The sequence below is a fragment of the Magnolia sinica genome, chromosome 6 (genome assembly GCF_029962835.1).
Source record: "Magnolia sinica isolate HGM2019 chromosome 6, MsV1, whole genome shotgun sequence".
NCBI classification, from domain to species: domain Eukaryota; kingdom Viridiplantae; phylum Streptophyta; class Magnoliopsida; order Magnoliales; family Magnoliaceae; genus Magnolia; species Magnolia sinica.
In genome coordinates, this window is record NC_080578.1 from 79,792,149 (window position 1) to 79,864,237 (window position 72,089).

The 72,089-nt window shown below is 38.1% G+C and overlaps 2 protein-coding genes across 2 annotated transcripts; one reads left to right on the plus strand and one right to left on the minus strand.

Moving 5' to 3' along the window:
• The first annotated feature begins 24,126 nt into the window (after window positions 1-24,126).
• LOC131248912 (uncharacterized) lies at window positions 24,127-29,366 on the plus strand. The gene is made up of 5 exons (XM_058249423.1): window positions 24,127-24,271; window positions 24,397-24,456; window positions 24,556-24,768; window positions 25,539-25,745; window positions 26,457-29,366. The coding sequence occupies exons 2-5, from the start codon at window positions 24,414-24,416 to the stop codon at window positions 29,078-29,080; spliced, it is 3,087 nt and encodes a 1,028-aa protein (XP_058105406.1). The 5' UTR covers window positions 24,127-24,271; window positions 24,397-24,413; the 3' UTR covers window positions 29,081-29,366.
• An 18,154-nt stretch (window positions 29,367-47,520) lies between these two features.
• LOC131248913 (calmodulin-1-like) lies at window positions 47,521-50,447 on the minus strand. The gene is made up of 4 exons (XM_058249424.1): window positions 50,079-50,447; window positions 48,973-49,130; window positions 48,526-48,606; window positions 47,521-48,219 (listed from the first exon to the last, which is right to left on the minus strand). The coding sequence occupies exons 1-4, from the start codon at window positions 50,152-50,154 to the stop codon at window positions 48,085-48,087; spliced, it is 450 nt and encodes a 149-aa protein (XP_058105407.1). The 5' UTR covers window positions 50,155-50,447; the 3' UTR covers window positions 47,521-48,084.
• Between the last annotated feature and the right edge of the window lie 21,642 nt (window positions 50,448-72,089).

The window sequence follows — 72,089 nt, forward strand, 5'->3', positions numbered from 1 at the left end:
CCCTTCCGCTGGTGCGCAGGCAGTGCCTGCTGCCTTCTGATAGCAGCAGCACAGCTGCTGCATCTCTTCTCTTTTTTTCTTTTTTTTTTATTTTTCATGGTATTTCACATGTGGGGCCCGCATTAGGTGAATCTACCCCGTCCAATGGCCTCCCATGGCTCAAGACAAGCAAAATAAGCCCAATATTAAGCATATTTCGGTGTATAGAAATATGGAGGGTGTTTCAACTATAAATACATTATTTACTATGCTATGGCCCACCTGAAAGTCAGATTGGTCCCATTTTTCGGCTCAACGCCTAAAACAATCTAAGGAATGGAATGGACGGCTTGGATGGGCTCAATGCATCAAGGTGGGGCCTGTATGGGCGGTCTACCTAAAAGCTTAAAAAAAATAAAGTACATGTATCTTTTTTTTATACACTCCACAAACCACGTCCAGCGTCTCTGGACGCTGGACGGTTGAATATCATACATTGTTTAAGGTGGGCCCCACCTACAGATGTGTTGCCTAGGTGGGCCACCACAAGGTTGGATAATGTGGATAAGACATACATCAATGTGGGGTCCATCCGAGTGGGCCACATGACCATAACATCACAAAGAAATAAGGAAAGAGAGAGTGGGAGAAAGAAGCACCCACCTTCAAAACTACTTCTCCTTCTTTCGCACTAGGGCAATCTAGCTCCAAGGAGGAAGAATCAATGGTTGAGATTGGATTTTAGAGGTTGGATGATGGGGTATGAAGCTTCATGGTGGGTGGAAAAATGGAGGAAAGCTTGGACGTGAGTTGCTCTCATGGAGCTTGGGAGAAATGAGAGAGAAATGAGGAAGAGAGAGAGAGGTGATAGGTGAGAGATGTGAGTGATGGATAGGTGTACTTGATGGGTGGAGAGAGAGTGTGTGTTGACTTTAGAGGTTGCTTGGGGATGGGTGTTTGTACTTGACATGATGGGATAGAGTACTTGACACTTGATGCGATTGATGGGACATTCTCTTGGGATTGCAACGCGCGGCGTTTCTCTCGAAATGAACACGGGCCCACATCTCCTGGCTCGGGTATCGTCTCGGCGCGTGAGATGCGGCATCGGAACCACGGCGACGGCGCGGTCGCAGGGGTACAAGTCTTGGGTCGAGTCGACTCAGGTTGACGGCAAGTGAATCAGGGTCACGCGCAAATACCGGTTGAGGGTCGAAGGTTGCCGGAATTTGACCGGGAAGGCTGGGGAAGTCTATGGAATGGTATGGTCCAGGATACGGGGCTTACAACGTATGTCTACAATCATTAATGTACTGTGACTTCTACGAATACTTGTGATTTTTTTATAATTAACCATGGTCATTTTGATCAAGAAATCATTTTATAAGATGTCATAAGATATAAATAATCTAATCATGCACTTAGATCAAGAAGACTATACTTGTGGGACCCACATCTCCCTGACACGTACACATATATTGTTTGCACCCTCATCCACCCTAAAATCTCTCACCCTTAAAATGAGAGTTACATGTACTTAACATGTGTTTATCATATGTTACATGTACATATGCATTTATGTAAGAGGGGTTTGGCTCCCCTATATAAGGCATGTCAAACCACTTGTAAGCACTCATGCTTTAAACAGAGAGAGTGGGACGTATGTAACCAGGTCACATAAGTTAAAGAATTATTTATCTCCATCGTACATTAAGTAACATATATATTTTATTTTTCAAGGCCCACGTGTTTTAATTTTTGAATTGGCTGTTTGGACATTCCAATTGGTCAAAATTTGGATCATTGATTTGAGGTCTAACCTATGCACATGTATACCAACATGGGGACTTTCAAATCTACCCATTTATTGGACATTCTATTAAGTCCAAATTCGATCAATTCTAAAACATGTAATGACCACCAAATCATATGGAATTAAAGACCTTAGATTGCCTTGGAACCTGACTAAACCTGAACCATTTGAATGAACTACAAAACTGACAAAATTGGGACCATTTGATACTCCAAAATCTGCCAGAATCTAGATCTAGATTGTTAAAATTAGGGGAAATATCATAATAATGATATGGACCGTTAAATCGACAATTGGGTCTAATCCAACCGTTGATTAAAGATTTAATAAACCAATCAAGAGATTAGATTTAAGAAAATTAAAAATCTAGTTGATCTAATGTTAGATTGGATCATCTGATCAAATATCAAATAAGATCATTAGACCAAAATTGTGAAAAATAAGAAAATAAATGTTTGGATTGGATATATCTAAAATATCCAATTGTCTTTAAGGTAGATCTTGATCCTAAGTCAAATTTAACAAAGATTAATACATTTGATATATGGTTAGAAACATGATAAATAGATTATCTACGACTCAGATCTGAGAAATTAGGGACTTGATTGACCGATTTAATGGACTAATATAACAATCTTAGGATCTTACTCATTTTTGTAAGTGCTTTAAGAAAATGGACACTAAGTAAGGAAGAAATTAACTTGATGCTTGTATTCTACCCATAACTTAAAAAATGGAACTTTCTATGGATCGTAGAAGCGAGTACAGTCATCAGATATATGAAGAAATGATCAAAAGGTTAAAATGGTGGAATAAGGAATGAACGTTATGGGTAAGTAGTCACTATAACAGATGAATTTTTCTGCATGCATTGCATAACATTACATGCTTACTTTGGCTTAACTTTTATAATTTATTAATATTTGTTTAAGTATGCAATTTCCTTAAATTTGATATGTCATTCTAAGAACACCAGATAACTTGGGGATCGAGTAATCCCTTAAATTCTCAGGCAAAGTTTCCGATGGAACCCGAGTTGGTACTAATAAGGCCTCCTCATTGGACTACAGTCAAGACTATGGAAGGAGTGTGGTCATATCTAGAGTGAGCCAATTACGCATGAGCCCTATATGACTTTAAGATTATCACCAATTATCAAAAATTATTGATGATTATCACCAATTATCAAATATTATTGCCGATTATAGTTAATTATCAAAGATTATTTCTAATTATCTTCAATTATCAAAGATTATCGCCGATTATCTTCAAATGTCAAAGATTATCATCAATCATGTTCAATTTTCAAAGATTATTGCTAATTATTGTTGAGTTTCAAATATTGCATATTTTTCCCTATTTATATCTTGATTTTATGAACATAATAAGGCTTAATGGTATATTTTATATATGTTTGTATTGCAAGGTGAATCTAAGAGCTTAGATTGAAAAGAATATTAAAAGCATGGATTTAATGCTCAAGAATACCATGGAAAGGAAAGGATCTTAGGAGACCAAGAATGAAGGATTACATGTCAAAGATCCAAGGAAATCAAGTATAAAGGATGAAGAAAGGACTTGAAAGAATGCACAATTCGTAGCAAAAAATAGGACATTTAGGTCCGACCTGTGCCAACTTTAGTTTGACCAAAATCGCAGAAAACTATCCAGTAAGAAATCAGGATTTTCAGGCTTAATTCAGTCCAACCTAAGCCAACTTCGGTCTGACCGAAGCTTCAGTTGGAGATTTCGGTTGGAGTCGGTCCAACCTAAATTTGACAAATTTTCTGCACAAGATTTTTCAGCATCAACTTCGAAATTGCGCAGAATTGTCTAGCGAGAAAGTGCAATTTTCAATTTTAATTCGATCCGACCGAACCCAACTTCGGTCCAACCGATGCGTAACGTCCGACTAAACCCAACTTCGGTCCAACTGATGCGTAACGCGGTTGCGTAAGTTTAGGCGGTTTTAAGCTCGGATTGCAGAAATTCCAATGAGTTGCATAAGATGGGGCTTCACAACTATAAATAAGTGTCCCTAGGACATTCCTTGGTATCTTCTAAGATTTAAGGAGTGGAGTCAAAGGGTGGAGACCCGCTGCCAAAAGTTTTTATTCTTCTTCCTTAGTTTGTTTTTATATTTTGTTTAAGAGTTCTTAGTTCAATTATGTTTATGGTTGGCTAAACCTCTTAGCTAGGGCTAAAAGGTGAAGCTTGTAGCATGTTTGGATGTTTATCTTGCTTTGATTTATGTCTATGTCGAACTTTATTCATTTCTAGTTTGATTTTAAGGAATATTTTCAGTTTCCTATAGTTTATTGCGACTCAATTTATAGTAGAGCTTGTGATAGCTTTGAATATCTTCTTTTTCTATTTGAGATTGTGGGATTGGTAAATCTTGTTGTTCACCATCGTCCCTTAGGCATGGTAGGGTGATGGAATCCCTTCCTCACAATTCTCCTCCACTGAGGACTGGTTCAATGAAAATTTAGAGATTTGATTATCTCTTCTCCCAACTAGATAAGATAGGACTCTGATTCCATTTATGCTTCTTGAATTAAGCAAGGTAGCATCTTAATAGCTACAAGTGGATCCTTGGCACCCTAGTTCCCACCTTTCAATTGATAGTTCAAACATTATTTAAAATGACTCTCTTTATTCTAGAATTCTATTTTAGAACTTCTTCTAGTTCTAGTTCTAGTTATTTTCAAAAACATACAAGATTAGTCCCTGTGGATTCGACCTCCATCTTACCAAGTTATTTCTACATCTTGACCCTACACTTAGGGTTGTGAACAATTATCTCCAATTGTCAAATATTATCACTGATTATCAATAATTGTCAAAGATTACGTCGATTATCTCTAATTATTAAAGATGGCTCCAATCAAGGCCGCAGTGTGTGTTGTTACCCAACCATGCATAAGACCTACATGACTACATGGGATGAGTGAAAGAAAATACTCCTTACAAATAATAAAATATATTGCTGATTTTTCAAATATTATAGGGCAGTGGTGAGAGCCAATGGCGTAAAACCCATGAAGGCCAACCACGCATAAGACCTATGATGTCCTTATCACTCTTGATAGTTTCATGGGGAATAGAGAAAGAAAATGTCCTATTATGAATGGACCTGGGTCATAGAGGCGAAGTTAAAAAGAGGGTTGCAGTGTGAGATATGTGGTTTCTCCATATATAGCCTATAAGTGCTAAAATGATTAAAGTACACTTTAGTTGTCAAATTCCGTATAGTCAAAATAACTTGACAAGAGATCTTCAAGACCGGGTACAAGATCAAGAAAAGATCAAGCTAAAGATTAAGAGAAGATCAAGCTCAAGTCTAGTACATTCTCAAGAGAAGATCAAGCTAATGATCAACTAATATTCAAGTGTAAAATCAAGCTCAAAAGTCAAGATGAAGTTAGTGATCAAGTTCAAGACAAATAAGTTCAGATATTTCACATATCTCAGGTAGTATAAAACCTTAGAAAGAACCTTAGGATTAGGTGCTTTCAAAAAATTATTTAAATTGGGTTTTTATATTTGTGTTTGCTTATAATTCAAGCGTCCGAAGGATTGGCTCGACTAATCTAAGTTTTCTCGACCAGTCCAAGTTCCAGTCACAGCAAAATTGAATTTTGGTTGCGGAAAAGACAAGCTTAAGAAGTCCTAGATGGGGGGTGAATAGGATTATGCCAAATAATCAAATAATGTGCTGAATAAATAAATAAATCAGAGATCTCAATCGCACTAATATTGAAATGTTGATTCAAACTGATTCATAGGACAACCTTCACCCAAACAAGTTATGCAAGACAACCTTATTTTACAAATATGATAAAAATCAAAATCTCAAACTGAGTAAGAGTAAATAAAACTATCTATTACAAACATTCACGACTTTTGCATAAAAGAAATTACAACCATTCACCATGAAAGTAATAAAAATATTTACCACAACACCAAGAATTATAGTGGTTTGATGTGTTAACAACTGTTCTCAAACAGCCACGCCTACTCCACTCTCAAGATTACTAACCACGTAATCTCGGCTTTTACTATGAATAAGATTTTCATAGGGTCACCTTAAAACCTGATACAGTTGTGATTTTAAAAGGCTATCACAAATAAAGAAACCCCTCATTGAGATTTTGTGGCTTATCTTAGAAAAACCACCTCTGAGATTTTTTGGCTATCTCAGAAAAACCAAATACAAAGTAAAAAAAGAATACTTATCTTCACCGTAAAAGAAGTTGTAGTCGTAAAACGCTTTTCTTGAATGACGAATGTTCAATGTTCAGTCCAATAGAAAAAGGTCCAGGATTCTATTTGATTTTAATTGAGTTCAAACCAAAGGCTACTTGCATTAATTCTCTTAAATCTCAATAAGAGTAAATACTCTTTTTAAAATCAGAATGATAGAGTTTTGAGATGAAGAAATTGATGAAAAACTAAAAAAAAAAATTATAAATACCGCTTAATAGCTTGACAATAAATGAGGCTTCTCTCTCTCTTTCTCTCTCTCTCTCTCTCTCTCTCTCTCTCTCTCTCTCTCTCTTGTATAAGGGCTTTGATATGCTTGAATTGTATTTTCATATTAAGAAAAAACCTCTATTTATAGGCAGAAAGTTTGTTCCTTCGATCGAAGACTGCCTAACCACAAGATTCAGTTCCAACAAATTTTTAATTTCGAGCGGGATAAGATCTAACAGATCGTTGACTAGTCGAAGGACCTATTCGACTGGTCGAAGGTGGTCTTCGACTGGCCGAACAAGCTCTTCGACTGGTCGAGCAAGCTAAATCCGAACTGATTTTAGTTCCTAGAGTTCGAGTCGAGGAACCTTCGACTGGTTGAAGAGACCACTCGATTGGTCGAAGATTCAACAGAAATTCTATTATACTTCGAATGTTGCTTAGACTAGTTGAGAAATTCTTAGACTGGTCTGAAAGTGCCCTGGTTTGTCAATTAGCGTGAGTGTTGAGTCAATGAGTCAAGCGAGCCCCATATGAAGATCGTTCAAGACATTGCCTCATCCAGATGTGTGTTCAGAGCTCATCACAGGAAAACTTAGCCTCACATCCCATGTCCCAAAACACCCAGGTATATAAATCCTTAAAAAGCTTAGAACAATATAAGAGTATAAGTATGAAAACTGGTTTTGCAAATAGGAAAATTTTCTAAGTTTTCAGCTTTCTTTGATGTATCGAGCTTACATCGATAATATCAAACAACTGTTTTCGATGACATCGATACATCCTTAATGACATTGAATTGAGGTCTTTTATGTCCAACAACTAACATGATATTTGGACAATATTCTCGATGAATCGACCGAGCTTCAATGACATCATAATTCAAATTCCGATGACATCAAGAATGGTTCGATGTCATCGAATATAGGCTAATCTGTGTCCAGCAAGCTTCAAAGGTAAATCGAGAATTTCGTCGATAACTCAAAACGAGCCTCAATGACATTAAAATTCAAATCCTGATGACATCGAGGGAGATTAGATGTCATCGAATTCGGACAAGTCATGACCAACAAGTTTGATAAGAAAATCATCTGAATATGATCGAAGAATCGAGCTGCCCTCGAAATTCAAATCTCAATCATATCGAAACTAGGTCGATGACATCGATTTCGGACAAAGGAATGTTCAGCAATCTCTCAAGAAAAATCTTCCGAAAAGATCGATATATTAAACTAGGGTTCGATATCATCGACATTCGAAATCCGATAACATCGAAGTAGGCTCGAGGACATCAAAGCTAGCCTGTTCATGTCCAGCAAGCTTTCTTAAAATATTTATTGAAAAGATTGATGTATCGAAACCATTGTCGATGATATCGAAATCCAAATTCGATAACATTGACGAATGTTCGATGACATCGATCTTTAGTAAAAAAAGGTCCAGGTATATTCTTCAGTTAAGTTCGTATCATCGAACCTAGTTTTGATGGAATCGAAAGTATATGTTCGATGACATTGAAGCAGATCCGATGATATCGAACTCAGTTAAAAACTGACATCTTTATTACCGTTAGATCTTTTTGCCTATATAAGGGGAGCTTGCCCTTGGTTGTTGGTGGAGAAAAAGGAGAGAGTGCTTTGAGAGTGTTATTGCTTATCATCTATCCTAAGCCCTTTTTCTCATAAGGAGTTCATCCTTCAATCTACCATCATCATTGATATTCAATAAAGTGGATTGGTGAATGAACTTCCTCACTCAAGGATCTTCTAGCTACAACCTTAATAGCAAATCATTGAGCTGGGATCCCTTGAATGCTTAACCACTTTGGAATCTCTCCATCACTTTAATAAGTAATATTTATTAGAGTAGATTTCAAGATAACCTTGACCCAACCCATCACCTTTATTGGAATATCATCAAGTGTTGCGGATCAAGGGAGCTAAAGAATCTTTATCATCAAGGAGGAGATCTTCATCAATGTGCTTAACGGGGCTCACCTACTTATCTCTAAGTTGTTAGAGTCTAGAGACCCTGTTGATCATTCCTTGTGTAGGTTTGGGTCATAGGTGCTTCTCACCCCTTTCAAGTCCTCTTAGGAGGCCACCGACGGGAGAGTACATGTGGGTGCTATGTGTTGACCATTGCTCTTGTGTAGAACATAAACTCTAGGTTCCTTGTGTGGATCCTTGGCCTGTGTGGCCTAAAACTTAGGTTCCTTGTGTAGATCATTGGCCTGTGTGGCCTAAAACTTAGGTTCCTTGTGTGGATACTTGGCCTATGTGGCCTAAAACCCTAGGTTCCTTATGTGGATCCTTTATTCTTTTGTAGGGCATAAAGTTTACCTTTGTGTAAGCATGTTTAGGTACCCTATATAGGTCCTAGAGTCAACCTTGTGTAGGTTGTAAAGGTTAGAGGTGAACCTAATTTAAAACCTCCATTAGTGAAATTCAGTACACTCAAGGGTTGAGTGCGTCCACTGGGAGTGGACTGGCCACATAGCCGAACCACTATAAATTACTATGTTTGGGATTGTTATTTACATATTACTCTATTGTGTTTACTTTGAATATTCTCATGAAGCATGTTAACATGATTATTTAGAAGTGATAAGAATCACATCCCACACCGAGTCACATTGTTCATCCATCAATGACTAAGTTTATATATATATATATATATATATATATATTGATTAAATATTGAATAGTCTTGTGATTGGATCCTCTATTTAGCTTGGAAGCCATTAGAGTTAAATTGAAGATATCTTGATAGTTTCATATTATATGAAGATTAGGTTAATGGGATTTTAAATTGTCATAAAATTTTATAAAGTCCTATTCACCCCCCTCTAAGACACTTTGACCTATTCCTACTTCTACTAGAGCAGTCATTAGCGTAATTTCAATTGGTATCAAAGCCAGTTCTCTCTTAAAGGCTTCACCGCCTAGAGAATGATCTTGACTGAAGTTGGAATAATGGTCAAAGGAGAGGGCTCATTTGTAACTAAACCTCCTATATTTGATGGTTCAAATTATGCTTATTGGAAGGCTAAGATGTACTACTTTCTGAGATCTTTGGATCATGATGTTTGGGACATCGTTGAAAATGGATATTTACCCCCAACCGATCAAGTGGTACTTGAAAATGGCATAACTATCTCCAAACCTAAATCCAAAGAGATGTGGACTACATATGACAAAGAGAAACAGACTACTGAAGCGAAAGCAATGAATGTCATTTATTATGCTATGTCCCAAGAAGTCTTTAATCAAATCAGCATGTGTGGTACTTTTAAAGAAGTATGGGATTTGTTAGAAACAACTTATGAGGGAACTAGCACAGTGAAAAGATCCAAGCTGCAACTCCTAACATCTCAGAATGGAGGAGCATGAGACCTTCATGGAAATCTTTATGAAGCTAAACATCATCTGTAATTCCATGGCTGGATTGGGAGAGAAAGTTCTGGTCCTAGAAATCTACAGGAAGATTCTAAGATCCCTACCAGAATGTTTCAACTCAAAAGTAACTACCATTGAAGAATGTAGGAACACAGACCAAATGAAAGTAGAAGAACTAGTAGGTTCCCTACAAACATTCAAATTTCACTTCAAGCTAACTCCTAAATCCAAAAGCAATGCCCTCAAAGCTGCAAAACACTCCATCACTAATAAGGAGGAGAGAGAGAGAGAGAAAATGAAGATGAGGAAGTGGCCCTCTTGGCTCAACGGTTCAAAAAGTTTTTCAACAAAAACCGTGACCAACCATACAAAGGTAAACATTTGGACAACAAACACAATATAGACACTTTTCCACTGAATGTCCCACCAAGAAGACTAAGGGAAAGGCCATGGCAACCACTTGGGATAACACTGAAGAATCAAACTCTGATTTCAGTTATTCAGATAGTGATGGAGACCAGAAATCCTTAAAAATACTCATGGCCTCCACACCCACAAACATTCCATTAATAACCGACGGAAGTGATGAACCACAAGTCGAAGGAACACTTCCATCAGATGAGGACAAAGAAGAAGAAGAGGAAGAAAAGGATAATTTACAAGATGCCTATAATCAACTCTACATACATACAATCAATGTCCTTAAAAGACTTGGGATAAATGAAAATAAAAATAAATTGTTGCAGATGGATCTAGATAAAACTTCAGAAATCAATACACATTTGATTAATGATCTTCAGCAATACCACTTAAAAAATGATAGGCTGAAAAGAATCAATTCGTATCTCAAATCTAAGTCTGAAAAATTAAACAAAAAAAAATGAACTATTGAAGGATGAAAACATGCATCTTAAGAATGAAAATCACACACATATCTTTAATGCAGAAAAATCTAAAAAGTCTATTGAACTTAGTTACAAATTCTCCCAAAGTAGTGAAAAATTAGAAAGACTTTTAGTGATGGGGAGACCACAAAAAGGCAAGAGAGGATTAAGCTATGAAATTTTCAAACCAAGTCCCACTGGTACAGTACTTAAGAAAATTGCTGCATCAGGAAGCAATATAAGGGGTACTCCTATTTGTCATTCATGTGAAGATGCAGGTCATTATAAATTTGAATGCCTCACTATTGGGAGAACTCAATCCAATTCCGGTTTGAACCTTACAAGAAAATACAAATTAACCGAAAAAATGATACAAACTATCAAGAGCTCACCAAAGTACATAGCAAGAGGTAAGACACTTCCGTCTCCACCTGAAATGACTAAGAATATGGAGGAGCTACTAAGTCAAGTAGCTCAATTGAATCAGAAAACAAATGAATTAATGAAACAAGGAAAAGTGATTCAACTACCCAACATACCTAAAAAAGTTCAAAGCAAAGTAAAAAAACAACACCTTCAGGTAAATCTGGCACAAAATGAGTAGTGAAAGAAAAGAAAAATTGCCTAGTAACTCACTCAAGTACAAAAATAGGCAATAATGCTAAGTGGTACTTGGATAGCGGGTGCTCAAGACATATCACAGGTGACAAAACTCTTCTCTCCAACTATTCAAATCTTAATGAATGGAAAGTCACCTTTGGTGATGGAAGCACCGCTAAGGTAGTAGGACATGGAACTATCGTTGGATTAGAGATGCTCAAAATGAGAAAGTTTTTTGTGTAGAAGGTCTGACACACAACCTTTTAAGCATTTCTCAAATATGTGACAACAGGCATGTGGTAACATTCTCCACACAAGAGTGCAAGATCTTAGACCTATCAGGAAAATTAATTATGAAAGGTCTTCACACGAATGATCAATGTTATGTCATTAGAGGCAATAGGAAGGATGATCCTTGTGCCTAATAGTATGGGAGCACAAATAATGAGTCCAAGCTACAACATCTAAGCCTTGGACATATGTGTGAAATGATGTATTTTTGTGATTATCATGATATATCTAAGGATAATATTCGTTAAAAATTCTTTTTGAATATAAACACTGAAAATGTTTATAATTTTAGAGATCACAACATTTTGTACAAATTTTGCTATGTATACAAGCTGATATGATCATATTTTATAATATGCATATATGATAGATTATCAAAGTACTCAGATCAATATCATATCTTTCACTTCGATAAGTCAGTCAATGAATCGAATGACTCATCGATGATATCGATAATATGTTGATATCATCGACGATCCTTCATAATTAAAAGCGTCGCGCATGAAGATCTATCATCAAACACCTCCTCGATGACATCATCAAAGGGCATTCAATATCATCAAATGCTAAATCGATGATATCAACAAATCCCGCCTGATAAAAGTCAAGTGAGTGGGAATTTTTGTTTTCACTTCTGTTTTTGGGGATTTCTTCTTCCCAAGGGCTCTCTACCGCCATTAACAAAGGAGTGGCTTTCATCCAAAATTCAGAGTCCCCTAGGCATTTTTCACCCTCTTCACTCAAGTTATTCATCCTTTGATTGAGGCTTTCTAAGGTTATTAATTTCAGTTTTTCCCTTTTTCTCATTCTGTATTACAGTTGGGCGTTTGGTATCTTCACCTTGTTTTTCATCACAAATTTGTTATTCCAATCCCAATCCATGTCTAAAGATAGGGGAAAAGTTCCAATCATTGGAGAACCCTCATGACCTACTCGGCAGAAGTCTCTGGCTCTGCGGGAAAGAGCCAGAGCTGCCGAGTCGCCAGCTCACCGCCGTGGAACCCCGGCTAGACAGTCGACCCATGGCGAGGCCACAGCTGCTGCACATGCTCCTCCTCCAACCACTAACATTCCTCCACCACACGCTAATATTTTGGAAAAATACTTGGGGAGGAGGCTTGTGCACGAACGTCGAGTAGACAGGGAATGTATTCGTTGTTTTGATCTGGAATCCCTCCTATTTACGGTTGATTAGTCACCCATTTTGGATTTCGGAGGACCATGTCATGATGAAAGGACCTATCGTTTCCTCGCTTATTGTCATTCCCATGTCCTTGAGCCTCCAACAATCACAGTCATGGTTGGGGAGATGAATGTTGAAATCACTACTGAGTCTGTCACGAAATTACTTAGTCTCACTATTTCTCGAATTGGTATGTCTGATCTTGATATGGAAGATCTTACTACGTGATCCAAAGTAACTAAATTTCTGTGCAATGGAAGAGATATTCCCTAGTATCAAGGAAATGCACTCAAAGCCAAATATATGGAACTGGAATATTGGGTTTTGCATGGGATCTTCTCAACAAACATGTATCCAAGGGGAACCAATCGAGCTGATCTTACTAGCTTCATGGTCCTTGTTGTGTATAGCATCGCTTCTAGTATCAAATTGTGCCTGCTTACCCTCATAGTACATTAGTTGGCCACTGTTATTCACACCTCTCGAGCAACTCACCTTCCATTCCCTCATATCATCCATATGATGAGCAATGAAATGGGACTTCCTGTGACGGACGATCCTGAGCGTCCACTACAACATTTCAACAAGGTCAACATCCGAAAGATGGACCTTAAGTTTCATCGGTTTATAGAAGGACAACCCGAGGAAGAGATACAAGGAGAAGAAGAAATGGGGGAAGGAGCAGCGCCGATTGAAGGAGAACCACGGGAGCCTCGACCTGTTCCGACTATGCCTGATTCTACGCAGACTCAGCGATACAAATTACATCAGGATCAGGTCGAGGCAACCTTGCGAGGAGTGGCATGGATTGAGGACAGGCTTGATAAACAAGATGAACGGCTCTCAAACTTGGAGAGGATGGTGGCTGGACTACAGCATACGGCACAGCAGATCGTCGATCTATTGAAGTGCCGTCGTGAGGACACTGCCCCATCCAGCTCGACGCCGTAGTTTTGCTGATTGCCCCATCACATACACATGTTCATCACTCGTGCTTAGGGCATGGATATCTTTTTTGTTGTCCTAAGCACTTATGAGTGTATGTGATGGTCCACTGACTTGCATAGTCTAACAGTTTGGTGTGTCCATCTAGTCCTTGGAAGGACCAAAGATGTTGAAAGTATTGGGATATTTCTTTTTGGGATTCGATACTGTCTGATATAGCCTATAACTGGGAAAATTGGTTGGATTTCTTTTGGGGGGAAATGTGCCCAAGAATGGGCTGGGTAATTTTGGTTGATATTATGTGTGCCCATGGATGGGCTGGATGATATATTTCTGGATGCTTAACCTCTGCCAAGCTTGGGCAGTTACTTTTGATTGCGCTTAATATATATTTCCATACATGATGATATTTCTAACTTTACATTTCTATGGGAATGCATACTGGTTATGGAATGATGATTACTACTTAAACTGTCCTTGAAAGGGTTTAATTATGCTATGAAAGAATGTTTTTAGTACTCTATATTCTCATGCATATCTGTTTATCAGCTATCATCTATGGAATATTACCTACTTTTTAAGGATATGTTTACGTGTTAGAAACTGCTAGTCATTTATTCTATGGACTGAGGTTTCTCTGTCATGAGTTGTTCCCCACATGGCTCTCCTATTGCCTTACTTCTCCTAATTTCTTTAATGTCAACTTTAGTCATTTGATCTGTTATTAGTATATACTAACCTTTATCAATGACTGACAAAAAGGGGGAGAACAAATCCCACCATGAGAACACCTTGGATATATGGTTTTAAGCATGGTGATGCAAGTGATAGGGGGAGCAACTATAAAAAGATAGGAGGAGCAGCTATTTGAATCAAGATTGTGTGTGAACTCCATTGTATCTTTGTAAAATTGTATAAAATTCATGTACACACAATTTAGGATGTTATTCTAGGTGTGTTTTAGGTGTTTTGTCAAGTAATTGACAAAGGGGGAGATTGAAAGTGCCTTGGTTTGTCAATTAGCATGAGTGTTGAATCGATGAGTCAAGCGGGCCCCATATGAAGATCGTTCAAGACATTGCCTCATCACAAGTAAACTTAGCCTCACATCCCACATCCCAAAACACCCAGGTATATAAATCCTTAAAAAGCTTAGAACAACATAGGAGTATAAGTATGAAAATTGGTTTTGCAAACCGGAAAATTCTCTAAGTTTTCAGCTTTCTTCAATGTATTAAGCTTACATCGATGATATCAAACAAATGTTTTCGATGACATCGATACATCCTCGATGACATCGAATTAAGGTCTTTTATGTCCAGCAACCAACATGATATTTAGACAATATTCTTGATGAATCGACCGAGCTTTAATGACATCGGAATTCAAATTCCGATGACATCGAGAACGGTTCGATGTCATCGAATATACGCTAGTCTGTGTCCAACAAGCTTTAAAGATAAATCGAGAATTTCGTCGATAACTCTAAATGAGCCTCAATGACATTGAAATTTAAATCTCGATAACATCAAGGGAGATTCGATGTCATTGATTTTGGACAAGTCATGACTAGCAAGTTTGCTAGGAAAATCATCTGAATATGATCGAAGAATCGAGCTACCCTCGATAACATCGAAATTCAAATCTCGATCATATCGAAACTAGGTCGATGACATCGATTTCAGACAAAGGAATGTCTAGCAATCTCTCAAGAAAAATCTTCTAAGAAGATCGATATATCGAACTAGGGTTCAATATCATCGACATTCGAAATCCGATAACATCGAAGTAGGTTCGAGGACATTAAAGTCAGCCTCTTCATGTCGAGCAAGCTTTCTTAAAATATTCATTGAAAAGATTGATGTATCGAAACCACTGTCAATGATATCAAAATTCAAATTCAATAACATCGACGAATGTTCGATGACATCGATCTTTAGTCAAAAAGGTCCAAGTATATTCTTCAGTTGAGTTCGTATCATCGAACCTAGTTTTAATGGAATCGAAAGTTCACGTTCGATGACATCGAACCAAATCCGATGATATCGAACTCAGTCAGAAACTGACATCTTTATTACCGTTGGATCTTTTTGCCTATATAAGGGGAGCTTGTCCTTGGTTGTTAATGAAGAAAAAGGAGAGAGTGCTTTGAGAGTGTTATTGCTTATCATCTATCCTAAGCCCTTTTTTCTCATAGGGAGTTCATCCTTCAATCTACCATCATCATTGATATTCAATAGAGTGGATTGATGAATGAACTTCCTTATTAAAGGATCTTCCAACTACAACCTTAATAGCAAATCATTGAGCTGGGATCCCTTGAATGCTTAACCACCTTGGAATCTCTCCATCACTTTAATAAGTAATATTTATTAGAGTAGATTTCAAGATAACCTTGACCCAACCAATCACCTTTATTGGAATATTATCAAGTGTTGCGGATCAAGGGAGCTAAAGAATCTTCATCATCAAGGAAGAGATCTTCATCAAAATGCTTAACGAGGCTCACCTACTTATCTGTAAGTCATTAGAGTCCAGAAACCATGTTGATCATTCCTTGTGTAGGTTTGGGTCACAGGTGCTTCTCACCCCTTTCAAGTCTTCATAGGAGGCCTTCGACAGGAGAGTACATGTGGGTGCTGTGTATTGACCTTTGCTCTTGTTTAGGGTATAAACTCTAGGTTCCTTGTGTGGATCTTTATCCTGTATGGCTTAAAACTTAGGTTCCTTATGTGGATCCTTGGCCTGTGTGGCTTAAGACCCTAGGTTCCTTGTGTGGATCCTTTGCTCTTGTGTAGGGTATAAAAGTGTGCCTTTGTGTAGGCACATTTAGATACCTTATGTAGGTCCTGGAGTCAACCTTGTGTAGGTTATAAAGGTTAAAGGTGAACCTAATTTAAAACCTCTGTTAGTGAAATTTGGTACACTCAAGGGTTGAGTGCGTCCGCCGGGAGTGGAGTAGACACGTATCCAAATCACTATAAATGACTGTGTTTGGGATTGTTATTTGCATATTACTCTATTGTATTTACTTTGAATATTCTCATGAAGCATGCTAATATGATTATTTAGAACTGATAAGAATCACATCCCACACACATTCACATTGTTCATCCATCATAGACTAAGTTTATATATATGTTGATTCAATATTGAATAGTCTTGTGATTAGATCCTCTATTTGGCTTGGAAGCCATTAAAGTTAAATTGAAGATATCTTGATAGTTCCATTTTATATCAAGATTAGGTTAATGAGATTTTAAATTGTCATAAAATTTTATAAAGTCCTATTCACCCCCCCTCTAGGACACTTTGACCTATTCATACTTCTGCTAGAGCGGTCATTACCGCAATTTCATAGTCGAGCCAAAACTTAGTCATTATAAATATAAAAACTCAATTTAAATATGTTTTGAAAGTCCCTAAACTTAAGGTCTTTCTAGGGTTTAAAATACCTATATGGACTGAACTTCATAGGATTAGAAACTTGAAGTTTTCAAAGGAGCTTGATTTTCTACTAGAATCTTTTAGTAGATTTAGCTTGGTCTTCAACTTAAGCTTGAGTTTAAACTTGACTTTGAACTCAAGCATGAACTTGGGCTTGAACTTTGGCTTGACGTCAACATGAGCTTGACTTGAATATCACTTAGCTAAGTTGTTTTGACAAGATGAAATTTGACAAACCAAGTGTAAAATGTGCTTTAAACATAATAGCACTTACAGTTGCAAATTTAACTAGTTAAATTTTTGGTTCGACTAGTCAAAGCTTGACTTTTGACGAGCCTGAGAAAATTCGGCTCCAAGTCTAGCAATTAAATCGTTTCAGATTTTGGGATCTTCAACCAGTCAAAGACCAAATTCGACTAGTCGAACTGGTCCTCGGGTCAGTCGAAGTTTGAATAGATCTTATTCCCCGCAATCCAAAATCCGTTGAACAGAATCTGGTATGCTCAGGCTAGTCGAAGACTGCCTCGAGCTATTCGAATATTCAACTTCTTTGCCTATAAATTGAGGTTCTCTCTCAATCCGAAATATTAATTATAATTATCAAAATTCTTCTGCAAGAGACAAAGAAGCTCCAGTTATTAGCAAGCTATTGAATGGTATTTATAAATTTTATTTTATAGCTTTTTTTTTTAATTCTCTTAATCTCATATTCTTTTATTTTGATTTTAAAGAAAGTAAATACTACTCTTCTTTTGAGATTTAAGGAAATTAACTCAAGTAACAATTGGTTTGAACTTAATTAAAATTAATAGAACCCTGGACCCTTTTCTATCTGATTGAACATTGAACAATCGACATTCAAGAAAACGGTTCTTCGACTATAACTTCTGATACATCTTCTACGATGAAGATAAGTATACCTTTAATTCTTTATTTAGTTTTTCCGAAATAGCCAAAAAATCTCAATGTAGATTTTGTCTAAGAGAGCGTGAAAATCTCAGTGAGGGGTTTGATTGTGAATGCCTAGTAAAATCACAATTGTATTAGGTTTTAAGATGACCCTGAGAAAACTTTTTTCATAGTGAAAGCTAAAATTACATGGAGAGTAATTTTGGGAGTGGAGTATGTGTGGCTGTTTTAAAACAGTTGTTGACACACCGAACCACTATAATTATGTGTTATGTGGTGAATGTTTTTATCTTTTGTGTGGTGAATAGTTGTATTTACATTTCAGTTCAAGTGGTGAATGATTGTAATATTTATTTTTATTTACTCTTGCAAAGTTTGGGATTTCAATTTTAAAGGAATTCGTGAAATAAGGTTGTCCTGCCTAAACTTTTAGGTGAAGGTTATCCTACGAATCATTTGGAATCAACACCACAATACTTAGGCAATTGAGATATCTGATTTATTTATTATTCAGCACTTTATTCGATTATTTGGCATAATCCTATTCAATCCCCCCCCTCTCTCTCTCTCTCTCTCTCTCTCTCTCTCTCTCTAGGATATCTTAAGCTCTCATTTTCATAGCTAATCATGCATAAGACCCCACAAGTTTTTGGTTTGTTTCCAATAGTAACTCATGGGGAAGGGTGATTTCTATAAGAGATCCCTCATTGATGGATTAGTGGCCCTAGACTTAATACCCCTACAAATAGTCTTGTGAGCCCCACAAACTCTAGAGAGTTATTGAGGCCAATCATGTGTATAAATTTTATCGAGTTCATCACCTAGGTAGTTTCAATGGGCCCCTCTAATAGGCCACAGTGAATGGACTCCCCATGCAGTGGTAGCTCCATCAACTCAAGAGAGTTACTGAGGCCAACTAGCATAAGACTTGCATACTCCAACTACTTATGAGCCTAAATTATGGTTGCTCCAACTACTTATGAGCCTAAAATATAGTCACCCCAACTACTTACGAGCCTAAACTATGGTTGCTCCAACTATTTACGAGCCTAAAATGTGGTTAGCGCCTTAGTCATATTAACAGAACTCTAGGGTAATTTCACCTATTAAAGAAGATATGGCATAAAGTATGCTGGTGAGCAAAATGCAAACTGATTAAATTGTCACCATACTATATACTTTTAGTTATAAAATAAGTGCATATGCAATCACGACATGATCCATAAAGTTAGGAATTATTCATAATCATGTGTTAGAAATGTAATATCAATTGAATGAAATTGTTTATCTCATTTAAGTGATGAAACTGTTTGAATCATATGATACAAAATTCTTACGCATGTCCTTGAATTGCAAATGAGTTAGATGTTTATAATTATTCTGCAGTGCCTAGAGCCAACATATATCTTTGCCGACCTTGAGTGAATTGAACTTTGAACTGCAGTAATGTTAAGTTTGGCTTTAATAATAATCATCTTGTTCAAAGTGCATGCAAGCTCATGCTCTAGAGAAACATCATCAATATTTTTCTTCGAAAGCTCATATTCCTCTGGCTCAATTATACTTATATTTTTATGAATGTCTACCTTGATTTTGCTCAGCTTGCCTTTGGGCTTCAAGACCAGCGATCTGCTTATTAATAAAAGTCAACGCTCGTTCAGAAGCTTTTGTTTGGTCTTCAAGAGAACCACATTCTCTCTTATAGTAAACAATAATGGTAGAACTCCTGAATATATTACCATTAAAAAGTGATAATTTTTTATGTCTGTGAAATATTTTCAGTGCGATATATATGTGTGTGTACATACATAGAGTCATGCTTACCTACACACTTATGCAAAAGAGAAATGCAAATCAAGGGAGCAAACTGTTTTCATTTTTCATGGCCCACTAAAGTTTTGCATCAAAGTAAAAATTGGGCCTGGGGGATTTCATGAGGTGTGGACCATCGGATTCTGGAGTCGCATGAGTTCTCAAAAAAGTTCGCGCCAATTCCGTGCGAACTGGTGGGTGGCTCAGCATTCGGCTATATATATATATATATATATATATATATATATATATATATATATATATATAGACACACACACACATGGTGAAGCAGCAGATGTACATGAATGTAGACCATTAGTCTCAATTTTATAAATGTCTAGTTCATTGGACATGTATGCCCCACTTGATCCATGGAAGGATTAGGAGCATTAACATGGGAAACGAGGATTCAATCAACCTTTTGGCTGGGCTGGACTGGGCCTGGCCCCAACCAAAGTTTGGGGTTCGGGCTTGGATGCTGGGCTCATGCCGGGCTCTGATTGTTTTGGTGTTGAGTTTATAGTTAGGTCCGGTCCAGGTCGAAGGTGGCCCGGACAATTGCCACCCCTAGTTGCATTTTCTGTGTGCATGTGTGTGGACGGTCAGATTCCGACAGACTACCATATTTGGTGACAGGCAACGTGGGATCATGGTCTAGTCATCCAGACCATTCATATGATATGAGCCATCACTATTGGTGGATGACCCAAAAATCTTCCAGACTGTAAGATCCTAAACCTTATTTCACCTTAAATGTGGACTGGTTTTTTTTTTTCTTTTAAGCTTGTTGGTACACCCCACTGTCAGATCACAGTTAGCCAACCCCACTAGAGAATCGATACCAAGACCTTGGAATTGAAACGAGGTATCCTTCACCCGGTCTACCACTTGAGCTATGGATCAGGGTGTCTTAATTGTGGACTGTTGATGTGTCCTTGACCATCTATTTGCAGGCCAATGATCAAAGGCCTATGAGCTCTCAATTTGGGAGAAGTTTAAAGCATACTCCACTGACTATGTAACCCATGAGATCGACGCTTTGGATCACTGATCAATGGACCCAGTTATACTCAAGTGGTAGACTGAGTAAAAGATACCTGGCTTCAACACCGAGGTCTTGACATCGATTCCCTAGTGGGGGTGGCTAGCAGGGATGTGTGATCTGACAGTGGGTGTACTAACAAGCTAACAGAACAAACATAATAAAAATAAAAATAAAAATAAATAAAAAAAGGACCCAGTTATACAGAATCACTGGTCCTCGGCTAACCGTACATTGCCTGATAAAGACCCAATAAGCTCTCAGCAATGCTTTTTCTAAGCAATCCAACCGTTCTCTCAGTCTTATCTGGGGATGAGCAACTGGCCTTTGAGAATTGAAAATATAAACCTCACTGAAAGAGTTGCAAAGTGATGGCATTATTGCAACGGCTTTTTTTTTTTTTTTTTTTTTTTTTAAAAAAAAAAAAAAAAAAAAAAAGGAACAGAAAAAGAAAAAAAGTGGGTTTGGTGGATAGTCACTTACTCTGCCTGTATGTAATGAAAGAAGCAAGTATTTGATGCGCAGGCAGAGTTCTGACCTTGTTTATGCATGCACATGGATATGGACGACATGGTAAGCATGTACAAGATCCAAACCGTCCAAATCGCGGGACCCATCATAGATGGGAAATATCGTAGAAATAGATATTTTGGACGATTGTAACAGTTTTGATCATTGACTACTTTTATCTTTTAACCATCCATTTTCTATCCCCAGTCAGAGAGTCATTTGACGAGATCTTTGGGTTTGAATTTTGTCCCATCGGCCGTTGATCACACTTATTGGACGCTTTGGATTGGATCAAAATTCTGCCATGTGTGCAGTAGTTGTGTGCCAGTGCATGGGTAGTAACACACTGCTGGAGTAAGAATTTTTTTCTCTAAAGGAAAAGAGAAAGCAAGGGACCTACTGTTCACTTTCAAGCATATAAGAATGTGCAATTCCATAGAAAAATCAGAGCCATGATGATTTTTAGCATGATCATGGCGCCTCCCAATGCACCTAAATATAGCTTTTACAGCAAGAAATCTTAAAGAAGAGACCACAGATTCACACTTCATCTGAAACCAATAAGAGAAAATCAAGCACTTTCTAATGGCTTGGTAAAAAAATTAGGAGCCTTAGAACTTGATACTCTGGTGGAGTTTGATAGATGATACACATACACTCAGAAATTGTTTACTTAGAATATGTGTTGATCAAGTAACACTACCGAATAGTAGGGTCCACTTCAGAGGGGTCACGATCCAATGCTTATACTTTGCTTGATTCGAAAAAACGAGCTTACAACCTCTTAAATACTAACATAAATCCTAGGAACAAGTTTCAGAATCATACTATAACTGAAACTCCTAGAAATTGTGATTTATTATAAATAGTAAACTTACCATTTATAGACGGTTCGTGAATTTGGCTAGACATCATGGTTTTCAGCCAAAAATAATAAGTGTCCTATTTGGCTTAACGATGCTATTCTCCTAATATTTCTAAGCACTTTTCATGTTAGACACAACTCCTAAAGTGTTGTCAGAATGGATGTCTCCAATTTGTTTTCGGGCTGCTCGACCGGTCGAGGGCATGGCTCGACCAGTCGAGGATCCACTCAGTTGAGGCCCGCTCAACTCAAAATCCAACGGCCATAGTTTTTATTATTCCACGCTGCTCGACCAGTTGAGGGACTGGCTCGACCAGTCGAGGGTCCCTTCAACCAGTCGAGGCCCTCCTTCAACTAGTCGAGGGTTATGCAGATTCTGCGCAGATTTTGCACGGACTGCGTAAATTTGAGGCGGTTTTGCAGAGGTGCAAAAGAGGAGTTTCCTAAACTATAAATAGGGGTCTCTAGGGCTATTTTAGGGCATTCTAAGGCTTTCAAAAAGTCTTCCAAGGGTTCCTAAAAGAGTTTTAGGGTTTCTAAAGGGTGTAGCAAGGGTGAGATTCGAGATTGTTCGAATCGGGTAAGTCCTCTCTCTTGTAATTTCTATTTTATAGTGAATTTCTGTCGCTTTGTGCCATGGCTTTTTCCCGAAAGGGTTTTCCACGTTAAATCTTTTTGTTCTCTTGTGTTTGCTTAGTGTCATTGGATTTCTATCCTAGATCTAGATCTGTGTAATTCCGCAGCACAAATCCCTAACATAAAGCCCAACCGATAAAGAGTTACAATCAAACTAAAATGGAAATTCGACCATCGATCTAATGGAATTTCCCAAATTCAATGTGGACAACCTAGTGTAGCGGGGTTGGGTGGCTAAAGTAGCTTCTCCTACCCCAAAATCATATATGGCACATGGATAACTCATTCCTATTTGTGAGATACGCCGGTTTTAAGGTTCTCACGGTCCGGATCACTTCCGCCTCCAATCCGGCCTTTTCTGTTCCATCTTGGCCATGAAATTGTACGCGACGCGCTCTACATCAGGGAGGCTAGGATAATTCAATCAATTCAACTTTGGCGTTTATGACCGTTGTACAGTGGGCTATCTGATTTGTAAGATTTAATTTGAGCTGCATCATGCAACATGTACAATTTCTGATGCATGCCTATGAACCATCACACTGCCAGAGTATCAAATAACTCCCAGAAATTATTTAAAAGAAAAAACACAGCGCAGCAAAACACACTCATAGCTACAGGTGATCTATGCTACCTGTGGTGCAATGCATAGCAGACGTCGATATTTTAATAATTTTTCATACAGACATCCACACATTTTCTTATGAGGAATTACAGATGCTGAGCCTTAACAAAACTCATAGCTTGCTGGCTTGCTAAGGCAAAGGATTCTTGAACATGTGGAGCCCATGACTTGGTGATCAAGACCATTGATCTTATGGGCCCCATCGTAGATGGGAACGCCCCGAAAATGCCTAGATTGGATTATCTTAACCCAACAATCAGTGGGCTAAAAGTACACAGTTACAAAAAAAAAAAAAATACAGCATGGTTCTACATTTGACAGAAGATAGCTATCTAAACTTGCAAGGTTAACTATCTACTGATCTGTTAGATTTCTGATCCAACCCAAGTTTGCAGTCAGGATCCCATATTCCTGTCTTTTAATTAGCTGACATGTTTTATTGCAAGTATTTGTATCTGTGGATCGATACAATGCGACCAGCCGTATGTGATGATTTCCACACCAACCTGTATCAAAGAACATGTATGATATATATCTGATAACATATGACATGTTTATGTAGACATTTCAATGCATTGTGGAAGTATATTATAAAGGTCCTTTCTGTTTTTACATTAATCAAATAGAAGAATTAGCTTATAATCTAATCACTGTCAGCTACTGTCTATGCCGACAAAAAAGGTAGTAAGCTACTACTATTGAAACTATCCTTTTCTCTCTTTTTTTTCATGATGACTCATTTGAGACTTGAAGCAACAGGCATCTGCTTTAATCGAGTGTAACACCCTGGCAATCTCACAGAATTCAGCTGTCTTCTCAGGCTCCTTGCCATCCAAAGGTGTAAAACGTCATCATGGTAAGGAATTTCAACCAACCCTTTTCTTGCCATTTTAAGACCCAGGCTGCAAAAAACTTCATTTGGGCTTAGTCCAAAATCGTTGAACTGATTGTGCTGCTGTTTCCGTATTGTTAAAATCACAGGATTTCAATAAACGGTAATGGGCAATGAGATGGGCAATCGAAATGTGTCTGGTCTGAAAGGTAGGTTATCAGTAGATTTTACAACAGTATAGTGTACATTCCGATTAATAGTTTAAAAAAATAAAAAACTTTGATTCATATGTTTCTTCTTTGATGCAGACTCAGAGGAAGAGAACACTGATCCTCAAGCTCCCAATGTTTCTTTGGAAGCTCCGGCACTGTCGAGTGATACAGATGGTTTACAAGACAAGAACATTCTGGTTTCCTCATTGGATGCTGAAGATTTTCATGGGAATCAAAAAAGATTGGATTCTGTAAAACTGTCGGAAACCAGCGATCATGCAAATTGGGATCAAACATCGGCGGAAAGAGGTTGGTGCCTATTTGGATGCATATCCAACTGAAATTGAAATTCTTAGTATGATGAGGTAGATCACCATTTCCTTCGAATTCATAGTGAGAATCTCATATCCAAATTGAGATCACATTGCTTTAGAAAAGAAAAATCTACAAATACTAGGAAACATCATTAATCTTTGTTATATTCATATTGTGAATCTCATATCCAAATTGAGATAACATTGCTTTAAAAATCTATAAATACTAGGAAACATCATTAGTCTTTGTTATTTCTCTTGATTAAACAGAATCCAATGCAATTGTGCATCCAAACCCGGCCTTTTTTAATCCAAATTCATCCTTATTGATCAATCAATCTACCTCTGCATAGAACTAACTAAAGCAAGATATATTTGTAATTACTTATATGGTCCATCATCCTATGACTGGGCTACTTCATATTCACCAAATTCTAAACATTCAACAAGATGACTATACAGCATATCATCCTTTCACTTCAAAAATTAGTTTTGTAACTAACACTAATACGAGTTGTAAACCATGTGTACGACTCCTTTAAATAGTATATAGGAAAGACTGTCTGATGTGGATTGTATGCGAGTAAATCTCTCCAAGGTTTTAGAAGTTTCATTTATATCCTTTTATACAAATCAGTGTATCCATCAATCTTTTGAATGTATCTGTTTTTTTGTGTATGTAATTAGTAGATATTTCACTATATATGATAACTCACCTACCAACTGAATTCATGCATTCTTTGTTTTTCTATTGTGCTGATTCAGAGCAAGATGACACTGCAGTTCAAACCCCTGACAAATCTTCAGAAGCTTTGATGCCTACTAGCAGTCCAGATGGTATAGGAGACGAGAACCCATCAATTTCTCCATTAGAATCTGAGGATTTACATGAGAAGCTAAAGAATCCAGATTCTGCAAACCCATCTGAACAAGGAAATCATCAGATTCAGAATGAAACATTGACTGGAAGAGGTCAGTAATTTGTTTGGGACTTTATCTGTGTGTGAGTGGCCATGTGTGTGCGTGTATGTATATATGTATACATATATATACATATATACATGTGTATGTGTTTATTTATTTATTTATGTATGTATATTTCAGATGCTTAGCATGTAGAAATCATGTTTTAATGCAGTAAATAAATATAAATTTTAGGTTCTTCGAAAATTCTTTATATTCTCAATGGATTTTCTGATGTCCACCACAATGGGTGAACAATGTTGATTTTCTCAACACTAAATTGTTTAATGTGATTGCCAATCTAGACCATCTAGTAGATGGGACACCTCTTCGATAGGCTATATCCCGAATATGTCACTAAGTGCCGGGTTCAAACTATCTAGACCCTCTATAAATTTGACGCTTAGGATCCTCATTACATTTATGTCATTTTAGGACATAGTCCACCAAGAGGTGGACAATGGTTGAATGGTGTGGATCGTGTTGCCTTACGCCTTTTATACAAATGAATTATCAGTCTCTCTCTCCCTCTATCGCAGAAGACAAGTGAGAGGACACACTTACAATGTTTTATATAAATGAACATATCGATCAATCTATGAAAATGAACGATCGGTACTCAGTTCTTTATATACAGAAAGAAATACATAGATAGATAGATAGATAGATATGCAATTGCATCTTGATACCTATGAATTTATTATGTAAAAATTGTGACAGAGGAAGAAGAGAAGGAGACTTCAATGGAATCCAATTACAAGAAGAGTGATGACCATGAATCCAACATTGATATTTGTTCTGAATCTTCCCTGAAAGACAGTAGCGCAGCGATGGGAAGTGATGGTGACATTATAAAGTCCATTGGATTATGTGATTCCAATGGGGAAGTTAAGTTTGGAGATTCTAGTGGGGAAAAACAGTTGGGCAGAACACCAACGTCCCAATTGAATGATGTTGAAAGTGTAGGAGATGAAGATAAAGGACCCACTGAATTGGATGCCTTTAGGATTGATACCACAGAATTATCTGATGAATCAGTTGAATCTTTCTATCTAGAAGCTATTGAATCTGAAATTAAAAGGGTATGTCTAGGAGATAATGCGGAAGTGATGAAGAACGGAGCTGAAATCGAATATAATGAATATGGTCAAAACCAGGTTTTGGTTTCTGAGGAAGATGGTGAGGTGTCAGCTACTGAATCAAAGACTGCCGAGAATGATACGTCCCAAACTGAGTTTTCAGTCATAGGCGCCTGTGAAGAGAATACGACCCATGGCAATGATGGATCAAATGACATCAGGATTGAAAAGGCTTTTCAAGTTGAAAAGGGAGAAGAGGCTGAAAATGAACAAGAAATTGGATTGCATAATAGCAGCTGCAGTCCAATTTTGGAGGAAGGTGTTAAAGACCTGAAGATTGAAAGAGATGACGCCATCAGCTCTTTGTCTTCATTGGGTTCAGCTGAGAAATGTTTTGGTGAAAAAATGATTGAAGAAACAGAAAATTCTAATTCAAAAGGGAAGAAATATGAAGAAGGAATTGAACAGGTGGATGGAGGATTCAACAATGTATTGAAATACCGAGAGTCTGATGCAACTTCGGTATTAGAAGAAAATGGTTGTATGAATGAAAGAGAAAGAAACCCAGTCTTACCTCAATCCGTTCCAATCGAACAGGATACAGAAAATAGCCTAGTACAGGAAGCTGAAATAGAACATGCTGGAATAGAAACCGAAACACCAGAAGAAAAAGAAACATCGGATCAAGAAAATTGCATGAATGGCAGTGCTACTGAAAGTTTTGGCATTGATTCAGGAAACCCAATTGCCGAAACATCGCTCCTGGTTCTTGAAACAGAGAAAGAGGAATCTGAGCTGGACCGAGCAATGCATCAGAAAGATACTCAAATTGATGAAGGCTCATCATATGGAGGCGATAAGATTTTTGCCGTCTCTATGGATCTGTCTCAGGAGAAAGAACCTGCATGCGGCTTAACAGAATTCTCGATTATTCATGAGCCAAAAACTGATTCCGAGATACCAGAAAGCAAGGAAAGATCACATACTGAATTGAATCAGGAAAACCTCTCTGCCCAGTTCGATACCACTGAAACGTTTGGTGTTGATTTTGAAAACCAATGGGCAGAATCTGCAGTTTCAGCACTTCAGAGACAAAAAGAAGACATTGAGCAATGCCCATCTCTGTATCAGACAGGAAGTACCGAACACAAAGCTCATGCGTCTGAAAGAGGTGAAACAGATCAAGAAAACATCAGCATCCATGTCCCAGAAAGCCCCACATTTGAAGTTCCAGCACTTCGAGCTCCTGAAAGATGTGAAACAGATCAAGGAAACATCAGCATCCATGTCCCGGAAAGCCCCACATTTGAAGTTTCAGCACTTCGAGCTCCTGAAAGATGTGAAACAGATCAAGGAAACATCGGCATCCATGTCCCGGAAAGCCCCACATTTGAAGTTTCAGCACTTAGAGCTCTTGAAAGATGTGAAACAGATCAAGGAAACATTGGCATCCATGTCCCGGAAAGCCCCACATTTGAAGTTTCAGCACTTCAAGCTCCTGCACCAGGAAGTGGCGAAACAGATGAAGAAAATCCCAACATCCAAATCCATGTCAGCGAATGCCCAGCATTTGATTTTGCACCCCTGGCTCGAAACACTGAAGTTTCAGCACTCGAAGCAAAGAATGAAGAAACCACCAAACATGAAGCTCCTGAATCTGAAAGAGCTGAACAAGATGAAGAAAACCTCAATATTCAAATCGATGTCCATGAAAGCTCCACATTTGAGTTTTCAACCCCAGTTTCAAACAACGAAGTTTCAGCACTTGAAAAGAAGACTGAAGAATGTGAGCAACACCCAGTGATGCATCAAGCAATTACTGCAAAAGGCGACGTTTCCCAAACACAAGAAAGCAGCGAAAGATCAATCGCTGCATCCTCTCAAGAAGACGCAGCCACAGCAGATTATGTTAGTGGACATTCCTGCTTTGATTTCAAGAACCCAAATGCTGAAACTGAATTTCCGTTACTCGAAGCAAATAAAGAAGATTCACTAGAGAAGAATTCGGTCCAAAAAGGCGTTCCAGCGCTGGAAAGAAGCAACTCGGAGAAGTTGAAGACTCCACTTCTGAGCTTAGTGAAGAAAGAAACATACGACATGGAGCCATTACAGAAGCAAGAAAGCATTCCTGTGAAGAAGAATGTGGATGAGGTTTGGAAGTCACCAAAGAAAGACATGGCTACTTCAGCCAAAGGAAGAGAGAAAACCAAGCAAAGATATTCTCTATTCAGCCACTGCATGTGTTGCACTACAGTAATCCAGTGAGGTATTTTTCCTAGTTTTCTCCTTTTTTTCATTTATTTATTTATTTATTTGCTTTGGGGAACTGTTTTTTGGGTGTTGCAACTTGATTTGGAGAGAGGATTGATGTGGGTATTATAGATTGAGAGATTTGGAGAGGATTGGAAGAGAGACTGTATTGAAGTATTTTTGGCTGTTCATGATTTGTAATTCTTTTCTTTCATTTACAATGTATGTACAAGGCCACATATGAGGTTGATCCTAAGCTTTGAGAAAATAAATAGCTTGATCTTTTGGTGTTCTTATATCATAGATAGATTGATTTGTAATTCTGTCAATGATTTATGATTCTTTTTTATTTACAGTATCTTGTTCAAGGCCAATATCAGGTTAATCACATGATTTATTTAAGCAATGAAAAATATAATTTGGACTTAGATACCAGAGAATACCCAAATATATAGTCTGTATATATGGGATTGTAACACACTCAGATACACTACCATGTATGTTTGGCACATTTGATAAATTCAGATCCTATCATGTTTTTATTTGAATATAACTCTACTTATTGAAGGCATTTTTTTCACAATTTCACAAGCCTCTCATTTTCAGTCATTGAGGAAAACAATATTGGTGTACATACGAAATTAGGTTCTAATTATCTCATCTTTTGGAATTTTTAAAATTATATTTTTATATTTTCTAGATTTCTGAATTAATACATAAAGAAGTTAAAAATAAAAAATAAAAAATCCCCATGAATGCATTGAAAAATGCTTCAAACATATCGTGTGGTATCTATAGGGGTGCAAATGGGTCAGGTCGAGGTGAGTCCTAGACCCGATCCATTTCATAATTGGGACTATTTGTTCACCCAAAACATAACCCATCAAAATATGACTTGAGTCCAAGTCAAAATAACAGAGCCAGGTGGGTTGGGTCTGGGTAGAGGAGGATCTAGACCTAACCCACAAGATTCAAGGGTCAGGTCTAGGTTAGGCCTGGCATTCCGAGGGTGATCCCTACATGATAGATGGCCCATATCTCATACTAGTTTGTATGGTGGCATGTGTGACATGAAGTCTTCAATCGACAACTAGACCTAGCAATGCCACTCCTTGTGTCTTCTTTCCCTTTTTCTTTATGTCCATTCCATAGATGAGAAAATTTCTCATATATTCATTTTATGTGAACTTTCACATCCGTTCCTTTCTAATACATGTATAGAACCGGTCCCTACCGGTGTTTAAGAAAACTCACCGGTTCTTGGACAATAAAGCCATCTATAAAAACAATATTATGATTTATAGCACTAGTGGTATGACATGCATATTACAATGCATGAAGATAGGTGTTAGGGGTGGCAATGGGTGAGATTCGGACCGGGCCAGGATAGGCCCAGGCCTGACACTTAAGACCGAAACACGGCATGGGCCTAGCCCAAGAGGTCAATGCCAAGCCCAAAAATTTATTTCCCATTTGAATTTTCCTAGTCTACCTATTGATCAAGTGGGCTATGCATGCACAAAGAAATAGACATTTAAGAATGAAACCGACGATATACATTCAAGATCCAGGGGTTACCCAACCATGGATTAGAATGGCATATTTGTAGAATATAGATAAATAAAGTCAAGTCAAGCTTAGCCAAGTCAGGCTAAAAATGATTTGAGTCCAAGCCCAACCAGAAATTGATCTGACCATGCATGTGAGGCTAAAGCGTGGCCCACGGAGTAAGCTAGTGGGTCCAAGGTTGGCCCAAGTCAAGTTTCACTTTTAGGTTGGACAGGCTACTGGCACATTGCCACACTTAGATATAGTGATTTGCAAGACATGGGAGAGTTTAAGGTAGGAAGTTATTTCATACTCTCATAGAGTTGAGGGTCACGACTAGCTCTTTGAATTATATATAGCAGATATATTAACGTGATCAAGCCGTTCAAGTTGTGGGAATTCATAATTTTATGTATATTTGTTGTTTATAATCTCAAATTAATATTAAAAAAAGTATTCGTGAAATTTGGATAATTGATTGTTTGTATTCCGTATCTCGTCATTCAATAAAGGACTGTTTGGATCTTAATGATACTATACCTCAAGTAACTTATTTTGGTTTTTACTTATTTAGTAGATAAGTATTTTTTATAAACAACATATTTATTGGCCAAAAAGTATAAAAGTATTATTGATTTCCAACATCAAATAAGTGCTTATCTTTCTAAGTTTTTTTTAGTCCACTCCAATATATATTGTCAATCATGTAGGGCCAACCTTTGATGTGGACTCATTCATTATGTTAAGCCCACCTTAGCTCTGTCTTCAATGTTAATCGTCCATCGCATGGGACCTACCTTCAATGTGGACCATCCTCCTTACAAGGCTCACCTTTGATGCGGACTATCCATCTTATTGGACATTGGATGTCGACGGTGAAATTGCAAATGGTGAGCCCATGGGCTATGCATGCGCAAGCTTGACAGAACTAAGGAATGAAAGTCATATCCTAAAGGGGGATGGGGGGATTAGGACCAATTAAAATTATACATTTCTAGACACAATTACTAACTTAAACTAATTACTTCGTTTAAGCTATTAGAATATTTACTTACATGGACTGCAAATGATATGCTAATGAAGCAACTAGTTTATAAATGATAGTGTACTTGTGTGTGGGGGATGTGTTACCTATCAACTCCTAGCATTCATCTAATAATGCATACAAATAATCAAATATTCATCATAAAAGTATAATAAAACAAGTGCTCAAAGGCAATCTTAAACACAAACATATATAGTGGTTCGGTTTTCTTACTTCACCCCCGGCGGACACACTCAACCTATGAATGTATTGGATTTTACTATTGGAGGTTTTAAATTAGGTTCCCTTCTAAGCTTTACATCCTTACACGAGGATCCTAGCGTACACTCTCACCAGAGGCTCCCGCAAGAGAGTTGAGTTGCTTTTTGAGTGTTAACTAACAACATTGGTCCTAATCTAAGAACCTACATTTACTCCCACCGAAAGCTCCCTTGGAGACAACACGTACACACCCGTATCTGGTAACCTACTCAAGGACTTTGATTTAAGTCCTACATAATACCCTAGTCAAGTTTGAAAATTCAAACTCTATAATCAATCCCACATAATGAATGATTGTACATGAAATCTTCCAAATGGCAACTTACTTATCGGATTTAGTCTCTTTTGTAGTATCTTCTCGGGTTGCTTAATCGATACTTTTTCGTATTTTAATCAGCTCTTATTTCTCCTCCGAACGTGATACCAATATATTCTCAGTGCTTCAACTCTAAAATTAACCACCTTGCATGCATTGTTCTTTTGAGGTGACAAAGGTTTAGTCTTTTATTTTTATTTGTTTTAAACTTTTTTTTCTAAATTACTGGATTAAAAATCAAGATAATCATTTGACTTAGATTAGTTCTAGACTGTTTCCCTAATCCCTGCGAATTCAACCTTAGTCTCATCGAGTTATTACTATATTATGGCTCGGCACTTAGGGTTGTGAACATTAAACATTCATCACATCAATATAATTAAACAAGTGCTCAAAGACAATCCCAAACATAAGTATGTATAGTGGTTCAGTTTCCCTACTCTACTCTCGGCTAACACACTCAACCCATGAGTGTACTGAATTTTACCATCAAAGATTTTAAATTAGGTTCACCTCTAACATTTACAATCATACACAAGGACCAACTCCCACAATAGACTCTACATGACTTTCTATAAACTCGCCATGAACTTCAATCCTACACAAGAACCTACATTAGTACATACCTGCCAAAGGCTCTTACAAGAGACTTGAGTTTATTTTCTATTGGCTAACCAACAACCTCAATCATAGTGAAAGGACCTACAATTACTCTTACCAGAGGCTCTCATGAAGATTAATACATACACACCATGGCCAGTGAATTCAACCCTACACAAGAGCCTAGGTCATACACAAGAACCTATCAAGTTTGTGTCACAAATTCTTACCCTCAATCATACACAAGGAAAGAGAGTATAGACTCACTCAATATCACTTATCAAATTGAGCTCATTTGATGTGTCGTCTTGAGTTGCTTAATTGATACTCGCTTGTGTTTCAATCAGCTCCCCTTTGCTCCCCCGATCATAATGCCAATGTGTTGTCAATGCCTTAGTTCCAAAATCACCCACCTTGCGAGTGATGCTCCTTTGAAGTGACCAACGTAGTGGGAAGTTAGATGAATCTCTTATAACTAATGGAATGTTGTAATTATATGAGATTCACCTATATGAGTTTTCTAGAAGATTTAGATAAATATTTGACTATAAGTTCAAGTCTAATCTCTAAAAAATTATGAAGTTGAAGCTCATCTTTAAGGTAAAGGTTGGAATCCTCATTAGAATGTTAATCTCAAGGAATATAACTTAGAACTCATTGGTTTTAGAAGCTTGGAAAGAGAGATATGATCATGGAATCACTTAAGCTTCTAATGCACCAAATGCCCAAGAACTTAATGCTCTATATATGAAGTTTGAATTCCAATGATATAAAAAAAAACAAGTAAATAATAGCTTTATCAATAGCATTGAGTGTGGCTTTAATGGCATTGAAAAAATTAGGTTTCCATTTGAATTGTTGTTGGATAGTTTACACACTGCTGCTACCTGATGTCATTGAGTAGTCTTTTTGATGTGATCAATTGAACCCTTCAATGTCATTGAAGGTTCCTTGATTCCATTAAGAAACTCAAATAATAAAAAAATTATATCTTGCTGGACAGATTTGAGTTACCTACTAAATTCCATTGAGTGGTATTCGATGTCATCAAAGACCCCTCAAGGACTACTCAATGAGATCGAGCACCACTCGATAGTCCCTTTTTTTTAATATAATTTCACAACAGTTTTATACATCTTATAACCTTATTTATCACATTCTAACTAGGCTTATAAGGTTAAGGGATTATCAATAAGGTTTACGTATAAAGTTATGGATCATCTACAAGTTCAAGGGATTATTTTGAGTCAAGGGTTAGGATCACTAAGGCACCTCATATACATGTTATTTTATCATTGATGCTCTAGTCCTCTTGTGTCTTCAGCCTTTAACTTTTAAGGGCTCAACTAACTACATAATTAAAAAAAATTTAAAAAAAAAAAAACACACATGATTAACAAACAAGATGCACAAATTAGTGCACTAACAATCTACTCCTTTATCAATTATGTAACAAAAACTTAACTTAGTCAATGTCATGGTCCATACCAAAACAACATAAAATATTACATGTAGAATATAAATGATTTACAATTCAATATACTCAGACATTTAACACTTGGAATGCTCTCCTATACTTGCTCTCCTTATCTTATCAATTCCTTCAACAACAAACCAATCATGCAAAACAGAATTAAACTTGCTTTGGTAGGATTTGATATTTTTTTCCCTTTTTGTCATTATTTGATAAGGAGTTAGTTCCAATTAATACACAAATAAAAATGTAGCATGGAACAACTCTATAAATCATAGATTTACCAATCACAAGACACATACTAACAGAGGATTAAATGGTTTATATAATCATTAAAAAGCATGAAGCCTGCTAATTATAATCAATCAAAAGATATACCAATTAAAATTGGAATGACCAATGATACTGAAATTCAAAAATTTTAAAGTTTAAACTATCAAGATAAATAAGGTTATAATTCTCACATCTACTAATTAAGCACAAGATGAGGCTAAATCCTCTGATGTTCCTATGGTGCTCACCATAGACCTTAAGGTGTAGTTCATATATTTGTAGGGAACATAACACTTCTACTTTCATCTTATTTATGTTTCTCCGCTCTTTTATCTACGTTATCTTAGAAGTAAACCTATCCAGTATGGATATAAGTATTTTCCTACATAAACGTACTTTCAGAATCCTCTCCTAAACTCCACGTAGAATTACAAATATTATTCAGTTTAGAGTAAAATTTCATGAAAATTTCAAACTTTTCAATTTTAATATTTTTAAAATGGGTCATTAAGAGCTAAAGCTTCAATATCCTTACTATGTTAGATCCCTCGTAGGAGACTTCTAATATGTCTCACACTTTCTTCTTAGTTTCACATATGCAAATACGTTTAAATTCATTGAGGGAAACCGCACATTAACTAGCATTGAGAGTTTTGACATCATAGGTATATCGTGCTCTCTCATTAACACTCCATTTGAATTTATCTTTGGGAGTACTAATGGATCTACTATTAACCATGATTTATTTTATGAGTATCATCCATCTTTATTCGACAATAACTGAAACTATAGGGTTAAGGGATCTTGGAGAGACCCTCATCCAAGCCTTCCAATAAGCATATTTAGACCGGTCAAAATATGGTGATCATACGACAGCACACCCCTCTTAGGTAGACATCATTTTAAGGCTCCTTAAATCAACTCAATGTGATTAAACCCTTCAAGAGTTACCGTGCTCTAATACCAATTGAAATTGTGCGTAACAGGCCTATGAGCTATGAGTGAAAGCTTGGTGGAACTAAAAAATGACAATTATGTCCTAAAGCGGGTAATTAAGACCAAATAAAATTTTATTCCTTTTAAACACAATTGCATACTTATACTAATATGCAATTTTAAAAAAGTATGGCAATTAACTTTAAGGCTTCCAAGTCAATAAGGGGTCCAATCACATAAACTATAAAAGATGTGACAATGAGCAACTAGTATATAAACATAATAGTATACATCTGTGCAGGATGTGCTACCTATCAACTCCTAGCATTTATCTAATCATGCATATATATAATTAAACACTCATCGCATAAACATAATTAAATAAGTACTCATAGTTGTCTTTTTTCATTCAAATGCTTTCTTTCTTTCTAAAGCCTCCTTTTCAGCTGTCGAACCTCTGTCGTGGCGAGAAAAAGAAGTGACTGGTTCTATGCACCATGCCTGCTCCCTGCTCTTGTCATGTAGGCTCCCCACGCTGAATAATATGGAGGTTGTTTACCTTTGGTAAAGATGAGGAACACCTGCTCATTGACCCCTCTCTTCCTATGGACAACCAAAAGCAGCGTTTTCCTTATTACTCACCTATAGGGAAGATTAAATTTGTGGCAATCGATGGTCTTTATAAGCAATCAAATTAGCGCCATCGTACCTATTCTAGTTCTGATAGGGCTCTTGTTCCATTTAAGTGGGAACAGGGTTCGATTGAAAGAAGGGCAACCATTAAGAAAGATAGTCTCAAATACGAGCATATATAGTGGTTCGGTTTCCCTACTCCACTCCCAGTGGATGCACTTAACTCATGAGCGTACTGAATTTTACTATCGGAGGTTTTAAATCAGGTTCACCTCTAACCTTTACAATCTTATACAAGGACCAGCTCCCGCAAGAGACTTTATGTGGTTTTTTATAGGCTCGCCATAAACCTCGGTCCTACACAAGAACCTATAGACATACACTACTGTTGGAGGCTCCCGCAAGAGACTTGAGTTAGTTTTCTATCGGCTAACCAACGACTACGGTCCTAGTCCAAGGACCTATGTTTACTCTCGCCAAAGGCTCCCATGGAAACTAACATATATACACCCGTGTTTGGAGAATTCAGCCCTACGTAGATCCTAGGTCCTATACAAGAAACTATCAATTTTAGGTTGCAAACTCTTATCATCATTCTTACACAATAAAAGAAAGTATGAACTCATTCATTGACACTTGTTGAATTAAATTATTTTAATGTGTTGTCTTATGTTGCTTGATTGATACTCTCCCTTGCTTCAATTAGCTCTCCTTTACTCTCCCGATCATGATGTTGATACATTACCGATGCTTCAACTCCAAGATCAACCACGTTGCAAGTGATGCTCATTTGATATGACCAAGGTGATGGGAGGTTGGGTGAATCTTCTACAACTAATGGAAATTGTACTCCTAGAGGATTAACCTAAATGGGTCTTTTTGAGAATTTAGATAAAGATTTGATTATAAGTTCAAGTCTAATCTCTAGAAAAAGGTGAAGTTCAAGCTCATCTTTAAGGTAGACGCTAGAATACTCATTAGTGTGTTGAAGGATGATTTAAAACTCATTGGTTTAAAGGCTTGGAATGAGAGATATGATTATGGAATCACTTAAGCTTATATTGCACCAAAAACCAATCCAAATGCCCAAATACCAAATGTCCCATATATGGAGTTCGAGCTCCAACGGTTTAAACAAGAGAGAGAGAGAGAGCAGATAACGACTCTGTCAATGGCATCAAGTATGGCTTCGATGGTATCGAGAAAATCAGGTTTTCAGCTAAATTATTGCTGGATAATTTACACACTGCTACTCGATGTCATTAAGTGGCTTTCGATATGATTGAGGGGACCCTTCGATGTCATCAAAGGTTCCTCGAGTCCATCGAAAACCTCAGATAAAAATAATCATATCTTGTTAGACAGATTTAAGTTACCTACTCAATTCCATCGAGTGGTCTTTAATTCCATTGAAGACCCCTCGAGAACTGCTCAATAAGATAGAGTATCACTTGAAAGTCTATTGTTTTGGGCATACAATTTCACAGCAGCTTTATACCTCTTATAGCCTTACTTATTATATTTCAATTAGCCTTTTAAGGCTAAGGGATGATCAACAAAGTTTACCTATAAGGTTAAGGATCATTTAGAGGTTCAATGGATTATTTTGGTGTAACGCCCTGAAAATTGGGAGTCGAGTAGAAGTCCAACTCCCGAGTTCTAACGCATCACTTATGCAACATATTTAATGATGATTACATGTTGTCTGTATTAGTGCAATATATAATTCAGGGACAGTTGTAATACGCAAGCGGAAGACTTACTCAAATATGTATAGTTTTATAACTCAGTATAGGTCCCCAAAGTATGTATGCATTGCCAGGTCAATAATTACATGTATTGATTCAAATTAAAAAATGTCAAAATATAATAGTCCACTATAAGTATAACCTTGAAGCCCCGCCGATCAGAACGGTTTAGGTAAACCCGCCAGAATACTACATATAGGAGAAGGCATCCTCATCGTTTACAAAATCTGCCTCCGCCTCATCAGTCGGGTTTCCATCTGCATCTAAGACAAAGTCTGGTTGGTGTGTACAACACTGTCCCCTAATGTGAGAGTGAGTGATTAATTCAGTGGAACAATAAAACAAAGGTTAACATGTTATCAATTCAGTCAAGCAGTAATGATAAGGCAATACAATCAAACATTCCTAAGTACTCTGGTTAATGCAAGAATGGTATGTATAAATGATGCATGCCCTCACCTGCACTCCCTTTGCGATCTTCATCTAACAGTCGCGTATGTCAGTCACTTCCTCAGTGCTCTGCGCAACGCCAAACGGCACATGCAGTGCGGTGCATGAATGTGATTACCAAGTTCTTATTAGTCCTTTTCATACAGCGGGATTGGGAAGCTAAGGTACCTCCCTTATATCAATTCTCAAACAATGATCCATTCTAAGGTCATCAATCCTAGTAAATCTCATACGATGTTACGGTTCTAGGTCGCTACAAAGGGCTCGTCACCTTATTAGTGCGGGCCTAGTGTACTCCTGTTGCTACATAAGGGCTCGTCGCCTCTATGCAGTCTTAGCGTACGCTCGAGGTCACTACAAAGGGCTCGTCACCTTATCAGTGTAGGCCGACAGCTTGAATACAGTGTCCTATACCACCGTATTCAGCTCACAAGTTTGGGTTGCTCACTGGTCACTACGGGGAGGCTCGTCACCCCAACGTAGGCCGACGGCTCGACCACGGTGTCTCATACCACCATGCCCGGCTCATGAGTCTTAGCGGATTGAGGTACCAAGGTTTAAAAGGGTTTTCACTGGTGAGTTTGGTATCTTAGATTCAAACAGTAGCGTCCATACATGGTGAACATACATCGGGTCAATCGAGTTACTTGACGAACTCGACTAGTACGAGCGCACGTTGAGTTGATCGACATGAAGTGCGTAAGAACTCCGTGTGGCCTAACCACTGCCGACATCCCAAGTACGGATCGGATTCATTGATCACGTCCTATGTGGCGAAATCAACCTCAGCCACCTATTCAATGTCCGTTACCGATTGCCTAGACTATTTCGTAGTCCCAAACATATTCAATTATAACAGATAATCATACAAGCTAATCAGAACAGTAATGGATCAACAATTCCAATCATACTAGCATATGAGCATTTGATGGATTTCAACTTAAACATGAATTCACACATATGTAGTCCCTAAGTAAAACAGACCAAGAATGTAAGTTACCTGGAGGAAATCATACACATCGTTAGGATAGTTGAAAATCTCTTCTCAACGCCCATATAATGTACAATTTATTACACACTTGTTCATTCAGACATTTCTACAAACACTTAGACTACATATTCCAACATACATGACGTATGTTGGTGATAGCACGTCTTAGGAAAAATCCTTTCGCCAAGGAGTTGTTAAACATACAACTAGCATAAACACACGACAATTAATCATGGCAAGCACACATTCAAATTCCATACGTATACAACCCGTTCTACAAATACCTGAAATTCACTAGACTCCATATGATTCATATATATCTAAAACGCGAAACAAACATCGCATTTGGCATGTGAAATAGCACCCACATCAGTAATAAACAATTAACCGACATTGAAAGCCTTGAAAACCATAACTTATACGTTTATAGTCCGCACCTTTCGCCGGTAGACTCGTAACGAACTTAGTCTTAAAGCTAAGTCTTGTCTACGGCACCACAATAACTTATAACAGGGAATAAGTTAGCTAATTCATCTAATATGCTAGTAAAAAATTCTAAGACAAGTTAGGGTTAGGTTTTCTTACCAAAGTACGGAGTCGGAATCACCTGTATAGCGATACAGAACCGGCGGTTGATTACGTGGAGTAGCGGGATTGAATCCCAGGAAGAATCTCCAACTCTCACTCTCACTTTCTTTCTTTTCCCTTCTCTTTTCTCTTCTCTCTCTCCTAGGGTTTCTCAATTTCGTATGAGGTGAGAGAGTGAGGGTTTAAGGTCCTTATATAGGCCCAGGTTTGATGGAAATGGCCTAAGGGCCAAGGTATACTTAAGTTATATCCAAATACGGACTGTTCCGGTCTAACGGAGCACTTCTGGTGGCCCATTTTCCACGTGCGGTCGGACTTAAGCTCCCTCACCATGGATCTAGGTCAGGCTGAGTTTTCGTTCCGATCGGGTTTACAGATCAGCTGTGGCGGACCAGTTTCAGTTTAACGGCAACCGGCACTCGATCAGGGCCACAAGTACACCGACATGTGTGGAACATTTCTCCTGATCCGAGGGTGTATTTGAGTCAAATTCTCACAGTCTGAATTCTTATATTTGGCCCGCAAGTGACACGACTTAAATTACTTAAATTCAGATTTTATTTCTAAATATTTGCATGTTTCTCACACACTTTGTTCCAGGCTCAAGTTGTGCATTTTTAGACACAGTTAAGACTTGATTTCCGAGAGGATTGTCAAGTCCAGTAATGCGGTCATAACTGTATAGTTTTGCGCTTATCGGACTTTCGACGTGCGATCCAAGTTCGATACGGAGTTTCGGTGTGCTCTTAAGAGCAACCGGGTTTAGGGATGGATTCTAGATTTCAGGGTAACGTAGCGTCAATGATACTGCACGGTTTAGGTCTTGCGGATCATATTTAAAGTGATTAGTGCTAATTTTATAAGCACTCTAGTTTAGCACTTGCTAATATTAACCTAATTTCTAAAGGTTTTGGTCCTGGGTGATTTCTGCCTGAGGTGGTACTCGGGTCCTTGTACGGATTTTTTCGAAACGTTACATTTAGATCAAGGGTCAAGGTCACTAAGGCACCTCATATATCTGTTTTTTATTCCTTCATGCTCCATGTTCTCTGTATCTTCAGTCTTCAGCTCCCAAGGGCTCAACTAACTAAATGACACACAAACTCATGTGATTGAGAAATAAGATGCACAAATTAGTGAAGTAACAAATAATTCGATAAATATTCAAATGGCTTTGAAATTATCTCTATTCGACCTACCAAAAGTAGGCTCAAAGTCCATATCGTGGTTGAGATAATATATTATGCGATCCCATAAAAAACGGTCATAAGTCTCTCGTTAAATGTTAGATCAGGGTGATCTTATACTCGTTAGAAAGATAATTCGATGAACTTTCAAATGACTTTAAAATTAATTTATTCAGAGACTGTTTAACCTTTTAAGAGTGAGCCCAAAGTTTATATTACGATTTGATTAAAATTCATACTATAATTGAGACAACATCATGTGGTTTAGCAAAAACAATTATAACTCCATTGTTACAGGTAGAATTGGGGTGATCTTATGCTCGTTGGAAAGATAATTCGACAAGCTTTCAAATGACTTTGGAATTATTTCATTTAAAGGCTATTTGAACTTTCAACAGTGGGCCCAAAGTTCATAACACAATTTAGGCAAAACGCAAATCGTGGTTAAAATAATGCATTATGTGGTTATATGAAAATGATCATAACTCCCTCGTTATAGGTCGGATTGGGATAATCTTATATTCATTGAAAATATAATTTGATGAACTTTCAAATCACTTTGAAATTATCTCATTTAGAGACCGTTTGACCTTTCAAAAGGGTAGCTCACAACAGCGATCACAATCTAAACAATGCCTTGATTGTGGTTTGGACAATTGATCACGCAATCCCACTAAAACGGTAATAACTTTATCATTACAAGTCTAATACAGACAATATTATGCTCATTACAAAGATAATTTAATAAGCTTTCAAATGTCTATTGAATCTCTCATTTGAAGACCAATTGGCCTTTTAAAAGTGGACCCAAACACCCACTCGAGTTCACTCTTATTCCAATATCGTTGATCTAAAAAAAAAGTGTAACTCTTTCATTAAAGGTCAGATCAGGGTGATCTTGGGCTTATTGAGAAGATAATTCAGCAAACTTTGAAATAACTTTTAAATCATCTCATTTAGATACTGTTTAACATTTTAAAAGTGAGACTAAAGTTCAAATCTTAGCAAAAGATCAATCTTAGCCTAATCTTTTGAAGAAATGAGAAGAACTCATCTTCTAAAGTTGAGTTTTTGATATGTCATATGGGCATAATCTTTGCAAAAAGAATAAAAACTTATCTTCTAAAGGTTAAGTTTTTGTATATATTTTTTTTCTTTCCTTTTATTTGTTTCTTAACAAAAAAAAAAAAAAAAAAAAAAAACTTATTTAAGCAAAAATAAAATAAAAAACACCTTCGGTCTACAAAAATAATAATTTGAAAACCGGTGCTATGCTCACACGAGTGTGCCTGGGGTGAAAGCCCTTTTTTTAAATGTTGGCGATTTGCATTTCAACTCGTTTGTATCAACATTACAAATCTGGACCGTCTGTTACTTCCAGTCCACTCTTTTTTAGCTCCAGTACAAATAATGAAATCAAAATCCATTGTTCGGAAACATCCCCACAGGGATCTATTCTATGAGCTATCCTATCCGTCCACTTTTGCTTGCACTGATTGAACAGTTCGGATCATCCGATCATTTGATCTTTTTGAGGCAGTCCATGGAGAGTGGGTCCGGCCAACTCAACCATCTCTGCAATGTACATTGATAATATCAATTGCCATATGTTCAAATGCAACTGGTTCATGGAAAGGTTTCCATACACTTGGACCACTAGATAATTTCTCTTCCATCACTTAAAAGAGAACACGTGGCAGATATGTCCATGATCTGAACCATTATACTAAATCCTACCTTCTATAGTCCACAGCCACAGCCGAGAAAAATCACGTGGATGTTACAATCCTAACCATTCAATTAGATGACTTTTAGGCAAAGTAAGGAAAATGGGCGGTCATGAAAAGACAGGGTCTAATAAAGTTTGTTTGACCATGCATTATTTTCTTAACAATTCTAATTGAAGGGCAATGATTATTGCGTAAGCGTGAATGTTGGGATATGGCCCACCCATCCTAAGGCCTATCTAAACACCGTACAAATTCGCCACGTGTATGGAAAGGATGCCCGGCCTCTCCACAGTCAAAGTCAAAGAAGGCAACATTGAGTAAAGCTACATCAGTCAATGGAAATGTTTCTCCTTTTTCTAAGAGGCCGAACCTGATCTGCGGCGTTGAATCGAGAATGGGACCTCCATCGCCCAAGACCTGACGTGTGGCAGGTCAAAAGGTGGACTAGTCCGTCCATCTACCGGATCCTGTCAACAAGTGGGCCTTAGTTGAGATTACATCCAGGCCGTTAATGCAATCACCCACTAGATGGACGATCTGGATCCACCGCAGTAGTTGTCACTTGTTTGGGTGATTCTAGTCTGTATTTGGGCTGGTCCTGGAGACCAGTAGTTTGGATCCGGTGAGTTTTGGACCCCATAATTATATGGGCCAGACCTGGCTGGGATCTGCCTAATGGCTTATTTTAACATGTATAGAGTTTTGGACCCATATTAACGAACCAGACTCAAGTCCCTGACTTATGGCTGGGGTTGAAAACCCTGTGGTGCGCCCGGCATGGCCATTGCTACCGATTTTACCGCTGTCAAAGAGTATTTGGAAACGGATTGGCTACTCCCCCTGCGACTAGGCCCGGTGGCTGATGATCGGTGCTCAGCGGGCCCCACTATGAACTGTCTTCTATCAAGCCGTTCATCCATTTTTACAGATCATTTTATGGCTTGATCCCAAAAATGAGAGGGATATAAATTCTCAGGTGGACCACCAGATAAAAACAATAGTGATTGGATATCCACCATTAAAATTTCCTAAGGCCCACTGTACTGTTTATTTGAATTCCAATCTGTTGATTAGGTCATACAGACCTAGATGAAGGGAAAGAAGAAAGATCATCTTGATCCAAAACTTTTATGGCCACCAAAAAGTTTTTAATGGTCAACGTTCAATCAACATTGTTTCCTGTAATGTGGTCCACTTGATATTGGGATATACCTAACTTTTGGTTTCGTACCATAAAATGATCTAGAAAAATAGGTGGACGGCATGGATGAAACCCATACATCATGGTGGGGCCCACAGAACACCGACCACCACCCATTAGCTGGTGGCAGGGGGAGTAGCCAATCCGTTTTCGGGGAAGCACATTTGGACCGTCCTCTCTTTGATAGGACGATCCGGATACCTTGGAAAGAGGAGTAATTTATACTCTGGCATCACTTGATACGCGGGCACTCTGAAATTGTATTTGTGACATAGATTAAATCAAAGTAAACCGGCTAAATTGTGGAGCCTAATCAGATTGGTAGAGCATACTAACCACTGATGATACTTGGTTTCTTGAAATAGGACCGTTGGATATTTTACATTTTTAAACCATCCAATAAATGCCAAAAGATCCCATAGCATCAATGCACTTTTTGGCTAATGATACATCTTGACTGGGACCCATAATTTGGATAGTTCAATTTGAATTACTTATATGCCATCGTATGCATTTTCTCAGTAATTTTCATGTGCATGCGTATCATCCATCACACACTGCCGGAGTATCAAAGTTTTTCTTAACTAAAACCGTCCTAAAACAATTAAAAATTCGAAATTCTACATTAAAATTACAGAATTTTTATGCGCATCAAGTGGTCAGTCCGTACAAGTGGACCCTGTGGAGCGATGATCATTGATCTTAATTCTGATAACCCCACCACAGATTAAGCATGCCCTAGAAGTGTACACACTGCAACATCCTAGCCGTTTAATTTTTAGCATTTTATGGACCATTCTATGTTGCTTTCTGGACCCTCTATTCTTAGGTCATGGGGTTTTCCAGAAGATCAACGGTTGGATCATGGAACCACAGGCCCACTTGAACAGGATGGGCACAATCACGTCATACTACTATACCTCAACCCTAGAAACACCGAGAAGGGGACGCGGATTGCCTGTGCCGCACAGGAAGTTCCGGTTGTCGGAAGATGAGTGGGGTCCACAGATGACGGTGGAAAATCCACTCCGTCCATCAGCTTTTCAAGACCACTATATGATATCTAATAGTCATGTGGTCCATGATGTTTATATGCTATCCAAACCGTTCATAAGATTATTACCACTCGTGTAAACTGTATACAAAAATATCCCTGATACAAACTTCCCCACAAAGTTTCTACTGGTGAGTGTTCAATCCCTGCTATTTCGTGTGGTGTGAACTGCAGGAGTTTTGAATCAGCCTAATTTTTTTTAAGTATTATAATATTGTCTTCTTGCAAAACTGATGGACGGAGTGGATTTGTAAGTGGAATCTTTATTGGCTCTACACAGCTTCCAACTACCGAAACTTCATGTGCCGGGGCACAGGCAACTTGCGTGGAATAGAAAAGGTGAGGAATTATGTAGCATAGGTAGAGCTGGGCATGGAGTCAGACCGAATTAAGGCTGTTCCGACTGGTTCCGTTTTTAAAATAAGCTTGACTTGAACTCGACGGAACTAGGTACCAAGTCCATCGTGCCTCACTCCATCCAACTCCCGGTCTGGCCTGAATTAATTCAGACCGAGTCTAACCGGTCACAAGTACCAAGTCGAGTCAAGTTAGCATGAGTAAGATTAAATACAAGAATATTATGACATCTCAAATCTGAAATGCTATATCCAAGTTTTTATTTTAATATATCTAAGTTGAGTTTCAAATTGGGCCAAGTCAGTATTGAGTTAGATTCCAGGTTGAATTGAGTTATTGGGTGACTTGAACTCTACTCAATTTTAGTTTGGATTGGACAAAGTCAACTCAATTAGGATCAACTCATCCATTTGGGTCAAATTGAGTCAAATATAAATGAGTTGAACAAGTTGAGTTTACCGAGTTAGTCATCTTGTGCCTAGCGCAAAGCATCAAGGCCCATTTGGGAGCATGGATTTGGAACCCCCTGAATTGAAAACCCTTTAGATTGGCAATCCTCCCACTGTGTTTGGTATCCTGAAGTGTGAATCAACTTTAATTTAAAAATACCTATGGATGATATATTTCTAAGGGTTTGAATTTAATTACTAAATTAATTTTAATATCCTTAAGTAGTGAGATATATAATTTTTGACACTATAATCATGATAAAACTATTGAAATATATGCTTTGCCTGAAAATAATGAAATTCCAAGTCTTAGATGGACTGCAAGCACAAGATTATGTCTAAGTGACTAACCAATGATTTTTAATCGTTGATTAATATGAACAATGTTTGGACGTTGTTGATTTACATGGACAATGTTTGGATGGTGCTGATCATCATTAGTGGGCCATGTGCCCAATAGAATGATAGTGTATAGTCACACACATCTTACACCCGTAACTATTGAAATGCTCTTAGGTGTAATCCAAGCTTTCATGGTGGATTGCAAACCCCCCCTAAAAGAGGGGATTAGAAACCCCCTGAATTTGAAACCCAGTTACGTCTTCACGAACACCACTGGTAAGTCATAAATCCTAAAAGGTGGAGCCCATGTTACACTAATCCGGAGCATTGGTCTTGTCGCCCACCGTTATTAGGCCATGTACTCATGGCATAGAAATTATACTTCAACTGGAATAATCGAGTTTTAGAGCTGCTATCCTTGGTCACTGTGCCCGCTGCCGCTAAAAACGGATTTTAATACGTTTTTTACTATGCTGGTTGTAATCATATCTACCGCTAGGATTGAAATGAAAATCATGGTCATTAATACATGCAACGGACCTGAAATTTCACAGATATTTCATGATGGTGACTTTAATGGATGGTACAGATATCTAATACATGCACTCGTTAGCACATGTGCGAGAAGACATCAATTAATGCCTCCTAATAGCGCGTTTTAATTTTAAATAAATAAAAGAGCAGCTTTCCCAACAAATGCATAGTGACTTACAGATATAATGTGAAAATGGAAGTAACCTAATATTAATATTTCATATCCTCTATGTGTGCATGAAATGCCATTCTAAAACCAAAGGCCCTGTTTGGTTGCCACCTAAAAATGAGGTATCTCATTTTAGTTGACTCTAGTTATGTTTTATAGATTTTGAGATGGATTAAAAATTGATCTTGATAAACCCATTATTTATACATAAACTATGATCTCTAATACATAATTAAAGTCAACTAAAATGAGATTAACTCATTTTCAAGTGGCAACCAAACAGGGCCTATATTTGAAATAAATCAATTTTCTAAACACCAAGTTGGATTATCATAATAATCTAAAACATGTTCTACCACTATCAATGCTCTGTTTATCAGAAGGCGCCCATGACATGCCATTGCTTGGATGCTAATGACACTCTTAAGGACATGCCATATAATCACTGAGAGATCTCAACTGAAGGATATCTCAATCTAGGATTTGGCACGTTTGGACAACAAAAACTAGATTGTTGGCCCATATCTACCCAAATTCCAAGCAAATCAAAACATAAACACACACACATATGCAAAAGAAAACAGTTGTTGTCCTTTCCTTTCATGTTTATTGAAAGAGAGACTTCCTGTTTAACATGACAAAGATCAAAACCAAAAAAAACTACGAGTAGAGTTAGGAACTATACGATGTACATGGCCCACATCTTCGCACGGTGTACACGCATTTTCAATTATGAAAAGTGGGGCCCACGGTGCGATAATCCAGTCCATTGATCTTTTGAGTCCCACGTGGATGGATAATCGTCCAAAAGCATCTCATATTAAGACCTCTTTCAGTTGAATCTGGACTATTGTTTTAATTCTTTTCAACATAGACCATCCACAGCAGGGGGGTGCAACAGATCAATTGTCTGGATTACAGTACCATGGGACCCACTTTTCAGCATTGAAGATCATGTATACTGTGCAAATCATATAATTCCACCTATAGAGTTTGTACTTAGCTGTATAAAAATTAAATAAGAATTTTAAAAAAAAAAAAAAGAAAAAAAAAAAGAAAAAAGAAAAACGACAAGATATTTAAAGGAATGAAATTGAATATGATTTTTTAGAAGCATTTATTGGGTATTCCAATCAAACGGCCATCATCATCCTCACAAACTCCTCGTAGTTAACTTGACCATCACCGTCCATATCAGCCTCTCTAATCATCTGTTCCACCTCTTCATCGGTCAGTTTCTCGCCCAGATTGATCATCACGTGCCTCAGCTGCAGACACACAGAAATAGATGTCACCTTTCCTTCTCAAAGGGAGAAGTTCATGTGGACAAATATACACCGAAATTCAGTGTATAAGCTATCTCTATCAAAACCAATTAATGCGCTTCCCATCAAGTGTCGTTCTCTTGATTATGGGCCACAAGAAGATCCATTGGCTGAAAGACTAGGGTCATATATATGTGGTCCATCAAAGAGATTAACCGATTTTAATCTTCTGTAGTCTTGATGCACGGGCTCCACTATGATTATACATCAAGTTTCAGTGTATGTCTATAAGAAACCTAGGATATTCACCTCGTTCGCGGAGATGTATCCGTTTTGATCCCTATCGAATACTCTGAAAGCTTCTCTCAGTTCCTCCTCTGCGTCCGTCTCCTGCAAGAAATACAAATGCAGATTATTTCACAACTGGGTCACTCTAACATGCGCTGGGTGTGTACAACCAAAATGTTAACCGTAGCTTTGTGTCCTGATCACATCTATTAATATTGATTAGTGATGGGGCAAGAAAAAGTCCATGGGAGAATTCGATACACCAAACTTCAGTGTATAGTCCATCTCTCCTGTCCATCCAGGCATCTATCAGATGGCCACAGGTTTTGAAAGGAGAAACTGTGGCCCATCTATGGTAGATACACAGTATTTCAGTGTATGACTATGCATAGTCATTGCAATCCTTATAAGATTACATATTTTTTAGTGTAGATAGAGGAGCATCAGGGCGCATGTTAGATCAGTTACCTTCATCTTCCTGGCCATGAGATTCAAGAACTCCCCAAATTCGATGGTCCCATTACCATCCACGTCAACCTCATTGATCATGTCTTGGAGTTCTTCCTCCGTTGGATCCTGACCCAAGGAACGAATCACAGTGGCCAGTTCTTCTATGGTAATGCACCCTACCAAAAAAAAAAAAAACATACCAAACATTAGAAAACCAAAACCAAAATTCAACTACTTTCAACACATCAATCAAAAGGTCATATACCAATGAGACAGAGAGAGAGAGAGAGAGAGAGAGAGAGAGAGAGAGAAATCACATCCATCCATCTCACATACATACATGATCAATGGTCAATATACTTCATCTTACAAGAAATCATCAAAAGCACATCAAATCTATGATTTAGAGAAGAAAACAAAAGAAAGAAAAAAAAAAAAGATAAAGAAATCAAGTTCAAGGCCCACCTCACAAAAGCGAATATTACAAGGGGAGAGAGAGAGAGAGAGAGAGAGAGAAATCAAGTTCAAGGCCCACCTCACAAAAGCGAATATTACAAGGAGAGAGAGAGAGAGAGAGAGAGAGAGAGAGAGAGAGAGAGAGAGAGAGCAAATCATAACCATCCAGCAAATCATAACCATCCATCTTAGTCACACACATACACCCTCAATAGTCAATATACATCATCTTACCAGAAATCATCATAAGGATATTAACCCATTATTTAGAACAAAAAAGCACATATAAAGGAATCGAGTTAAAGGCCCACCACAAAAACGTTTGTGTACCAATTTATATAAAGGAGAGGAAGCAAATCACATCCATCCATCTTGAAAGAAATCATCAAAAGCACTTCATCCCATGATTTAGAATTAAAACAACACATAAAAGAAATCACGTTGAAGGCCCACTTCGCAAAATTCAAGCAAAATGCAATGGGCCATATATCTAATAAAACAATTTTTAAAAAAAAAACAAAAACAAAAACAAGAGAAACCAACGTCTACCCATTACATAAAACCTCAAAAAATCAAACTAAAGAAAACCCATGTAAAAATTCCATAAAAACATCATAAGAAAAAAAATAATAATAAATAAGACACTTGGATAGAGAAGAAGAACACACCATCACCATCTTTATCAAAAAGACAAAAGGCTTCTTGAAACTCAGAGATCTGTTCTTCAGTCAAGACATCTGCCATGGCTCTATTACAAGATAACTGGTCTTTTAAAAATCCAAAGAGAAAATTAGAAGAGAGAGAGAGAGAGAGAGAGAGAGAGAGAGAGAGAGAGACAGCAATGAAGCAAGAGAGGAAATAGAAGAGAAGGATCCTTAGAAAGCCACAAGAAATATCGGTCCCTCGCTGGGCTTTTTGTAGGGTCCTGATATGGTGAGGGACATATCAGTAAATACCCATCCTTTCCTTTTAGAAACGAGTAAAAATAGCAGTCAAATACGCTTGGGGGATTTTAAATTCAATCCTCCCTCTCTCTCGAAAGCAATTCAATTCAATGGCCTTTTTTTTTTTCGTATAGTCCGGTCTCAGCATGCGAGTCCGATGACCATGACCATGGATTTCTTCCTTGGACAAGATTCTACGGTGATCTTCACCCCAATTTAGGTGGAACTGACTCCACCCACCGTGAACGTGGCACTTGCTAAGTCAATCCAGACCACTGGAATAGTGGGGTCCATTGGGGACTGGGTGTAGGCTGAAAATTGTATTGACCCAACAATTCTAACAGTCAAATTGCTCGATATCAAATGGATGGTCAGAAACAAAAAGATCAGCCGTCCAAATTCAATAGGGAAGGTGAGATTGTTATGATGGCCATGGTCCTATCAAGATGGATGGTCAGAAACAAAATGTTTGACCGTACGAATCTCTCTGTTTTTATGCCACGTGTACGGTGGACCGGCAACCCATGTAGGAAGCGGATTGGCTGGTGTACCTCGGACCAGCTATACAGGTTATAGCTACTATTGACGTCAGCAAGTTCCGGTTCTGATCACGAGGTATGTGTTATATCCAAACCGTCCATCCATATGGCAAGCTCGTCTTAAGGCCATGGCAAGCTTGTCTTAAGGCTTGAGACAAAAATAAGACAGATCTAACAATCAAGTGGACGACACTGCAAAAAGTAAAAAGCGGTGGGGGATTGAACGTCTACCATTGAAACCCTTTTTGGGGTTAAATAGTTTTGGATCAATATGAAATCTGTTTTTTCCCTTCATTCAGATCTTTTCTTATAAACAGATTAGATAGAAAATAAACGTTAGGCTGAGTCTTACGAATTGTTTAAAGGTGAAAATCATTATCTCCGCCGCTATTTGTAGTGTGGTCCAGTTGATCTTTTGGACATGATTCATGTCTTGAATAATGTTCTAAAATGGTCTCTAAAAATATATTAATGGTGTAGATATTAATAAATACATCACTGTGAGGGCCATGTAACTTTGATCTCCTTTGAACCGTTCGTACAACTCGGAGCCCGAGGAGCGTCAGTGCTCGTCTTCGCACGACACGTACCTACAGCAGCTATATAGCTGGTGTGTGGTACGCTAGCCAATCCGCTTCCACCCATGTAAGATAGTGATCAAAGCATAGGAGCAGATTACGTGCGACCCCGTGTGGAGCCACCTTCATGCATGTATTCTATATCGACGCCGTCTATTTGATTTTTCGTATCATTTTAGAGCATGAGGCTAATATTGAAGTATACCCAATTCTCACATAGAACATGCCATAGGAAAGAGTTGTGATTAACCATTACAAAGTTATTATGGGCCACAAAACTTTTGGATCAAGCTGATATATATTTTTCACCTTCATCCAGGTTTATATGACCTTATAAACACGTCAGATAGAAAATAAACGTTACAAAAATATTACATTAGGCACTAGGTATTTTTTAATGGTTGGTTGTTCAAACACCACTGTTTCCAAAGTTATGGTTACCTGAGATTTGGATCTGTTTCATTTTTTGGTTCATAATCTAAAATTACATTTAAAAATGTATGGATGGCGTGGATATATAATACATTTATCAAAGTGGGGCCCACGGTAAGGACCGCACCACCTTGGGTGCGGCCGTGGCCGCACCTAATCCGCTGCCTCAAAGCATACAGTAGCATTCTTTCTTCCTAGTAAAACCGGATTGCATGGGCACCGGGTACAAGAGATATCTCTGTGCCCTGGGCTGTGTGGTCACAGAATTGTCAGTGATAAATCCAATCCGTCCATCTGTTTTGAAAGACTACGTTAGAATAGGATTCTAAAAATCAATCACATCCAAAACACAGGTGAGCTACAGCATCAAAGTAGTGGGAACAACAACGTCCACCGTTGAAACCTTCCTGGAGCTGACTATGATGTTTATATACCATCCAAACCGTTGATAGAATTATTAACACTCATATAAACTGTGGGAATAATATCACCCTGATAATAAAAACTTCTATCACTTCCACACGCTCAATCCCCACTTTTCGTCTGGTATAGCCCACATGAGTTTTGGATATGACTGATATTTAGAATCCAGTCCAATTGTAGTCTTTCAAAACAGATGGACGGAGTGGATTTGATACTATATGGGTACCAAACAGAACCGTACGCAGATATATCTCCGAGACAGGGGCACATCCAATCCGCTCTCCTTTTTTGAGCTTTTTTGCTTTCCTCTTTTTGCATTTGAGAAGAACTTAGGTGCTCTGGCAGAGTGTGATGAATGATATGCAGGCACTTAAAATCACTTAAAAATTGCACACGTGGTATAAACCTTCCAAATTATGGTACGATGAATAAGTTCTCACGAACCAGAAATTAAGCTTATTTGATTATATAACAATCGGAATTGGTGGACTTATTGGACGGTTAAAAATGAAAAAATAAATAAATAAATAAATCCAATGGTCCTATTTCTGCAAACAAGTGTCCACTAATCAGCGGTTGAGATTGTTCAACTAATCTCATCTTCGAATTGTCATTTGAAGACAGTGAGCTGGACAATCTAGTCGTTTTGATTTGAGTTAATACGTGCAACATGCATAATTTCCTAGCGTCTGCGTATCAAGCATCACCCGTAGCTGAGTATCAAATATCTCCTCTTTGCTTTTTATACATCGAAGCGTATGTCCATTGATACACAAGACACCGTACAAGGAGCTTATATGTACCTCAACCCTGACTGTAGGATTAATGGGACACACTTGGAGTGTGTATTGCAAAAAATACATAGAGTTGTGATCTTCTACTGCCAGATGGGTGTCCAATAAATGAATGGGAAAAATGTGAAAATTTCAACGGTCTTATTTAATATAACAGATATTCACTGATAATATATTAGGATGGTTCATTCAATGGTAGCTGTACTATTAAAACTGGGTCCACCAAATGGACGTTTTGGATTGATCTAGATGTATGCCAGTTGTAAAGAGACATTGTGCATGATCATGGATGGAAAACCCTTACATCGTTTCTCTTTTTGTTTTTTCCGTTTGTACAGCTGTAGGGTCGGTGTTCAACGGACAAGAGCATTCAAAGAAAACAAGAGCTGTGATGTATGTCCGTGTTTATACAATTTCAATAGGGCCGGATGGAGGATGATGATGTGTAATTGCCCTGTGTCTCTTTAAAAATTACCTGAATGCCACTGGTTGAATATGTCCAATGCCCTTCGTTCTTGACTAAATGACCAAACTGCCCTTATGTAACAGTGTTCAGTGCCTGTGAACCTGGAAAACCGGGGAGCGGATTAGATGAGATCCTTACTGTGGGGCCACGTTTATGTATTTATTCAGTATCCACACCGTCCATCCATTTTTTCAGATCATTTTATGGCATTATTCCAAAAAATGGATCAGATCCAATTACCAGGTGGACCGTACCATAGGAAACACTGGTGATTGAACATACTACCATTAAAAACTTCTTAGGGCTAGCTTAATGTTTCCGTAGTGTTTATTTTCCATCCAATCCGTTTATAAGGTCACATAAGCCTGGATGAAGGGAAAAGCCAAATATCAGCTTAATCCAAAATTTTTGTAGCCCATTAATGATCAATCACTACTATTTCTTATGGTATGGCCCACTTGATAATTGGATCTCCTTCATTTTTGGGATAATTCTCTAAAATGATATGCAAAAATGGATGTACGAAATAGATATGGAATACATAGATCAAGGTAGGACCACGGTAAGGGTCACATGGTCTTTGGTGAGTTGGGCTTCTCACCTAATCTGCTCTAGAAAACCTCTAAAATAATGTGATTTTACTTAGGGCCTGTTTGGGAGCGTGGATTTGGAACCCCCTCCAATCCACGGTACCAAACGACCCCTTAGGGGGGGTTTGGCGTAGGGTATTAGTTGGGGTTAGGTGGGATAGAATTGCATTTGGTCCGTGCAATTCCATCAAGCATAGCATTCGGATAGAATTGCATTTGGTCCATGCAATTCCATCCAGCATAGCATTCAGAGAGGATATGAAAGATTGGGATTAGGTGGGATGGAATTTTATTTCGTCCCATGGAATTGCATTTGGTACCATGCAAATTTCGATGGATTTTGAAATCCACTATACATGTGGGCCCCACATTGATGCATGTGTTTATCCATGCCGTCCATCCATATACATTGTATACACGTGACATTCTGGTTATATATGTGTACAAGTGAACAACATCCATTTTAAATTTGGTCCATTGATTACAATTTCATGGTCCACCAAATATGATTTTACTTAATATGGTGTTTTCCATAACAAAAAATTTATTCCAAACATGGGATTGGATGGCTGCAACACCATAGAATTTCCATACATGCAATCATTGTGCATTAATGATGTTAATTCCATCTAATAAAATTCAAAACCATTCAATTTCACGGACCAAACAAGCGAGACTCCAAGCTCACCCCAGAGGATGTGGCCCTTACCATGGGGCCTGCCTTGATGTATGTATCCATGTCGTCTATTCATTTTCAGATCATTTTAGGAAATTATCTAAAAAATGAAGCATATCCAATTATCAGGTGGACCATAATATAGGAAACAATGATGGGCTACAAAAGTTTTGGATCAAATCGAAATTTGTGTTTTACCTTCATCCCGGCTTATGTGACCTTATCAACTGATTGGATTGCAAATAAACACTATGCAAACATTAAGGTGCACCCTAAGAAAATTTTAATAATACACCATTCAATCACCACTGTTTTCTATGGTATGGTCCACTTGATAATTAGATATGCTTCATTTTTTAGATAATGCCCTAAAATTACCTTAAAAAATGGATAGATGGCATAGATATAAAATACATGCATAAGGTAGGCCCCATAATAAGGGCTGCACCATCTTAATAGACCCTGATCCATAGCTCAAGTGGTAGATAGAGCGAAGATACCTCGTTTCAACACTGAGGTCTTGGTATCGATTCCCTAGTGGTGGTGGCTAACAGTGGAGTATGAGCTGACAGTGGGGTGTGTACTACCAAGCTAACCCAATAAAAAAAAAAAAAACCACTAGCGTCTCATCTAATCGGCTCCCATTTTTTACCAGGAAAGTACTTTTCTACCCGTCACATGAAAATAAAGTGGCCCATAAATTCCAAAGTTGGCCAATTAGTTGACCAAAAACTCACCCCCATACAATAAAAGCCAGATTTTTGTTGTTGGTCTTGGGCAAGCAATGCAATGCAGCTCGATTGATTCCAAGAACTTTTTATTGATGATTCGTGGTAAAAATATGCTATTGTTATATGTTTCTGTATTGTCAAGATAGCTACAGGAAAACTATAAATTTTGTGTTGTAAAGCTTGAGCAAATTAATATTTTATAAGTCTAGAATTTGAAGAGAATAATGAGTTTGTTGAAATGAGTAAAACATGCTATGGACCTTATATACAGAGAGGTTTAAGTGCATGTTTAATTGAGTCATGTGTATACTATGAATAAGCACATGACTACTCAAGGAATCGTTCCAATCTTCATAACTACTTTTAAAATTTATTTAAATAGTGGTCAAGGTCTACCACCTTACACAACTCAACAATCCATACAATCACCACATATGAACTACTGCTTGACTATTGACTGGGTATGCAAGTGCAAGTGCACGGGTAGAAAATACTTCATATAATATCTATAATGACTTAAACCTTAGTCATGTGTGACAAAAGCTGCTTATGCAATACATTTTGTATATTTTTTGTAAGAGTTATATATATAATGAATCTTTTTATTAAAAAAAATCTTTTAAAATATAAATTTTGAAGGGAAATGAAAATTTTATTTTTAAAAAGTCTTTTACATCTTTGAAAATACAACCCTTAATTACTTCGATAGATAACTCTCAAAATATTATGAATTTTAAAAACGCACAACAAGCCCAATGTTACATAAAGTTGATTTCATGAGAGAACATGTTTACAGTTGAGGACCCATTTATCCAAGGCGCAGATCTCACACACATAAGCCACAACTTCGTTACATGCTCTTGTGGTACACTCACATGTCTCACATGTACCACCTGTTAGAAAATGTTATTTTTTTTAAAAAAAATAAAAAATAAAAGAAATAATATTTAATTTTTTTTCTAGTAGCTATTTTTGTCATTTTGTGAAATTTATGTTGCTGCTATTGAAAATACTCAAGCCTTATATAAGAAAGAGAACGTGATAACTTAGCTCATATTTTAACATTGCTCCTTAGATTTGTGTAGCAAACTTAATAAAGGAGGCTATAGGTTGAAATGTAAGTTTCTTTACTTGCTGCGTAATCGAGCCGTGTTGGGTCAGGCCATGGACGTGGTGTCTAGGTGTGAGTGTGGGTGTGGGTGTCGTTAGACCGGTCCATGGATATGGTGTGTGGGCATAGATTTTCATCTTAAATTTTTTTTTTTTTAAATCTTGACATTAAATTCAAATTCAAAAATTACACTTGTTATGAGGAGACTAACTCTGGTCCACACAACTCATCTCCTTATGTCATGTGGTAAGAAAGTTTACAACACCTTCTTGGGTGAGGTTAGAGTCTTACCTAATCTACTCCTGATTTTTACATGGAAAGTACTTTTCTACTATCCCATGAACAAAAAGTGGCCCAGAAATTCCAAAGTTTGCCACTTGGGTGACCAGAGACTCACCCCAAATACGAAAAAAGCCTAAATTTTTGTTGTCGATCTTGGTCAAGTAGTGTAGTGCTGCTTGATTGATTCCGAGCACCTTTATCAATGAATCGTGCTAAAAATAGGCTAATTGTTATGTTTTTGTATTCTCAAGATAGCTGCGGGAAAACTATAAAATTTGTGTTGAAAAACTGGAGAAAAATAATATTTTATAAGTCCAGAATCTAAGAGAAGAATGAAGAGAGTAATGAGTTGTTAGAATGAGTAAAACACCCTATAGACTTTGTATATATAAAGGTTTAGGTGCATGTTTGGTTAAGTCATGTGGATGCTATTAATCATTACATGGCTTCTCAAGGACTCGTTCCAATCTTGATAACTACTTTAACCGTTTATTTAAATAGTGGCCAAGGTCTATCACATCACACAACTCAATGGTCTACATCCACCACATAGGAACCCCTGTCCGACTATTGATTAGGGGGTGCAAGCGCATGTGCAAGTATAGAAAATGCTTCATATCATATCTATAGGGACTTAAACATAGGTCACGTGTGACAAAAGCTGCTTACCTAATATCTTTTGCACATTTTTTGTAAGAGTTTATAGATACACATACACACACATATAGCCAAATGCTCAGCTGTGCACCATTTCGTACGGAGCTCGTGCAAACTTTTTTGAGAACTCATCATTTGTAATGTGATTCCAAAATCTGATCGGTACACGTGATGTAGCACCCCACGAAACCCCCAGGGCCTAACTTTTACTTTGATCCAAAACTTTGGTGGGCCATGGAAATATCAAACAGTTTTCCCCCTTGATTTGCATCTCTCTTTTTTATCGCTCACTAGAGTTTTAGATTAGGGTGAAATTTCGTACCTTGGGGTTTCATGGGATGGCACATCACATGGACCGTTTGGATTAGATGCCCATGACACGTGTGCAAAGGTGCGCACATGTGGACGTGTGTAGGTGAGCATGCCTATATATATGTATGTGTGTGTGTGTACAAATATACGTCACGCCTCAAAATTCGGTACTCGATTTGGCCAAGCCCAAGCCTACATTCCAATACTATAAGTTGTATTTAAACAAATATACATTGCAACCAATAAAATTTTCTTGCATTTCAACGCAATCAGGGCAACTAAAAGGAAAATAATCACCCTCATTATATAAATGTCCACTAATCAATCCTTAAATGTGTAATCACATTTATATAAAAATATAATATTAGCAAATACATTGAAATTCAACTAGTCGTCAAATAAATAGATGAGGAAGTCTTCAATTTTATCCAACTGACTCTTCATACACAAAACTTGCAAGACAATTGAAGTGGGTGTGACCACGATGGCTCGTAGGGTCACATTATTCTCAAAATTTAAAATTCTACAATAACACCAGTATAACTCAATAAAATAAACATGATTAATTGCAAATATTGAATTGGTATTTTCCATGGTAATAGTAATGATTTGGTATTCATAATAACAAAATAAGATAAGACAAGTATCCAAGATCCTTTTTTGTTCAATTCAGGATAGAGCACCAATGTATGTTGATCATTTCAGGGAATGACTCTCGCAGAGCACTGGTGTTGATCCTTTTAGGAAATGACCCTCAGTAGAACACAATGAATAGTCTTTTAAGCTAAATACTTAGGGTAGAACAACCATGTATGCATATATTTTAGGAAATCACATAGAGTAGAGCACACATATGTGCGCATATCTTTTAGGAAATCACCCAGGGCAGAGTACCCATGCCAATCCTTTTGGGAATAACCTTGGGTAGAGCACCTATACCAATCCTTTTGGGAATGACCTTGGGCAGATCATCCATATCGTGCTTACTCTTTCAGGAATGACCCTGGGTAGAGTACCCACAACAAAATAATATAATGATTTTTTTTTGGACAAAGCACCCGTAAACAAATAACATAGTGATCCTTTTAGGGCAAATCACCCGTAATTTTAAATACATTCTAAATCATGTAATAATAAATAAATAATTACAATCTAAATATGTAATGATAATAAAATGAAGTTAATTAATAACTAAAATAAATTATCTCTACAATATGTAACAAAAAATTAAATAAAATAATCCACAACTAATGATAGTAATTAAATAAATTTAATAGTAACAAATAATCAAATCAATCTACATGCTAGCGTAGGGTTTTCAACTGAGAAGATCACTTACGTAGTCTAGATATGGATGATTAGATGCACAGTTATATTAGGCAGAGGGACCCAAATTTGATACAAATTCCACCCGTTCAACTCAATCAATAATGAGGAAATTAATAAATGCCTTGGATGATTGCTGATCTAAATAGTTCAAATCTTGGAGATGTTATGGGAAAGGCTGCTTGATTAGGAACTAATCCAAACTTAGCAAGGTAGGGCTGATCTTGAGGGAGAACTAGTCGACTCAGTAGATTAATTCGGTTGCTAGTTGTGCTCTTCTTCTGTATATTTTCTTCTTATTATCACGTTATCTTTTTTCTTTTCTTTCCTTTCTTTTGTTTTCTTCTTCTTCTTTTTTCAGCTTCTACCATACACAGTAGAAGAATGCCGTAGAGAGAGTCATACCTACCAAATCGATAACACCTTTGATCTCTCTCTCTCTGGAACTGACTCCTAACACACAAAGGTGTGTACAAATCATTCTTGGATTCATTTTGGAGTCTCGCTTATGAAAGGAGATGTTAGCGAGGTGCGGTGCGTAGTTTCCTTTCACAATAATTTTCGTCGGAGTTCCATTTTCACATGGGAGATTTGATTTTATTTAGTGGTTGTGATCAACGCTGTTAGGGTGGACCTTTCAACTGTTAAATTGAATCTTCGATTAACGACAAGTTGAGAAGCAGTGGCTGAGCTTTTGTTGGCGACCATGATGGCGACATTAATGGAAAATCTTCATCTAGGAGATTTTCTTTCATTATGATGTTGTTAAGCATTCCAAATCTATTGTAGGAAGCTTGAGAAATCAAGGGATTGAAGATACAATGAGGTTTCTATGATGGGTTTTTAATTTGAAAGTTTTTAGTTGTTGCATGCGCAGTTTGGTTACTTGAAGAAGAATGGAGGATCTAAGCATTCTTATTGTCTATTCAAAGATGGAAAATACTGGAGGAGATGGTCATTAGATGAGGATGGAATAGATGGCTATGATTAGGAAGATGTATTATGCACGAATCACCATGTGTAAGGGACTTATGCAGCTTTGCCACTGCTGGAAAGAAAAATGGAAAAGATCTCACCTTGGAAAGTGCTTCTAAACTCTACAGAGCAAAGTGGGGTCCACTACGATGATTGAAATAGAAATTAAGGCCGTTCTCTAGTTTCAGAGGCTTGAGTTTGGTTGGGAGCACAAAACATGGATGATCATCAAGGTGGGTCGTACAACATGACATGGCAAAGGAGAATTTAGCTAGTAGGTTTTCGTTAAGGCTAGAGTTTGATGAACGGTTAAGATCTGATCGAGGGGTCCCACAGTGATGAACGTCTACAACTAGTGGGTGCGCTTGGTTGTTACAAACGATGAACAAAGGAAGAGTAGGAAGAAGATGCGGGGACTGCTTGTGCGATGTCGTGCTTTTTCACGTCATTATACATTTCTTTTCTTTTCTTTTACGAGTAGGTCAGTGAGTCCCACTCAAGATGATTGTGAGGAATCTGTTCCGTTCAATTTCTTGGCTAGATTAGGATATGATATGGGTTAAAAAATTAGGTAGATTCGAAGCTTAAGTGGGCCACACCATTGGAAATAGTGAGACTTGTAATGTCCATAGTTGAATGGAAAAATATGGTGTTATAAGATATATATATATATATATATATATATATATATATAGGAATCTTTTAAAATATATATTTTAAAGGGAAATGAAAATTCGTTTTAAAATAATCTTTTACAACTATGAAAATACAACCCTTGCTTTAATAGACAACTCCCAAAGTATTCTAAATTTAAAAAACACATGACAAACCCAGTGTTTTATGATGTTGATTTCATGAGGGAATATATTTACATTTGAGGACCCATTTATCCAAGGCGTAGATATCACACACATAAGTCATAACTTCATTTCATACTCCTCTAGTAACTTGCATGTCTCACATGTATTGCGTGTTATAAAATGTTGAATTTTTTAAATAAAAAATAAGATAAATAATAAATTCTTGTTTGTAAGACCCATATCCTAGTTCGTATTGTTCCGTCGACTCCCACGACCATTCCTGTCAAATTCCAGTTACTGGCGACCTATAATCGATGTTTGCGCACGATCTTAAGTCATATCCTGTAGACTTGAGTCAACTTAATCCGAGACCTGTACCATTGCAACCGCACCGTCGATGCAGTTCCAACGCAGCGTCTTGTGCGCCAATCCGACGCTTAGATCATGAAATGTGGACTGTGCATTATAATGACCATAGACCGCATATTACGGGACCCACCCATCTCATGTGGCACCAATCCCTAGGTAATCATGAGGGTGATGGATGACATCACCCTAGCTATAACCACCCTACCCCTTAGCCTTCTTACAACCACTTATTGCTAGCCACCCTCTCTTACAAGTCATTATTGCCTACTTAAGCTACTCCCCCTCTCTCTTATCTCTCCCTCTCTCCTTTATTTCTCATTCCTTCAATTCCAAGCAACAAAAAAAATGGACGTCCAAGCCATTTTCAAGAGAGAAAAGTGAGTTGTGTGGCCCACTTTCCACCTCAAAATCCTTCATCCTAACCCTTCATCTCTCATCATCTTCCATCAAAGAGGGACACAAGGAGATCAGCTTTCCAACGGACCAAGAAAATTGAACGGTGGGTGCTTTTATAGGCTAGTTTTCATGTTTTTATGATGGGCCAAGTGAGGCCTACCGATCGATGGTATGGATCTCACTTTGGACCCTACATGTGGTCGATGGCCCACCTTGAGCCTCATGATCATTCCATGATGGGGCCATTCTCCATGGACCCCATCATGATGTTTATCTTCCGTGCATAAATAAGGTCATCTAGACCGTACATTTTGGTGGAGAAAGGATCTCCACTGTTAATTTTGATCGGTGGGCCTATGTATTGGGACCCACTTGATGTATGTTGTAAATCATAGAAGGGAGGGCCCACAGTACCGAGGTCCCTCCATCACTCGATCTCTCTCTTTTTCTCTCCCTCTCTCTTTCATTTTTGTTGTTGTTGTGTGTGATGATGTTGCCATGTGGCCCACCCGGATGGACCCCACCATGAAGCATGCATTTGTCCAAGCCATCTAGTAGGCGGGGCCCACCTTAAACTATGCTACCCAAACCATCCAGCGTCCCGGGACGTTGGACGTGGCTATACAAGTGAAGTGTGAACAGACAGGCGTGGTGTACTGATACGGCAACACAAAATTATCATTTTCATTTAAAATTTTGGGTGGACCGCTCATGCAGGCCCCACCTTGATGTATCGGTCTAATCCACGCCGTCTATCCCATTCCCCTGCTCATTTTAGGCGTTGAACCGAAAAATGAGGTTAATCTGATTTTATGGTAGGCCATAGTATAGAAAACAGTGGTTTTTACCGTTAAAATTCACTCTGATTTTTTGTACAGCAAAACACATCGAATATTGGGATCATTTAGACTGTCTCGAGCCATGGAATCCAATGGGTGGGTTAGATTTTCTAGATACGTGTTCCACATATGAAAAACCACAGAAAGTAAGAAAAACAAAGAAAAAAAAACTAGTAGTAGAGGCTGCTGCCGCTGGACGACAGCAGCGTCCTACGTTGCTATGGGCGAACGGGCAGGGACCCACGGTCCCAGCCATGGGCCCCACAGTGATGTGTTTTGGGCATCCATGCCGTGCATCTAATGGACCCCTTTTCAAACGGTGGGCCTCCCAAAAATCAATCGTGTTAGGAGCTCAGGTGGTCCACACTACAGGAAACAGTGTGGATTAAACGTCTGCCATTGAGACCCTTTTTGGGTGTCACAGAAGTTTTGGATCAGTTATGAAATTTGTTTTTCCTCTGCGTCTAGGTCTGTATGACCTTATTATCAGATTGGATGGAAAATTAACGTTATGGTGGGCCCCACATGGGACCCACTGATGTATGTGTTGTATCCCACACCGTCCCACGTGTGGATTGGGACGGCTGGTGTACCTCACTCCAGCTGCTGCTATAGTGGCGTCACCAAGTCCTTCGGTCCCACTTATTTCATCCACGCAGTCCATCTATGGGACCCACCATGATGGATGTGTTGCATCTAAACCGTCCAATTACTTTGAAAGCTCAATTTAGGGCTTGAGGATAAAATATGAGATAGATCTAGGATCAGGTGGACCATATTATAGGAAATAGTGGGTTTGAATGTCCACCATTAAAAACCCTTGGACTACAGGGTTTGGACCAATATCATATTTGTTTTTCCCTCTTAATTCAGGTCTTTATGACCTTATGATTAGATTGGTTGGAAAATAAACTTTATAGTGGGCCCCATGAAATGTTTAAACAATAAAAATTATTATCTCCACTGTCACTTAGGGTATGGTCCAAATGATCTATCTATATGACTCATTTTTTTGGGAATTTATAAAGGCCTGTTGTCGAGGCCCATCTTAATATATATAAGGCCCATTATTGAGGTCCATCTTGATGTATTTGTGGCCTGTCCGTTGAGGCTCATCTTGATATATATGAGGCCCATATTATGAGGCCATTTGATGTATTGGAGGCCCATGGGTCGAGGCCCAATGGGATGTACATAAGGCCCATTGTAATGTGATTCCACCGTGGTTTATGTGATGATCTTGATGGCAGGCCATGCCTTGGGAGCAATGATGGTTTGACGCCCACATTATAAGTATAATGTTGGTTAAATGTCCGCATGGTAAATTTCCCTAGGGCCCATTGATAGGCCCATACTAGTTGTGTGAAGGCCGTCTAGGCCCATCCTCGCTACGAAGATAGTTCATCACTTTATAACATACTTAGTATAATTCCATGATTCATACCCATTCGCATCATATGTATGCTTGATATGAGGAGTGACTGATCATAGCATATGCCATTGGGCAAATTATCTATGGGACTCACTGATAGGATTTACCCACATGAGTGCATAGTATATGCATGATTGTTGCATGACTGGATAGTGTGATTCATGCATCTCGCATTTGTGTGTCATATCATTGAACGCCCTAGTGACATTAGGGTCGTGGCTCCACAGGCACATCGTGGATGGCCGTATTGGATACTGAAAATACTTGGTTCTAGCACTATGGGCACTTAGGATGTCCTTGGGTGAAAGTCCCATAACCTTTTTGGTACCAGGAGATGCTCCAATGTCTAGAACGAGTGGATACATGAGCGCACGAGTACCAAATACCAGTAGGCTATGTTTCCCACTGTGTCGTGGTTGGTTGGAAGGGGGTGTGGTCTTATCCGCCCAAGTGAGGGGGGTATAAGCTAGGCTGAGTTTGACCAGCTCGTAAATGAGTTCGCTATCGATGAGTCGGGTAGGTATTGACAGACTACTATTAGGTGGATAGTGTGGTCTCTTCCACTTACTGGGTTGTGCGGCTAGGGAGGCAGCAGTCACTGTGAAGTGTATTAGACCCCAGTGATATCCCAGAGAGAACTATACTGACATGTGTACTTGATGAGGACTGGCATGCTTGCTTTGTATCTTTCATATGACATTTGGCTACATAGGCCTGCATCGCATGGCCTTGGTATGGCCGCTAGCATTCATGCCTTACATCACATAGTTTTAGTACAGCTGATTGTAATCATGGACTTAACCACATATTTTCGCATTACTCTGATATTATATACTTGGCACTTGCCTTGCGCACATACTTACACTACTCTCTAAGCTTTTGTAAGCTTATGTACAACCGTTGCATGCAGGTGGCATTGGATCGCAGCAGCGCTGAGACAGGAGCGGGCATCAGTTTATTTTGGAGCTTTTGATCACCCTGTATTTCCCTTTCTGGATTGTACTCAAAGTTTTTGATATGTTGGATGTGTAGTGATATTCTTTTGTGACTTGGTTTTGCTTATATTTATGCTCCATTACAAAAAAAAAAAAAAAATCATACTGAAAATCCTCCTTGTAGGATCCCAGGATTAGAATCTGGCAAATGAGTGCCGGGATCCGAGAATGGGGCACTACGGAGGCTGTCAACGCCGGATTTAGAAATCAAGAATTTTGTGAGCCCATTTTTCGAGTTTGGGGCGTGACATAGTTGCTACTTTTTGAAACACTCAAGTCCCACATAAAAAAAGGAGATAGTGGTAGCTTGCCTTATATTTAAACCTTACTCCTCAAGTTTGTGTAGCAAACCTGCTGGAGGAAACTATAGCTAGAAGTTTGGGTTGCTTTATTTGTCATTGAGTTAGGTGTAAGACCCAACCCGAGTTCCTGCATGTGCATGTATGTATGTGTGAGTATGCATTTTATTTCTTGTGATCCCGCAGTCCTACTGGTCAAATTTCGGTGATTCGCGACCCTCGGATTGTGTTTGCGGTCATCCTTAAGTCCGGTCATATAAACTTGACTCGGATTGAGTCGAGACCTATGACACCTTGTTCGCATCATTGTTGCGGTTCCAACGACGTGTCTTATGCGTCTATCCGACTTATGGATCAAAAGTTATAAGCATTACATAGTACGACCCTTATCATGTGGCCTACTTTTGTGCAATGCATGTGGACCACCTCTATGACACAAGTCCCCATACACACTACACACACCACATAAATTCTATGAAAACACCACCCACTTCAACAAACACTACCCAAGCCTATCCTAAAGCCTAAGCATTGTAAACTCCTCCCCATGCAATGATAACTTCTCTTACAAACTCATGATGACACCTCTCTCTCTCTCTCTCTCTCTCTCTCTCTCTCTCTCTCTCTCTCTCTCTCTTTATTCTCTCCCTTCCTCTCATTTTCCTCCATTGCAAGCAACGTCCCACTCCAACGTCTCCTTCTCCCTCTCTTCTTCAACCCCCTAATCCTCAAAATACTCCCAATCCCACCATTAAAGTAGATCTCCACCATTAAAACTTCTTCTTAGGCTTAAGATGTAAAGCCCTGAAAATTGGGGGTCGTGTATACACTCGGCTCCCAAGTTCCTGGGTATCAATTTTTACTGTTTTGCAATTAATCCGGTCTAAATCCACAGCATGGAATTACTTTAAACATGAAACATAATCACAACTAGTCTATTGAAATGAAAGAGGTCATATATATACAGGTCCAAAAGAATATAAATGGGTCGCACAAGCCGTCGCCCAACAAAATCACAAAAGAATGACAAGTCCAAAAGACTCAACGACCCAAAACCTGTCCACTAGGCCGATGGAGGACTATTCATCAGCTAGAAGTAGGACAGCTCGTCCTCCTCCTCAAGACTCGTGCTGCCAGACTTCTCGTACTCTTTGTCACTGTTCACTCCCCAGGTATAGGGTTGTGATGTAGTAATAAACTCGGTGAGACCGAGGTCGAATCCTAAGGGATTGAAACCTATACGTAATCTGAAAATAACCAGAACTAGAACTAGACTAAGATGTAATCTAAATCGAATAGAATTGAAGGAATAATTGTGAAATATTAATTTAAAACTTAAAGAATTCAGAGGTAAAAAACTAGGGTGTCAAGGATCCACTTGTAGAGATCAGGGAGATTTACACTTGATTCAACAACACAACTGAACTTCGAGTCCCATCTTCATCCAGTTGGAAGATATATCACTAAAGCATAATCTGAACTTCCTTTGATTTAGTTTTCATAAGATAAGACGGATGTAAATTAAAATGGATTCCATCACCAAACCATGCCCATGAGACAAGATAAACAACAGAATTAAACCAATCCACAACCAATCTGAGAGATGTATGAATGTTAGGAAGGATTTTATCATCCAACCATGCCCAGGAGACAATGGTGAACAACAGGGTTCCCAAATTCATAAACCCTATAATGCTAAGAACATGCTCAAAGCTATCGCAAGTCTATTGTAATTTTAGTCACAACAAACCATTAAAAAAAACTAAAAGCATTCCATATAATTAAACTAGAATCAAACAAAAGGTTCATCAACATGAATCAAAGCCGTAGAATCATTCCCATCACATCACAAGCTTCACCTCTTAGCCCTAGCTAAGAGGTTTAGCCCGACATGAATGGGCTAGATCTCTAAAAAAACATAAGAAAACTAATAAACTAGAAAAATATTAAACTCTCTTCCAGACGTCACCGGATGGATCCTCTCACGTCTTCTCTCTCTCTTTCTTCTAGGCAATGCAGGCGGTGGAGAGATGTGCTAGAATGCGTAGAAAGAGTCGGTGGAAAGTTGTCCAGTTGCGCACAACAACAGATTTTGAAAAGTTTATGCAGCAAGGCATGTTTAGAAACTTCCGGATTTGTTTATGCAACGCGTGCGAATAGCTTGTGTATTTGGATGGTGAGAACCTACCTTTGATTCCGCCTTCATGGATGGAGATGGTCCCAACTTTTGGAGCTTATGGACGGTTCAGATTGCAGGTCTGATCACCGCCATGGAAGCACAAGTAGCCGTGAAAACCAGCGACTTCCGGACGCACGTCCTGCGTATTGATTAAGCTGTTGGAGTCGGTGGTGTCAGTGGGACCCATGATCTAATTCTAATGGGAAATCCACACCATTCATTAGAATCACAAGAAAAAACTAGTCAGATATGTATGGTTTTGAATTGCTTCTGATGTGGCGCACTTGATTTTCCATTTTGCCGTCCAACCTGCGTTTGATCAGTATTTTCCTCTGTATGCGAGCATGGGTTGGAAGAACTTCTTTTGTATGGTTGGTTTAACCTTATGGAACGAATGGACGATTCAGATTGATTGCTTGATTAAAGGTGGTGGCCCACTTATCACCCCAACCACAAGCTTTGTTTCAAAACAAAGAACGACAACTGCCCTTTTTTGAATTGTAGTCGGTCAACACCATGTTGACCCACTTCACTGGCTCGGTGCACATCCAATGCATGTGTATTGTGCACACACACTGTGTAAAGTGGGTTCCACCTTGATATTTTGAGAAATCCAATCCGTCTATCCCCTTTATCATCTGAATTAAGGTGTTGAGACCAAACTTGAAACATATCCTAAAGATCATGTGGACCCCAGATTGAGATTTATGAGCTAATCTACCCGTTAGGCCACTTCTACAGGGATCCAATGGCTGAAATTTGACATGTACAGTTCATTTATAGTCCTCAGGCCATGTATAAAGTTTTGAACTGAACGGATAGCGGAAACCCTGTGATCTTGCATTTTGGACGTCATTCAGACCATTTGAGCTTAAGTTTCTCAATTTTTTCGAGTCTTTGGTGTGTACATCCATGATTTCAGTCCCCTGGGTCCGTCCCTTGCCTTGGTTATTTTAAAGCGTCAAATCCATGCATTTAGCACCCTTTTCAATCCAAACTCCTAGATTCACCTTGCAACATGAATATGATTAAAACAGGCCATTAAACAGTATCATGTTCGTAAAATCTGGTAATAAATGGGGTCTAATATATAATATTTGACCCTCAACACAACCCCTAACCAATATCTTGCTAGTCCCGAGCAAAGTATGCAAAAAATAAGTTGAGACTTACAGGACGATTTCTATAAACTCGAATGATTTTTGAAAAACAATCCAGATCCTAGAATTCTAGGATTCATGAATGTTGAGCATTACTTTATCATGGACTCAAGCGCACGGTAAACTTCATAATCAAGTTCAAAGTATTAATCCATCAATGAGAAAAAATTCTAAACATTGAGTTTCATGGGTGTATAGTGTAATCTCGGCTTATCAACATTAAGATTCAATTCTTTATTTAATGATATCATTGGTAACCAACAAGAGCATTCAGGACACCCAAAACCTAAACTAAAACTTGCCTCACAGATCATCTTTTGATTCTTCCAGCTTTTAATTTTTCCATTAAAAGTAACGCCAAGAAGGGGAATCAAATCCTCACTTATAGGGAGCAAACCTATGGTGAAGACTGTACACCCAACCCTTTTCAAAGGTATCTGTTTTTTTTTTTTCATAGGTATTTTCTTTTTCTTCAATTAATCATGATGGGCAAATTTTCCAAGCTGGTTCCTTACATGCTTAGTGACTACCAAGTTACACTTCAATATCGAACTGAAACCTTAATGTGCAAGCGAGATGTGTCTTGTGAAATCATGACTCAATTAATGTTTTTCTAATCATGGATTAACAGTTCGAACTTAACTGTGAAGTCTAACAGATAACTGAATCCAAGAGTCATAAATCACCAATATCATGTATCTTGAAATTCTAAATGCCCTAAATAGCCGTCAAAATCACTTTGAATTCACAAGAAATTCCAGAAAAATTAAAAATTTTCACAATTTTTGTGCTCAAGACCAAGAAAATATTAATTAGGTAACCTAATCTCCTACCCCCAACCTAAAATCTACATTGTCTTCAATGTAAAAGAAATAAGCGTGCAATGTATATGGGACAATGAAGGTAACAGAGGAGTGATGGAAAGATAATACCTGGACGAAAGAATTAAGAGGCTTTCCAAAGATATGAGCGTAAGAGCGGGTTAGCACAAGAGAGAAACCAACAAAAGCAAACTATCATAAAACAATGTATAAAGCAAACTAACATAATGATATAAAACTGTCTATCTTAGAACAGCATAAAACAAACTACCCTAGTCCTATGAAAGCAGTAAATTTTAATCCTCAACAGTGAAAGCACAGAAAATCTACTCAATCATGCATCTAGGTTCTTCCGTCGGCCAGTATCTTGAAAAATTTCTCAGAAGGTTTTTCAACAAGATCATTCAAAAGCCCGTTTTGCAGTAGGCTTGGATGTCCTGGAATGTGAATGTCCAGAGAAACTGAGAGACCTCAGCATAAAGTTTTATTTTAATCGTCTGAAGTGTCCAAAGTATATATGATTCACCTGTGGCAGAAAAAATTTCAAAATTAGTACACCATGATGAATCAGAGACTACAAGTAGATGAAATTCAAAAAAATTTGTAGTAGGTTGTGTAGTCTCAACACACGCTGAAGTTTCACTCTTTAGTTCAATTTTCAGCTCCTCCTCCATTAATGGTAACCATTCAGGATCTAGAGGAGGAGATACTTCAAAATAAGGGTTCTCTCGGTCCGTGACAACTACCGAGGTATTGTCTTGCGGGGCATCCAATATTTCTTGTATCATAAGATCGTTTGAATCTGCAAAGTGTGCCAAATAATTATCCAAAGAGTCGAAACATTCAGTTGAAAGGAGTTTATTCATCCTATCGAGATCTGTGATGATATGTTCAATAACTCCTTTATCTTCTTCGAGAGTAGAAATGAACATACTCTCTTGTTTGTTCTCAAGGTGAGATGAAATCACCAATGGGTATGTCTCTTCTTGACCTAAATAGGCATATTCTAAATCAGAGGGTAAAAGTTTTAGGTCAAGCTTCGGTGGCTTGAGGTTAGACGACAGAGGCACGACATCAGTTTGAGGCAATTCTTCAAATTGTGGCCTCCACTGGTTAACTTCAAGTACCGGTGCAGTATCAAGTAAGGCACACGTCTCCCTAATTATATCATCATCCAAGTCATGGGAGTGTGCTAGGCACGTCTCTTGAGGGTCAGAGGATAAGGTCAGAGGCATTCTATCTTCCATGAAAGAATCAATCATGTTAATGTCGTAGAAATCGTCATCATCCTCTGAGTTTCTGCCGTTATTGAAAAAGATGTTTGACTCCAATGTCATATTTTCAAAAGACAGTCATGACACCATTCCTGCAATTGATAATTACGTTTGAAGTGGCAAGGAATGGGCGACCAAGAATGACAAGAATTTGAGAGCTCATGTTATTGATGAGTTCGGTGTCCAGGATGATAAAATCTACAGGGTAGTAAAATCTATCAACTTGGACCAACACATCCTCAATTATCCCTCTTGGTATACGAATAGAACGATCAGTAAGTTGTAGCGTGGTTAGGGTGGACTTTAATTCACCCAAGCCTAACTGTTTGTATACCGAGTAAGGAATCAAATTGACGCTCGCTCCTAAGTCAAGAAGTGCGTGATCAATTCGATAGTCCCCGATTACACATGATATGGTTGGGCTACCGGGATCTTGGAATTTATGCGGCATGTTTTGCTTTAGGATGACACTCACTTTTTCAGTCAAGAAGATCTTCTTTTGAATACTCTGTAGTCGTTTGGTCGTGCATAGGTCTTTCAGAAATTTGGCATATAAAGGTATTTGTTTTACGGCATCAAGTAGAGGAATGTTGACTTTCACTTGTTTCAACACCTCTATAATATCCTGAGAGTTAGAGAGAGGTTTTGGTGCAACCAACCGTTGGGAAAATGGAGCAACTGACTTTTCTAGAAGTTCCGGTTCTAATTTTTGTTGGGCATCACTAGATCCATCATTGTTGTCCTCTTCTAACTCTTGAGGCTTTTCAAGCCTAACCGGAAGGGTTTTATCAATAATCTTCCCACTCCTAAGAGTAGTGATGGATTTAGCGTGCTTCATTTGATTTGAAGAGCTTGGGTTGCCAACTTCATATTGCAGCTTTGGTTTGAGAAGAGGTTGAGCTGGGAGGCTCCCCTTATTCTCAATCGTGTTTTCAGCCTTAAGTCCTTGTAATATTTTGTTAAGGTCTTGCAAGACTTGTAGCATACCCTGACTGAATTGATCTTGCTTTTCAAAATGTTTTAAAATCAGATCCTCTTGAGGTTTCTCTTGTTGTTGTTGTGAAGTCTGATTAAAGAAACCTTGAGGGATATCAGTTTGTCCATTCCTCCAACTAAAATTTGGATGATTTTTTCCACCAGAATTGTACATATTAAAGGTAGGTCCATTGAAAGGTCTTTGATAGTTATTTACAGTATTGGATTGCTCAATCAGTACCTCTTAAAAGGCAAATATGGTTGGACAATCTTCAGTTGTGTGACTGTTACAACCACAAATGCC

Bases quoted from the DNA above. Each gene is read 5' to 3' on its own strand.
- LOC131248912 (XM_058249423.1), top strand. From the start codon at position 24,414: ATGGGCAATGAGATGGGCAATCGAAATGTGTCTGGTCTGAAAG. The intron at 24,457-24,555 runs GTAGGTTATCAG...TCTTTGATGCAG, and splicing joins AAATGTGTCTGGTCTGAAAG to ACTCAGAGGAAGAGAACACT. The intron at 25,746-26,456 runs GTCAGTAATTTG...AAATTGTGACAG, and splicing joins TGAAACATTGACTGGAAGAG to AGGAAGAAGAGAAGGAGACT.
- LOC131248913 (XM_058249424.1), bottom strand. From the start codon at position 50,154: ATGGCAGATGTCTTGACTGAAGAACAGATCTCTGAGTTTCAAGAAGCC. The intron at 48,607-48,972 runs GTAACTGATCTA...TATTTCTTGCAG, and splicing joins TCATGGCCAGGAAGATGAAG to GAGACGGACGCAGAGGAGGA. The intron at 48,220-48,525 runs GTGAATATCCTA...GTGTGTCTGCAG, and splicing joins GATACATCTCCGCGAACGAG to CTGAGGCACGTGATGATCAA.